Raw genomic sequence first — 72089 nt, forward strand, 5'->3', positions numbered from 1 at the left:
AATTCATTGTACAGTCTGCTGAATATGGATATCAATATTCATAATGCAGTTTGGATATTTTGGTGTTTTGATATTTTCTCCTCCAGTTTATTCAGCACATTGTCTTTAAATTAAGCCTCGCACAATGTTTCAGGTCATGGGAAGAATGAGGATAAGTCTTTGCCAAAGTGTAACACATGTGGCCTCTACTTCATTTTCTTATGTAGTCCTTTTGCCCCCCAAAATCTCCTGAACATAGTCTCTATAGTCTGCCTTTCTAGTCATATGCTGGCCCTTCCAATTTCTTCTCATAAATCAGTTACAAAGAGTCACAGTTCACATTGTCAGACTTAGATATAGCTGCAATCCCACTTCTCTGGTACCATTTTTTGTTTCAGTCAACATTCCTGCAGGATGTTATAAAAAACTGACCCTATAACTTAGAGGAAAAAAGATTTATTTTCTCATGGTTTTAGGTTCAGTGCATGTGAGGTCAGGGACCATGGATCTCAGGGCATTGTGGCAGGAGGCGGAGAGAGAGACAACACATGGGCTGCACTCCTCACATCATGAAGACAGTGAAGACAGGAACAGAGAGAGAGAGAGAGAGAGAGAGAGAGAGAGAGAGAGAGAGAGAGAGAGAGAGAGAAGAAACATATATAACCTCCAAGGCTGCATCCCCAGGGATCCACCTCCTTTAGCCACACCATACTGGTCTATCAAGTGCCACCCAGGTATATTCATTACAATGGATTTATCCACTAGGGGGATTACAGTCCTTATGGCTCTACTAAATGTTAATAAATGAACTCTTTATGGGACATTTTATATCTAACTATAACATCCACCATCTATACAGCACAAAGCAGAGATTGTAACCCCATCAAACTTTTACTATGTCTACAAAAAGCAGGCCTAAGAAAATGGGAGCCTCATTACTTCTAGCTAACATTGCTTTTTTTCACCCCACCCACCAAGGTATCTTCCATATCTAACTCCTTAATCCCACAGAGAAGCTGTGATAAATTCTTACTCAGGGATGACATGTAACAACTTACAGTGTGGTAAATCTACAAGAATCATCCCTTAGCATGAATTTTGACAACTCTTCTTTTCACAAAGCTCAGCAGAGAAATTCTGTGATAAGGGAAAACTCAGATTCCCAGGAAAAATTCACTCTAAACACCAAAAAGCACTGGATGATAACTTTTTCAGTTTGGCTTAGCATTTTGAATCCTGTGACCACCAATTATTTCATGTACTAGCTGTTAGCCCACTTTATTACATGGACAGTCCAGTCAATTCCTCAGAGATTGACAACATTCTGAACTGATGTTAGAGGTTTCTCTGACCTCTCAGTGTTTTATCATGTACAGCTCACAATGGAAAAAACAAATCAGAGAACTGAGCTCAGAGCCTGGGCCAAGTTGAGCCCTTTGGTACATTTAACTTCTGAAACTCTCCCTTCAGTTTCTGTCACTTCTGATAAATTACTTAATTACTATCTAAAGCTTTTAAATTATAATTTTCATGCAAATAAACAGATGCCATAATTTTCTCCTCCAAGAAACCTGATATTCTATGATGATAAAGAAGCTTTCTGTATTCCAGATTAATCATACTACCTTAGATTCCTGTACTGCCTCCAAGTGAAGACAGAAGGTTATAGATAGGCAGTGTTGGTATTGTTCACTTTTACTGTAGCTCATTCTTACCATTTAGCTATGGAATTTCAGAAAATCAAGACTATTTAATTATGTCAAGCACATAGCTGAAAAACTGCAAAGCAGCTGTAAATGACTTGGAAGGGAAAGTCCAGGTATACTACGGGATGATTTTAAGAAGTATCACCATCACTAAATATAATGTACTACAAATACAGGAGAAATAACATTTTTTGGACATTAGCACAAACTTAAAACCATGATTAGCAGTACAAAAAGGGAAGGACATAGATGATTCTGAAACCACTAATAATTTTAGGATGTGTTTACATGTTCTCATTAAAAACCATGCCCTAACATATACACCTTGTCTTGAGTCGTAGAGTAACATTTGTTACTCAAGAAGACTTCCTTTAATTTGAAATATACCACTGACCCAGAAATGGTCCTGACAGAGGTGTGGGGAGACTGAATCAGAACAACTAGAATAGGTCTCATTGTAAATTTTATAAATTTTAATAGACACCCTAGGAGACTCTGATATAGATGGATTGTGGACTATACTTTAAGAAACTCTGGAGTAGATGATTCCAGGATTTTCCAACTGTGTAATGTGTGTGTGTGTGTGTGTGTGTGTGTGTGTGTGTGTGTGTATGTGTGTGTACCAAAACTAGATATCTTGTATATTTTCTATATTCATTGGCTATGTGTATATATGTGGAGAGACTCTATAGACCATCTGTCTCTCTCAACTGTATGTATAGATTCCACATGGGCCTCATTTACTATAGAACAACTGCATCTTATGTTTTCAGCAAAATCAAATAAACACAGTAAATGAATTTGAGGATTTTCATTTCTTACTTGGCCCAGAAAAAGAAGTTGATTTATAATAAAGAAGATGACTAGAATCACAAGAACAACTCCACATCTCTGAGAACTAAACACAGAACTGTCTGTGAGGTTGACTTCAGGAACCATTTCAACAAATTTGGGGAACTTGTCTTTTGTCGTCCTGATGTCTCTTCACTTCTTTCAGCCTTAAACCTGGCATTTCACCTCCAAAGTCTGATACCTCACAGAGGCCTCTAGCACCAGGGAGTTATTAAATTTTTTTCTGCCCTGCCTTGACCAAGCAAAAATGATCCCCCCTCCATTAATCATTCACCACTAGAGATAGAAAATATATTTCAACACAGAAGCATTTGTATGCAGCCAGGTGTGGTGGTATATACTTGTAATCCCACTACTTGGAAGGCTGAGACAGGAGGATCACAGGTTTGAAGCCAGCCTCGACAACTTAGCAAGGGCCTCCTCAACTTAGTGAGATCCTGTTTCCAAATAAAAAATAAAAACAGGCTGTGGGTCGGGAGTCTAGCTCAGAGGTAGAATACACATGGGTTCAATCCCCAGTACCCCCCTATCACACACAAACAAAGCATTTTGTAGAGGCTGACAAAAGGAACAGGCAGAGAAGTGTTCTGAGACTACACCTGCACTTCAGTAAAGGGATGTAATCTAGATCCTATAGAGTAGGATAGGTTGCTTTCATATCACCTACTTGTCAGTCCATCCCTAGGCTTTTTCATGCAAAGAACTATTTTTTAAACATAATTTTAAATATCTAGATATGTGAGAGATAAGGGTTGAAAAATCTGTCTCCTAACTCCAAATTTTATGTTCTTATTAATAGCATTATTTACAATAAATCATCCATACTAGTGGGGGAGGGATAGGTGATGGCTGCAAAATTGTCACCCCTTGGCCTCATTCTTCTAGATGACCCATTTGTATTTGTAGAAAAGGCCTTTCCTGCCTCCTCCAGAGAAGTTTTGCTAACAGTAGTGGTTTAGGGTGAAATATGAGAAAAAAGTAACTCCATGCCCGGTCATCAGGAATCTCAAGGGAGGGCATCCCTGCCACCTCAATGTCCTCTCTGAGTGGCACTCTCAGGCTTTTGGTAGCTTACCAGAAATGCCTATATTGGCTAGATTCCTCTACCACCTTACGCAATTTTTAGGTGTATTAAATTTAAGGATAATAAAGCTACCTATGCTCAAGAACACAGATACAAGTAAGTTTCACCCGCTCTCTGCAGTGCGCAGCCCTTTCTCCAGTTGGGAGGAAGCCCATCGAGAACAGATTTCCTGAGGATTCTTACCATGCCTCACATGATCTACTGGATTTATTTTGGTGGGGAAAGGAAGGAATAGAGATTGAGAGATCGAATAAGATGGAAGTAATTAAATACCCAGTGTTTAACTTCTTTGATATTACACAGGCTGATTAATGGTCAGAATCTGGGTAGCTGGAGTAGAATGAAAGATAGCAAGTTAGATTTGGGGGAAGCTGAGTGAAGCAATGAGATCCTGGGGAGTAATACTGTTCTCACAGCACATTTCTGTTACATTGTTTCATTTTAAAGAAGAATTAATAAAAAGATGATGCTTGAGGTCTTAAAAATACAAACACTCTGCTCACATTTATTAACTTTTATCTTATAAATATTTAAACATGACCACCCCAATGATGTCATTTGAGATGGATCTAATGAACTTGCATTTTTAACTAAATGAGTTGTCAGCCATTAAAAATAAAATATTGATAGGAACTGTTATACTAATTGATTGGGGGAAGAGTTTTATTGTGAAAGCAATGGGGGAATTTAGAAAAATGAATCAAAATCACATGACCTAATTATTGCCAGCCCTGGACATTCAGGAAGATACTGTCCAATATATATCTTTTCCTTTATGAACAATTGCTTTTTAAAATGTCCAAAGAAAATTATGACTAAATCAACTATCAGGTAGGAAACATGAGCCCAAAAGCAGTATGACCAACAGCTGTACTTGACTGCTTGGTTTCTGTTGAAAAAAAGCGACATAGAGAATCAAGATAATTTTATCTTTAATTCAGGTCCCTAACCTATTTTTTCTGAATGTCCCATTAAATACAGAAATTCAAACTTAAGATAAATCTCCTCTGAATTTTAAGATACCTGTGCTTTGATTAAGATGTGAATAAATATAGCTGAAAAGTCACTTTAAAGACCATTAAAGACCCTTTGAAGTCTTTTTTTTAAGTGGAAGAATTAGGGTTTAAAGCAAACCCTGGCATTCCTTTTCTAAGTATGATTTTCTGTGTTTGGCTATCTTAAAGGGAAGCATGTTGTTCTTGATGTTAAATTTTAGCTTAAGTAATTAAAAATTGTTGCAGTTCCCAAAGTTTTCTTTATTATGATAAATCTGTAAATGAAGACCAGATTCACTCCCACCATATGTGTGTGTGTGTGTGTGTGTGTGTGTGTGTGTGTGTATATATATATATATATATATATATATATATATTTTTTTTTTTTTTTTTTGCATTTTGAACTTTTTTTATTATGGTACTGGGGATGGAACCCATAGTCCTTCTACATCTGGGCTACACTCCCAGACCTAGTTTATATTTTGCTTTGGAAACAGGGTCTCACTAAGTTGCTGAGAGCCTCACTAAGTAGCTGAGGCTAGCTTCGAACCTGTGTGATCCTCCTGTCTCAGCCTCCCAAGTACTGGATTTACAAGTGTGCACCACCACACCTGGCTTGAAGTTTGAACTTTTATTCAGGTCAGAGTGAATTGATAAACAGAAAAGGCAAAAAGAGCTATATCCCATTCAAAGGATGATTGAGTTCACATTTCTTGCTAAATACCTCTTGCCTAGCAGTTTGATGAACAAAGCATATAACTGATTCAACAAAACAGGAGGCTCATCCTAAGTAGTACCAATATAAATAGTACTGGGAGCTCAGGAGACAAGAAAAGAAGAGAGAAGGTGAACTGCTGTCATTTTTTAGACAGGAACAGAGAGATCACTTGTGGGATTAAGGCTACTAAAAAGAAAATGGTTAAAGCAATACACTAGGGAGGGGAAGAAAGAACAACTTGGGTAAGAGACAGGTACAGGGGAAGGAAAAATACTAGACAAAGTGAGGAATAAAGAGCAAGAATTTGACAACTAATGCCACTCAGTGCCATGCTCCTCAAACTTTACTAGCACACCGAGAACCCAGGGCTTTTATGAAAATGCAGATACTGATTCGGTAGGTCCGGGTAGAATCTATAAATTCTGCATTTTTATGGAGCTCCCAGAGGCTGCCAGTACTACGGCTGTTCCAGACATTGTGTTGAATAGCAAGACTAGAAGATCCTGATTTCATGGGTTGGAATGTGAATATGCCCATATCAACGAATGGATTATTTACTGTAAGTTGTGTACATAGCAATCTGCTGAGTACTTTGAAAAGTTCAAAAAAAAGACAAGAACCCCCTCATCCAGGAACTTAGTTGTTTAGATGAGATAAGACATGCAAACACAAAACCACTAGAGTAAAACAGGAGATTATGCATTACAGAGCCTACGTGTGGCTGAAAGGCCTCGGGAACAGAGAAGGATCTGTCTGAACATATTAGAGCTTGGCCAGAAAGAAGAGGAGTGGCCTTAAACTGATAGTGAACAGAGAGAGAGAACAGGTGAAAGAGGCAAGTGCCAAAAAACTTCAGAGACCCCTATGCAGCCTTAATACCCCACCACGACCCCACAGTGACATCTCCAGGGTTGAAAAGGCTACTGTTGTGGTTGAGTCTAAGTTCAGCCGAAAAGACAGGTGTGTTTTCTTTTCTTTTTTTTATGTGGTACTGGGGATGGAACCCAGGGGCTTTCTACCTCTGGGCTATACTCCTAGACCTATTTTATATTTTATTTGGAAACAGGGTCTCACTAAGTTGCTGAGAGCCTCACTGAGTAGCTGATGCTGGCTTCAAACCTATGCGATCCCCCTGTCTCAGCCTCCCAAGTACTGGAATTACAAGTGTGCACCACCACACCTGGCCTGATAGGTGTGTTTTCTATAGTCTCCATAGCACTTAGCACATTACCAGACTGTCAAGGCCATCCAATGAACCACAGAGCAGCAGCCTTGCATTAACTAATAGTCTCCAACACAGGCATCTGCATGCCAAAGGAAAAAAAAAATACAGATTCCCCTTTAAAAGTGAGAGAAAATATAAATAATGATTATGGCATGAAAATCTGCTTAAGATGCTCATTTCTTATTTGTTGCTAAATGGAACAAAAATAAATAAAAATAAATTTTCTTCTCAATTCCATCTAAAATTCAATCATGCATTTGTGCTAAAGTTCAGATTGTCTAGGTTTGGGGGGCCTTGCAAAAGCAATCCTAGCCTAACTTTGGGAAGACTTTACCCACTACAGATATTTGTAGAATTTGCCAGAAGAGGAGGACTTCCTGTGTCCACACATTCTGAAGCTAAATCATGTCGGTCATGTTATGAAATGGCTTGATAAACATGGAAGCTTTGGTGGCTTAGTCTTATAAGCAGCACGAAACATATACAATATAACAGAATACCACCAATTGAGTAATTCATATATGAACAGGCATTTATGTTACTTATGGTTTTGAAGGTTGTGAAGTCCAAGATTGAGGGGCTACATCTGGCAAGGGCCTTCTTGATGACTCATCTCATGGCCAAAGGTAACACATGAACAAGACAAAGAGCAAGAGATAGGACCAAAGCTGGGATTTGATCAAATCCCAAACTCTTTACCTAGACTCAATTTTGTACCACCCTTTATTTGAGTTCTGGAAGCTCCAATATGAGTCTGAAACACAGGTAACAGAGGCGGCAGCCAGGGTGCTGGTAACAGTCTTTGGCTCCTCTAGCCCGGAGCCAAAAGGGCAGTGAGAAGGCTCAGCTCACGGCCGGGCCAGGCAGCCCGACTCCCCGAGGGGCAAGGGGCTGGAGTGTGCTGTCCTTCGCAGCTGCACCCAAAGAAGGGTGCGCCTCAGGTCACTCCTCACCCTTCTCAGGGGCACTCGGCTCCCCAAGTGGCCCCAGGGCTTTAGCCTCAGGACCCAGTCGAGGCTCCCCCAGGGGCCCCTCGCCCTCCAGCTCCAGCTCCTCGAAGGAGGAGCCGCTGGTAGCTGTGCTTGCTGTGGCCGTCGCCATCGCCCCAGCCTCGGCTGCTGGCCCCAGGGGACAGTGTGGTGGCTGACGCCTCCCGGCTTCCAGGGCTGACCTCCAGGCTCACAGAACTCCCGTTGCTCACTGAGTCGCCTCCTGTGCCGTCCACCTGGGCAGCGCTGGCCTCCGCCAGCCCCCGGTATTTTCGCTCTGTCTCCTTCACCTCGAGCACATAGAAGTCTCCTTGCCATGCCAGCGGGCACATGAAGTAGATCTGGTCTTGTTGGTAGATCTCCAGCCGAGGGTGGGCACACAGCTTCCGCTCCTTGATGTAGGTATCCAGAGCAGGATGGACTCTGCGAGTGTCCAGCCAGATAGACAGTGGGGTGGCGTAAGGAAAGGCGGCTGTCACTGCATGGCTGGGCGCCGGGAAGGAGAATACTTTGAAGCCAAATTTCTGGTAGAGACAGATGAGCTCCGGGGAGGGTGAGTCCTCGCCTTCACTCAGGATGCTGCCCACAGAGCAGCGGCACTTCTCAGAGGCCACCGCATGGGGGTTGTCGTAGTAGACAGCGATTGAGCGCAGCCTGGGGCAGATGCTGCAGCTCTCGGTGAAAAGCCGGCCAATGTCACCGTGGGGCCCCGGTGTAGGCCACGGTGATGTTGCAGATGGGGAGCCAGCGGGCACTCACGGTCTTGGGGTAACAAGCACCATTTAGAAGAAAGTGTCAAAGTCAAAATTGTTTCATAGTACCTTTACAATGTTACCTCATAATCTTCATGTTGCTGGATCATGGTATTGGACTGAAAAGACCTTTAGAGTCAATTAGTTCACTCTGCCTGTGGACACTGGTGTGCAGTGAGGCTCCAACTCACACAGAGGCACACAGTTCATCTAGGAATAGCTGCTCCTTTTGTGTTTCAATAGAGCAGGACAAAGAACAGGGGCTCTGATAAATACAGCTTAGGATTTTTTCCACATCCATCCATCTTCTCATCATTCTAGCAAAGAGTCATTCTCTCTGCTTCCTTTACAAATCCACATTTGACAATGGCATTGAGAGTAAGTACCACAGAGGCCTGGGCTCAGTCAGGCCTTCATGAAATCCATTGACAGTTCAGGGAAAATATCTAGAGTCTGATGTTTACAGGAGGAAGTTTTGGCATGTACTACTTCAGGAAAGATTAGAACATTTAAGTTCTTAAGTTAAGAAAATTAAGATGAACATGCTATTCTTTTAAAGATAGTGATATGAAGACATAAAATAGGCTTGAAAATTTTAAGACTAAAGTGGTATCCAGAGTCTTAAAATTATCCACACTCTCTAATTTAGTAACTCACTTCTGAGAATGTACTTTAGGGAAATAATCTGAAATTCACAGAAATATAGCCTGTGAGTGTTCATCTTCAGCATTATTTATAACAATTTTTAAAAAGAATGAAACTAGAAATAATCATCAACTTTAAGGAAATACAAAAATATTAAGCCATTAAAATATTATTTATAAATGACTTCCATGAAATGAGGAAATGTTTAGTATATAACTTTAAGTAAAAGCAAAGGGTAAAATAATCTAAACAGCATGATATGAATAACATGAAAAACTGCATATAAATTGGGGGATAAGCCAAAATACTCACAAAATTTCTCTGTGGGAAGGGTAGAATTATAGGATTAATGATTTTATCCTCTTCTCTAAATTTACCTTAGTTTTCCAAAATTTATACAATATAATGACTTCCTTTTATAATTAAAAAAGAAAAACTTTTTTTGGTATATCATGTAACATCTATTTTATTTCCATTGGAGTGTCATCTTACATGGGCATATCACTATATATTATGTCTTTGAATGGACAGAATTTGTTCAACAATATCAGGAACTGGCCAGAGTTGTGGCTCAGAAACCTGGTGCTGTGGTTTGAATATATTCCCCCAAAGTTCATATGTTGGAAACTGAATCCACATATTCATATGCCATGATGTTAACATATGGAGGAGCCTTTGGCAGTTAATTACGATTAGGTGAGATCATGAGAGCAGCGTCCCATGATGGCATTAATGGCTTTATAAAAGAAGAGACCTGGAATAGCATGCTTGTTTTGTCTTACCCTGTCCTCTCCCACGCTATGATGCATCAAGAAGGCCCTCACTGGATGTCAGGGGTCTGGTCAGGTGTCTGGTCAATGTCTAAATCTATGGGGCTAAAGAGGTAGTAGTAAAATGATAGGGCTGGAGAAAGGAACTTACTAAAGGCAAGTTGTCTAGATTGAAGCTATTCTCCCTCCATTTCCACCATCCAAATTTAAAGCCTCCAAAAACTATAGTTTTTTTTTTTCTGAGAGAACTTTTAGAGATGAACTACCCCCTTCCTATTTTTATAGTGAGAAAACTAAGTCAAAGAAGGTCGAGTGTCTTAAGATCACACAGTGAGTGGCCAAGACTCCCAGTTTCTGGTCCAGTTTGGTTTTCATTGTCCAATGCTGCCATCTTCACCTTGAAATAAATATCTGGCTGCTCTTAATACTCATCTGCAGTTTAGTATTGTAGTGGAAATTGTAAGTTACTATTGTTATTACTGGTAGCCTAAAAATATACTTCAAAACCTTTTGGGAGGCATATGATAAACAGGAAAGGAAAGACTCTGATCCATATGCATCCATCCATCCATCCATCCATCCATTCATTCATTCATTTGTTTATTTAGTATACTTTTTTAGGTTATGTGTTTAAGACACTATGCTCAGTGATAGAGTATGAAAACATAAAAAATTCTTGCCTTCAAGGGACTCAAATTTTAATGAAGATGAATGACACAAACAAATCATTATAAAATTGTGTAATAAGAAAAGAAAATGTAATGCCAATGTTTGCCTTGAAAGTCTGCTATAGCTTGAATCTGTAGTGTTCCCCAAAGGTTCAAGTGAAGATTTGACCTCCAGCCCATGGTGCTATTGGGAGGGAGTAAAATATCTTGGAGATGAGACTAGTGGAAGGAATTCATTGGTGTGTGCACTAACTGGAAGGGTGTGTTGAGACCCACACACTTTTCTGTTTCTCTCTTTGCTTCCCAATGTCCACAAGTGAACAAGCCTCCTCCACTATGAACTTCCACCATGATATCTTGTGCCACCAGAGGCCCAAAGCAACAGGGCCAAGTGACCATGGACTAAAACCTCTGAAACTATGATCCCAAGTAAACCTTTCTTCCTTTTAAGTTTACTCTGTCAGGTGTTTTGTCACCGTGATGAAAAGCTGACTAACATAGAGTATAAGAAGTCTACACTGAATAAAAAAGAAAAGGTGTTACGTTTAGAAGGATAAGTGATTGTACAGAGACACTTGACTCATTACCACTTTTTCCAAGGGTATGGGAAGCTTGGCAAGATGATTTTTTTGCTCGTTTGTTTGTTTGTTTATTTTTATCTCCATATTTTATATCTCAGTTTAGTCACCTGATGCATTGCTAAACAAATAAACAAATGAATGAATAAATGGCTGGAAAGTGTCCATTGCCATGCTACAGCTACAGAATTTTTGGCAGGGAGAATAAACTCAAAACAGGCATTTTCTTATGGAGGAATTCACTTCCAAAATAACCACAAAGCAACCCATATCCACAAGGACCACAATTCAGAAAAAGGAGTGTGATTTGATCAAAGTCTCTAAGAACACTCCGTTCTCCATGTATCCAAGACAGTGAGGGGTTTTTGTATCCTGATCCCCCTGCCAGTTAGTGAGTGTGTGTTTAAGCAGGAGGCTGTGCCTTACATTAGCTCCATTTTTTAAGCTGTCACCCTCAGGCAGAATCCTTCTGCCCTCTCTTTCTGGGCCCCAGAGATCAATATCTTAGTGGCACTGTTTGTTGAAGATGTCTTACACAAAGATGAAGGAGAAAAGAATAAAAATTTAAGAAAAAATTCTAAAGCCTTCCTAAGTGAAAGAATATGATGATTCTCTTCCTTTAAACCTGTCCCTGGGCTGAGAGCCTGAGGCCCTCCAAGCTCTCCAGCCTCTTTCCTGCCAGGATCTTGTGCCAAGCCACAAGCAGAGCCCAGATTTGATTAGTTGACTGAAGGCCCAGAAAAGCACGGAGTCATTTGATGCCTCCCACTCACCCCTCACATGGACAGAGTGACTGGATCTGTCAGACATAGATCCTTGGAGAGTTCCCCTGTCTCCAACTCTGTGGATCACCCCACACAGTAGAAGGCAGTTAGTCCCAGCTAACCTTAGTTCATTCAGCCATCAACTGGAAAAGAGCCAAATTTTACTCTTCTCTAATTCCTATCCAAGCAAGAAAACAAACTCAACTGCAGCAAAATAGGAAAAAAGAGAAAGAGCTTGTTCCTTGGGGGAAAAGGACTGCAGGTTGCTCTTCCCTGAGGACCCGTCTCTCAGCTATGCTCATCTTGATCAGCTCTGATCCTTGCCCCTGCTAATGCCCAGGAACAGGACATCAGTGAGAATGTGCATTCACAGGAAGAGCAGATTAGGTGGGTAATGTTATTTTTCAAGTCATAAGAATATTCAGGAGTCTGACCCAACTGTAAAATGTGAATTTCAGAAACCAGTAAATCTGACTTTTCTTATTCTCATATTCCTTCCCAGAGAAAGAAAAGATTCCAGAAAAATCTAGAGGGCCCTGTTCTCAAGGGATTCAGAATGCAACAACAGGGCATAAAATTTGACAATACAATGCTCCTTCTGAAGGACAAAAAATGAAAAAGAAGGGGACAGTCCTGAAGAAACAAATTTACTTGGACTCTCTCCTCCTTCAGTAAATCCCAGGTTGGGGCTGTGAGAGGATGTAAAGTGATACAAATTCATTGCTCTTGAACTTTATTTTGCATCTTTGTCATAATGACTCCAGGAGGAAGGAAGACTCAGAGATAAACACTCTGGGATTTCCATACTGGTAGACTGAGGAAGGATTTTCATAATAGTGGTCATCTCCAAATTTCATGTTTTTCTTTGTAGTGTTCCTTTTCTTTTTTGTATTTTTCTTAATTGGTTCAAATTTTTGTTTATAATAAAAACTATGTCATAATTGGAATAGAATTATAACACCCATATGACTTAGGTTTACTTGTCTTTCCAGAGATTTCAATAAAATAAAAGCGTGCGATGAATCTCTAACACTCAAGGTAATGGGAGGAGATGGAGACGAGTGATCCCGACACATTTTCAAATGAGGTAAAGAGAATAGAAGCCAGTCAATGGGTAATTAAATGTGGAAGTCTTATTCCAGAATAGTGGCAGTAGAGGTACAGGAGGTGGTTGCAGGAAATATTTCAAGTTGTCTGAGGAAGAACTGGCCAATTGGTGAGGGCTCATATCCTTCTCAGCCACCCCTGAATATGGAATCTTGGCTGTTGAACCCCAGGCAAATATCAGAGCTCCACTTTCTATGACATTGCTTTCTGAGAATTAAGAATTTTAGACTTCTGTGTAAACTGCTTCCCTTGACATTTGAGAGCTTCTGCCAAAGTGAAGCTTGCCTGTCAACTGGCCCTACTCAGTGTGAGTATTGGGAAATGGAAAGAGTATGATGGAGAGAATCCACTTTACCCAAAGACACAAGGGAAGCTTCACCATCCCCATTATGTAATCATAGCTCAGTGCCTGCCTCCCTCCTTATGGAAACAATTTCTTGATACATTTTATTATTTTTCTTTTTAATTTACATGTGATAATTGTGTACATATACAGGGTTCTGTGTGATAATCAGCATTCTCATCTCCTTATTGCTTTATATTTAGAGCTTTCTAGCATCTCTCTTCTAGTTCTTCATAAAACATAAAATAGGTTGGGGTGGATTATAGTCACTCTACTAGGCTATAGAACACTAGAACTCATTTCTCCTCTCTGACTGTGTTGTGGAATCTGTTATTCCTCCCTCCTCCATCTTTCTTATCCTCCCTAGCTTCTTAAAGTATAAAACACTTGGCAAATTTTGGGTCATCTTTGCACAGGGACCATGCTAATTCTCTCTGTATTGTTTCAATCTTAGTACTGCTGAAGTGAGCATTGATTAATATATTAATATTTTCAGGAATATCAGCCTAAAAGAATGCAAAACAACTATATATAGTTACAAGATAAAATGTAATCTGGCCAACCCTGATGGTATAAAAGCAAACTACAGCTATCAGAAAATTAGAAGGGCATGGGGGAAAAGGTAGGCACTCATGTCTTCATATAACATATTTGGGAACCATAAATACTTTCCAAAATTTATTGAATATAAAAAGGAATTAACAGTAGGGTAATAATGTCAGAAACTGGGAAAAGGAGACAAGAGGGGGATAAAGTGAATTAAATTCACATCTTTCTGTGTGTGAGTGCCTTGACAACATCTTTAATTACTAAGTCCAGAGATAATGTATAAATCTGGTAGAGTCCAGGTGGAAAGCACTAGAATTAAAAGCAGAAAGCATTTGCCTCAGGAAAGTACTAAACCTGGGGAATTATGGGGTGGCTAACTATAGCTTTGTATTATAATTCCTCCCATTGATTTATCATTTTTCTTTTCTTTCCCCCACCATTGTTTTTTGTTGTTGTTGTTGGTTTGTTGTTGTTGTTGTTGTTTTTGTGGTACTGGGGTGCCTGGAAGCCCTTCTACTTCTGGTCTACACTCTCAGACCTATTTTATACTTTTTTATTTATGGAAACAGGGTATCTTAAGCCAGCACCTCTGGCTTCGAACCTGCGCGATCCTCCTGTCTCTGCCTCCCAAGCGCGGGGATTACAAGCTTGCGCCACCACACCCGGCCCCACCATTGTTTTTGATAAACAGGCGCGAGGAAATGAGAGGGGAAAGAAAAGAAAGAGAAGGAGGGAGGGAAGAAGGAAAGAAATGCCATCAGGAGGTTACTTCTTTCTGGATCAGAACCATGGTTGTTTGTCAATAACCCTCCGTACAAAATGTCAGATGGTAAAAAGTTGTCCAAATTGTTGGCTGGTTTTTCTGTCTCCTGATTCCCTGGCAGTCATTGCTTTAAGTGGGAATAAGTGCCCCAGCAGCCCCTAAGTCCATTCAAGTCGTATACCCTGGACAGGATTAGTGCATCTCTTGGTCACTGAACATCAGCTACTGGATGACCCTGCTTCTTACAGATTTGCCCACTTTGCACCTGGACTTGCAACTTTTGGGTATTGTTCACCTCCATACTAGGCTCTCCATCTGGCTTTGTTTCTCTATATTCTGGCCTTCCCATTCTAAAATGAAAGTTATCTTCAACCAAAGTTAATTTATGCCTCCAGGCCTTGGGAACATAAAATAGGGCATTCACAGTCAGCATGGATAGTGGATACAAAATGTAACCCAAGAAAACTCACTGGTAAGAAGACCCTGCACTGGAACCAAGAATCATGCAGCATATCATGGATCTAATATGGGCTTTAGGCCAAACAAAACTGCTTAGATCCTGAACTGGCTGCCAATTTGTCACATTGAACAAAATATTTAACGTTTCTGTGCTTCTTTTTCTAATGTGTAAAGTCAGGGTAATACTATCTATGGAGGAGTAAATAAGACCTTGAGCATTAAAAGGCCTAGCATTCTCTGACTTGTGGTTTATTTTCTCTCTATATATATAGAATATATTCTATATTTTTTATATTCCTTCTCTTTTTTCATCTTATATAAAGGTTGGCACAATGAAATGCTTTGTAGATGATCACATCTAAAGTAATTCACATTAGAGAAGAAATGAACAATACTGTTACTTTGATGTGAGTATTATAGCTTGGGCTACAGAGTTACATCATTGGGAAAACATCCCTCTTTCCAGCTCCTTGCCTCTAGAATAGAAAAAGAATCCAGGTCATAAAGACCCATTAGGATTTAAGGTCATAAAGGTTTTCTTTTAAAAAAAAAATTTTTTTTGCAGTACTGGGGATGGACCCAAGGACATTCTACCTCTGAACTATTTTTTCTTCTTTATTTTGAAACTGGATTTCACTGAGTTGCAAAGGACCTCACTAAATAGCTGAGCTGACAGAAAACCATGATCCTCCTGTCTCAGGCTCCCAAATGCTGAGATCACAAGCATACACTACCACTCTCAGCCTCATACAGTTTTGAAATATTACAATTGTCAGGACCTTAGATGTTTGCCAATGATCAGCCATCATTTACAGAGGAGACTGAGAGCTTGAAAGCCAGAGAAGTTGTTACCTAGTTCAATGTCACACACCAAATCTACTGGGTTCGCATTCAGTGCTATTCTAAAATGAAAGCTATCCCAAGAGGGTTGAATTTCTAGGTCAAAATAATAAATATTATGTAATACAACATGGTCCTAACTATGACCAGTATAAAAAACAGATGCACAATGAAAAATATTAAACTGTAAAGAGAACATGTGTTTATTTTTAAAAATGTGAACACATTAAGTGATGTTGTAGTTAAAATATACTATACACTAACAAAAAAATTGTCTAAGCAGCAAACCACTGAAAATGGGTGTCTACTGAATGCAACAGACATGATATACCCTGCCAACAAAAATCATAGGAGGAATTTAAGATAAAAAGAGAGACTTTACTTAAAAAGAGAGAGAAAACAGTTTGCATACCAGAAAGATGCAGAAGAGTGAGATCTGAAGGAACAATGGGAGGGGCTGGCTTATGTAGAGAAAGTTCCCAACCAGTTTCTCCATCTGGTCCAATCTGCAAATGAGGGAAAAAGGCATGCTTAATCCTGATTGGTAAGTTTTCTGTAAATGTGGGATGTGATCATGCCTGTTTATAATTTGTTGACATTTATATAAAATTCTTGGTTGTGGTTTATTGATCAGATCGAGACAGAGAAACGAGACTTTCTAGTGGCTGTGTAACTTGACAGTTGAAACAGGAACATACCCGGGAAAGGGCCACAATAGTTTATGATTCTTACAGGAATAGAGAGTATACTGTAACCCCAATCAGCAAATAATATCAGGATTTATTCTCAATTTTAGCCACTTCTTAGAGATTCAGGGTTTTTTTTTTAAGTTCACAGTCCCAAACAGAAACAACAAGAAACCCTGTTTATACTGAGCATATATATTCTTATAGCTAAGACTCTACAGCACAAGTTATGTACAAAAAGTAAATAATTTTGATCACTTATTGTTGTTTTAGCTCATAAGTTAGTATACTTAATAGTGAAATTAATGAGGATTCATGGACTAGAAGATCATTTGGATATACCTAATATATCCATTATGATGACTATATATATATATATATATATATATATATATATATGAAAATGACTTATTGGGGATGCCAGGAGAGTCCTGATAGTTTGAGCATAGATTTAGTAATGATAGACAGCATCATTGGAGATTGTGATATGAAATCTGATTAGTATTAATGTCAGACTTATTATAAAATTAATTAAGGTAATATTTGTAAGGACATAGAACTTAAATCTATTACATTATTCACCAGCAAATGCTTATTGCTAAAAGGTTATACAGAAAATATTAGGATATAGTAATTAACACAGAGACTTGGATATGTTTCTGTGCCTTGAAATACTATTAGTACCATCAATCGCATAGTCCTCTTAAATCACAAAACCATCTTGTATTGCATTTTATGGACTTTGGATAGATCAAATGAGGAAGGATAGCATTGGAAAAAATTTTCACTCTTAGAATAAATTAACCTGTTTATATTATCTAAGGAAAAATATTTTTATAATAACTTGACAATCTGAAATAAATCTTAAGAATATTTCCTTTGGAAGGAATCCATGGGATATATAACTATACATTGTAGTTAAGAAATTTAATACTCAAGTAACTCATTTCTAAAGAAATTTCCCCAAAGAAACTCAATTTATGCACAATAATCTGATCCATTTTACTATACAAGAATGAGAGCAATAACTTAAATTTTATTCTTAAAATTGTTTATTAGAAGACTAGATTCCAATATGTGTGTTTCAAATATAATGGAAATGAAATAGCACTGTTGGGGGCACTTTTCTCAATCTTGATAGGATGAAAGAATCACTATAAATGGTATTATTGAACAGTTGGACACACTAATACTGAAACACCAGAATGCTAAAGGGGCAGTGCTTCTGTCCCCGTTAAGAACACAAAATAAAAGTAGGAATGGGGTCAGTTTTTCAGATTTTGATTAAATAAAAATGAATTATAAAGGTTTTTTTTTCTTTTTTTGCAGCACTGGTCATAAAATCCAGGATCTCAGGCATGCTAAGAAAATATTCTACTACTGAGCTACACCCCAAGCCCCAAACATTTTATTATTAAGTATTCCTTGCTTACTACCTGTAGTTTTAAAAATATCAAATACAATCAATATTTACATATAACTTTCTTACACTGAAGTTCAATTTAAAAAAACAAAGGGCCTCTGTGCTGACATTTTATAAATGGACTCCACTTCACTCATTTCTGATATCTGCTTACTGGATAGGCTTATGAATTTCAATCCTGCCCTCAGAGTCTCTGAGCTAAAGAGACTTGTTTCTACATATCATGTGGCCAAGGCTGGGGGCTGCACAGCTGAGCTCAGGAGCAGAACAGTATTTCGCCTGGGCAGAAAGCCAGGACATTTCCATGAGTGGGCAGGTGTCCATGGACTGAATCATATGAAGCTTCATCTCTGGTACTGTGCAGCCCAGACATGCAGAGACTGCTTAACTGCTAGGATTTTTTATTTCCAACAGGAGTGATTAGCACCTTGGGACTGAGCTTGCCTTGAGATATAGGAATATTTTTAAAATAAGAAATGGAGGCCCTTAAGAGAGAGATACTTAGCTTCCTGCCAATGGAACAAGTAAAGACCTAAATGACTGAATTAAACAATAAAATATAGGTTAATTTATATTTTTGTTTTTAATAGACCTTAGGTGCTAAAGAATCGGATTACTCATACCTCTTGATTTGTGACACACCCTCATCATGACCTTCTTTCAGTGTGTGAGTAGATGCATTTATTTGATTAATTGGGGATATAAATGCATTTATAGTCCAAGTTTCATACTGAGCAATACTGAGCATTACACTGAACCTTACTCATCTGAGCTCAAAAGAAGGGGAGTACAGAGCACACAATCGGCACTGAATGCTTACTCCTTGCCAGGTGCTATGTTGAGCTCTTGCAAACATTATCTATTTAATTCTACCAATGTTGTCCCAGGGTAAGCAAAGGCAAGCTGAATTGCTTCTTATCCTCCCTGCTCCTTCTTCAACTACCATAAACTAGCTAGTCAGAAAAAAAAAATGCTGTGAGTGACAAGAACATTTCAGTGTAATATTCTTAGGTGGTTGGGTGGTTTGGTGTTGGGTGACTTTCAATTTTCACAGCTGAACTTTAGAATCTCATTAAAACAGTTTTTTGTTGCTCTTTGCTGGGTTTAAATCAGCAATGATTCAGCAAATGAGCAGACACAGCAGGTTGCCTCTCTTGGCAGGGATAAGGGACCTACAAAGAATATGATTTAGAAAGAAAAATGTGATTTCAGAGCTCAGACATTGTGAGTCCCTTTGTAAGAAGGGTCTTCTATAAATATGAACTGATCTTATATGTGAATAACCTTGAAAGTAAAAGAAGTCTCTTTCTTTTCTCTTTTTTTTTGTTTGCATTGGCAGAAGTGTTGGATGGGTGGATTGCTAAGAAGTTTGGAAATCTCTCTTAGTGTCTGATGCAACCTGGTATCCTGAATAACATGAATTTTTTAAAAAATTCTGAGCATAAAAAGAATATCTTTCAGATAGAGTAGTTGTGAATTCCCCAGATAGCTTTTACCTAGCATTTTAAAAGTTTGTCTTAGCATCTGCCTGAAAGAACCATGAAGGACTACTGAAGTGTCTCCATATTGATTACATATCAACTAAGGGGCAGAGGACAGTGCTCAGTGCTGCAGTGAATCAGACAGAGTCCCTCATTCAAGTTGCTCAGGGCCTGAGGAGCCCCCCGTTCACTCTTTCCTCCTAGAAATAGGACAGATCTCCAAAATTCGAATGTCAAGGAAGGAAGAAATAAGGGGCATAGAAAGGGCAAATCCTGCAAAAGGAGCTAAAATCAATGTGCTCTTTCAATTAAGATTTGCCATTGTGATCCAAGATCTGCAAAAGGAGAGAGGAGGAAGCCACTGCAGTGGGAATGCATGAAGGAGTCCTGATATTTGAGCCACTGCAGAATGAGTAAAGAATCACAAGGTTAAGGAAGACTTTCTAGCTGTCAGTGCATTCAGGAATGTGTCCTCTCCTCCTCACCACCAAGTCTTTTCCTTTGCATCAATTGCTGGGTTCTGTTATCTCAAGCTACCATGGGGCCAGCAGGACCCCCACCACTTTTGGAACCTATTCTTGCCTATCTTCTTCTTTTCCTCTCTCCTTTGTTCATCCCAAAGGGCCAGGTTCCTGCCTAATAGTACTAAATTATTTAAATTATTAAAATGTCTCTGAGAGGGTAGTCCATGGCAGAGTGGGCCAGTAAGAAGAGACCTGAAGAGACTGGAATTCTTGGAAGAGCCTTTAAAGCACCAGCGTCTATCTTTCTTTCTTTCTTTCTTTCTTTCTTTCTTTCTTTCTTTCTTTCTTTCTATTTCTTTATTTCTTTATTTCTTTATTTTTTTTCTTTCTTTCTTTGTCTTTCTTTTTCTCTCTTTTTTTCAGTACTGGGGATGGAACCCAGGGGCATTCTACCTTCGAGCTGCACCCCAGCCCTATTTTTTATTCTTTATTTTGAAAAAATGTCTCATTGAGTTGCAAAGGGCCTAAGTAGCTGAGGCTCTCTGCAAACCCAGATCCTCCTGTCTCAGCCTCCCAAATGCTGCCCAGCAGCATCTGCTTTTCATATCGAAGCTTCCTAGATCCTCCCTGGGTCTCTAGAGCCTGCTGACAGGCTCAGGTGGTAGGTAACTAGGTAGGTGACTCAGAGCCCTATCTTGTACACATATTATTTCAAGTCTCTGCTCAGTAGCATTCAAGGAGATTAGGCAGAAGCGGGTCTGCATTAAGGGTACAATGTCTCTCTTCAGCCCTGGAGCAGCTAGGGGTTCTGCAGTGTCAGGGAGGCCTTGTCTGGGTGCGGCAAGGAGAACAAGCCACTACTCAAGCCTGGCTGGCTGCTTAGGTCAGAGACAGAGTGCCCCACACTGCTGACTGCCCGGGGCTGTGGAGAGGAAGCTGCTGACAGGCTGGGCAGAGGATAATGCAAGCATTCACTCAAGCACAGAGAAAATGGAGGAGAGTGCAGATAGCTGAAGGGGTTTGGTGCACTGTCTTCCTCCCTGGCCACCCTGTAGTGAGGGCCACTTCTGGAGAGAGGAGATGTTGCTGCTGCAGAGCAACTTGAACTTTTGTCATCTGGCTGGCCTAAATCTATAATAAGTCTAGTTAAACATTTCTAGCATTTCCAAAAGCTCTCAATATCATTTCCCCCCAGTTAGCAGGCTGCTAAGAATAGGTGGATGGGCCCAAAACCCTCAAATCAGTTTGGGCGTAGTTCAACCTTTCCTTCCCTGATACGGAAGAGCTGGGTCAGATACTCCTTCCCTCTGTTGTCTCCTGATAAGAGCCCCAGTGGGGAATTAGGAGTCCCCAAGCCTATTTCCAGCCTCGCCACCATGAATGGGACCTCAGAGCAGTTATGTAACTGTTCTGGCCTTCTGTTCCTCACCTTGCAAATGGACTTAATAACCTCCCTCCTCCCTCCTCCCTCCTCCCTCCCAGGGTAACTAAGGAGGAAATGAGAAAGAGCCATCGGGCATGTCATATTAGGAGGTCAATACGTCCTCAAGACAAGGGTTGCAAGATTTTATGCAAAGGGCCAGTATTGTTACCATTATTGTAGGATTCATGCAGCACATCAAGTCTGTTGTATACTTTTTTTTCTGTCTTTTTGTACAACCCTCAAAAACTGAGAGTCACTGTCAAGCTTGTAGACAACATACATCCACAGGCTGGATTTGACACTCAGGTTGCAAGTCTGCTAAAGATGAACCACAGGAGAAAGCCAGCAGGAAGTTCAGGGACTGTGGAAAATCTCAAAATACATAGATTGGAGTAAATAAGTAACCTGTGAAGTATGTATAAATGTAAACAAATACACATATTCATGGCATGTTCTGACTTGTGGCCCCTACTAATGAAATTATTTGAATTCCACCCCATGGATGATTTTGTTCAAGTGATCCTAGTCTAACTTGCCATTTGCTTTAGTCTAGACTAATTTAGACTATTCTAAATTACTTAGGAGTCGTTTTTAGCTGGAAGCTAGCCTTCAGCCTCATCTTGGTTATTTGTCACCCAAAAACGTTCATTGAGCCCTGTGTAGAAACCCTGAGCAGGCTAGCTTGCCTCATGCATTATTTCTGAAGAAAAGGGGAACAGCATAACATAATATCCCAGAATGTTCCCTAAAATTTAGCCAACTTAAGGGAATAATGAGAGCAAGCCTGGGCCAGAAAGTTCAGAAACATATGATTGTGAAGGACTCTGGGTTGCTCTCATGCACACTGGGAATTATGGCAAGTTAGTGTTACCCATAACAAGCCACTTTCTTGCATGTATGTCAGGACAATTGCTCCTTGGCATGCTGGTTATATAAGTGAACTACGGAGCCAATGCTGATGATGTCACAGTTTCTGAAGCCTAACATATAACACTCCTTTCTGACTAGGGATGGGCATGGAGCTGAAGGCATGGGGGGAAGGATATGAATCCTTCAGCCAGCTGCCACCACTAGAAAAAACTCCATGAGAGAGAGGTGCTTTGCTTGGCAGAGCACTGTGAGGGATAAAGGTGTTACCCTCTTGTCACCACTGAACTTTCTTGGAGCAGTCATTGCTCTTGTAAGTCTTTCCCAAGAACCTCTATGTCTCACATGCTGTCTCTTTGGTTTGTTCACAGCCTACCAATATTCTGGAACAACTGTTAAGGAGGCAGGGCACCTCTCCAGCAAGAGCTGCCTGGGCAATGCTTTTACATGCCTTCTCAGGAGTATGGGGCAAAAGCCTTCATTGAGGAGCAGAACTGCCAATATAAGAAGCAATTAATGTTTTGTTTGTTTTTGTGGTATTTTTTCAAAATTTCTGTATTTTTATTTTTACTTAGTTTTAAAAATTTTTTATTGGTGCATTGTAGTCATACATCTTAATGGGATACAAGATGGTGGAGACGCACATGCACAAATTACCCAATTAGCCCTTATCCAATTCCTGCCCCATTCTCTTCCCCTCTCTCATTCTCATGCTTGGCTTAGTGATTGACTTTCATATTTGTTAAATTATATCATGTGCATTATATCCCCCCAGGTCACTTTATTTGCTCATCTATCGAATCTCCTTCTTCATCTAGAGTTCCTCCTATGGCCCATTTCTCCCTAGCTTTCACATATCAGGGAAAGCATCTGATTTCTTATATTTTTTGTGACTGACTAATCTCACTTAGCATAATGTCCTCCAGTTCCATCCATTTCCCTGTAAATGATGTAGTTGTATTTTTCTTTATGGCTGACTATAATCCCATTGTGTACATATCCCACAGTTTTGTCCATCTGTTGATGGACATCTTGGTTGATTCCATAGTTTGGCAATGGTAAATTGTGTAGCTATGAACAGAGAATTGGAAGTTTGGCTGCCTCCTCCTCCTCCTCCTCCTCCTCCTCCTCCTCCTCCTCCTCCTCTTCCTCCTCCTCCTCCTCCTCCTCCTCTTCCTCCTCTTCCTCCTCCTCTTCCTCCTCCTCCTCCTCCTCCTCTTCTTCTTCCTCTTCTTTTTTGTGGTACTGGGGATGGAACTCAGTGGTATTCTACCTCCAAGCTACACCCCCAGCCCTAGGTTTTAGTCTTTTTATTTTTGAAACAGGGTCTCACTGAGATGTGAAGGGCCTCGTTAAATAGCTGAAGCTGTCTGCAAACTGAGATCCTCTAGTGTCAGCCTCCTGAATGGTGGGACCCAGAAGTGGTATTGCTGGATCATATATAGTAGGTTCATTAACTGTGATAATTATCACACAAATAGTATCTTGTTGACCATGTGTTTTTAAATTATGTTATCATTTTTCTAATAAAGTAAGTTGGCAGCATCATTTCAAAAAGGAGAATTAAGGCAAAGAATATTTATACATGGAACATGAGACACTGAAGCAACTTTCATGATTAGACAGGGCAATGGTACCTATTTCTTGCAGTCTCCAATGAGATGTGAGGCCTTTTCTTCCTTTTGAACATCTTATTCTCCTTTTTTAGCCTCCTCCTTATTTGAAGGTAGTAGAAAAGCCACAGAATGAGGCCCTGCATGGACACAGAAGATAGCAAAAAATGTTTATTTTATTAACTTCCCTCCAAAATATTTCCAAAAAATTGCAGATTAATAACTCTTATTAGATTACAATACAACATGTCCTGTGTGGATGATTATTTCATCTTGTTAGGACATCGGTCAAAAGCTCAAAGCTACTATTTGAGCACTATACTAATGAACACTCTATTCTTCAGAGGAAAGCTCTAATCTTCCAACACAGAACATGTCTCAAACACAGACTAAGAATCTTAATGCTTGCACCTGGTCTCAAGAAGAAAAGTGTAGAGGGCTCAGGGTATCTAGCATCCCTCCTGGGCAGAACAACCCAAAGTACCCATTGTAAAGATGAGAACCATCTGCATGGATTTTTACTTTTGAAGGGAAATCCTTTAGAAATAAAAACATAGCCCAGGGCAGTGTTTGGTAACCATCAGACACAGGAGAGATGGATTCACTGAATGAAAACCCTATGAGGAATATGGAGGTAAGGCTTCTTTGGAGAGAAATTAGTCATGCTAATGAACCTAAAAGATGAATGGCTTATTTGGGAACACTATATAAACATCAATATTTTAATAACAGTATAATAAAGAAAAGATAGATGACTGGGTCTCCTACCCTGAAACTACAGAGATACAGAAATAAAAAATTCTTACCCTCTGATTTGTTTTATTAAACTACATGCATCTACCATTGTGTAATGTTTTAAAACATTGTTCTTTTACTAAAGCATAGGTCAACTGATTCCTGAATAAGCACAAGAGGTACCTTTTCATCTGGTGACCTCAGAGAACCTTTCCAGTGACCACTCATCCCTGTGGCAGGTGTGAGGATTTTCCAGCCTTACACTGAATATTCCTGCTTTGTCCTTAGACTTTGGGGAGGAGCATGTCCTGTTGTCCTGTGACAGGCAGTAGCCATTGGTGAGGAGAGGACATCAGCCTTGTAGGAGCCCTGAGGAGGGAGAGATATCAGAGAAGAGGGCACACCAAAATGCAAGCTCTGATTAACTGCTGGTTTTGTACTTTTAATTCATATTCTGCTATCCTTACACAGAAGATAGGTAAAAGCCCACTTAGGAGAGAGTGTGATTTGACAAAACATCCCATGACTCCCACTAGCTTCAGAATAAAATTGAAACTCAACAGTTGGCAGATAAGGTCCTCCATGATCTGACCTGAGCCTTTCTTTCTAATTCTAATCTCTATCACTCTCTCACATACCCCACTAGCCACTGTGAATGGCTTGTCCCTTCCCAGGTGTACCAATTTCCTCGGATTAACCTTTTGCTTTTCCTGTGCAAAAAGGCCCTGCCTCTTTTTTATGACTTGGTGAGTTACTACTCATCCTTCAAGTCTGCTGTGAATCCTTTCTTCACTCTCACAAGCAAAAATATTTCTTTTCTCTTTTCTCATTTAAGGCCTTGTACAAACTTCTTTAATGATATACATGACTCTCCAGGAGTTCTTTTACCTTCTTATTTATCTTTTCCATCAGTCTGGGAGCTCCTGACCAATAGAGGCTGTGGCTACTTACTGTTGTCTCTAAGCCTAATCCAGTGCTTGGCCATAGTAGTCTTTAAGAAGTATTGAGTGAATGGAGGAATAACCTGGAACAAGATATGGGAAGGCTTTTACAGCCCAGAAAATGTAATGCTATCCCCAGCAATATCCATGGTAGAATATTTGAAATGATCCACTGGAGACAGTAATAAAATATTAGAACTCCCACGTAGAGTTGCTTGTTGAAGCCTGGCATGATGGTACATATCTATAATCCCAGTCCTTGGGAGGCTGAGAAAGGAGGATCACAAGTTTGAGACCAATGTATGGTAAACTAGAGAGACCTTGTTTCAAAAATAAAAAATAAACATGGCTATTGGTGTAGTTCAGAAGTAGAATGCTTCTGGATTCAATCCCTAGTACCACCATCACAACAAAAAATCAGTATATTTTCTTGTTGAAAATTAACAATGAAAGTATGCTTTTCTAATATTTCATATGAACTGATAATATCATACATATTTAAGTCATAAGTATTTGTTAAGAATACACATAAAAATTGCAGGCCACTATTATAAAGAATTAAAGCCATTGAAAGATTCTGAGCAATGGAAAAATATGAAAAAAATGTATAGGAGAATCAGTTTTACAGAGAGGAGAAAGGGAAGGCCATTGATCAATTTGAAGAGCACTATAGCCGACAGGAGAAGAGATCAGACAAGTTCTTGGGCAAAAGGAATGAGGGGGAAAAGGAAGACCTAGAATCACTCTCATTATCTTTATGATTACCATTACATCCACAGGACTCCAACAGTAAGGAAGAGGAGCCCCATGGGGACACAAAAACACAGTATGATACAGGACAGTTTGTTGAATTCAGATGGGAAGGTAGAATACTTTGCCTTAGGCTTAGATTCTTTAAGTGAGGTTCTTTAACTGTTTTTCTCCACTTATTTAAAAAGGCAACAAATCACAGTCCTCCATCAAACCTGTCCAATCCCAGCCTGGACCTTCTTAGAAAGACTATTTATAGCAGGGTGTGGTGGTACATACTTGCAATCCCAGTGCTTGGGGTGACTGAGGCGGGAGGATCATATGTTTGAGAACAGCCTCAGCAAGTAATGAGATTCCTATCAACCTACTGAGACTGTTTCAAAATAAAAATGAAATAGGGTTGAGGATGTAGCTCAGGGTTAGAATGCCCCTGGGTTCAATCCCTAGTATGAAAAGAAAGAAAGAGTCAAAAGAAAAAGAAAAAAAGAAAGAGAGAGGGGGGTGCGGGGGGAAGGAGAGGGAGAGGGAGAGGGAGAGGGAGAGGGAGAGGGAGAGGGAGAGGGAGAGGGAGAGGGAGAGGGAGAAAGGCAGGCTATATTTAACCTCAGTTTATTGCCGTAACATTGCACAATTGCTGTGCCTGCCCTGCCGGGTGGCTGAACAGCTGGCTAGAGCCTTTGCTGGGTGAGCGACCTGGGTGACTGACTCCTGGCTGCCTCCAGTTGGCTTAGGAAACAACAAAAGAAGGCGGATTTGTTTGTCAGTTGAGCAACCTGCTCCTGTCCTGCCTCGGTCTAGATTTTCTTCCTTTAAATATTAACCCTCTCTTAAAATGTTTGTGCTTTGTGCCCAAGGCCAGAGATGGAGGAGGAAAAAATGGAAGGAAGAGGAAGGGTCCCTACATCAACAATCCAGTTGTGAAGTATCCGCACTGATCCAGGCACTATCCAAGCCCAGGGCTTTCAGAGTGGTAGAACCTCATTCCCATCCTTAGAGATGTACTGCCTAAAGGAGACAGACCTGTGAACAGAGAACAAAGGTGACAGGGTGTGGGCAGGACTGTCTCTGTGCCTTTTACTTGGTCTCTCTGTTTTCCAGAGGTTTAGTGGGTGGGGGTGGGGGGTCAGAGAAATGAGAAACTTGGAAGATTTTTGTCACCAAGGCAGTGGGCCTCACCTTGAAAGACATTTAAAGCACCGCCTCCTGCCCAGTAAGTCTGTTCTGGTGACTTTTGGATGGATCCCAGGCTTCAGCATTGACAGGCTTTCTGCAGGCTTCCAGCATAAGTGGCTCCTGAGCACAAGGGGATGCTGCTCTTCCAAAGCCTGGCCGAGACTCACTAGGCATCGGCCAGGCACAGGGCTAGTCCACCAGAGGCTAATGGAAAGAGGAGAAAGAAACAAAGAAGGAGCAAGAGAAAGGATTCGGGGAAGAACATGGAAAAAGAGAAGATCCAGAGCATGCAAAAGAGAAAAAGAATGTCTCTTTGAAAAGGTGACCACAGTTTACTAGACATTCTGGAGCCACTCAGCTGGTTGGAGTCCAGGGATAAGACAATATCCTGTCTTTATCATAAAGACTTGATGCCTTACAATAAGCAAGCACAGCACTATCAGAAAGCAAATTTCTCTAGAGTTTGGGGCTCTAGTAAACATCCCCTGTGGAACACAGCCTTTTCTTGGTCATGCCTTCTGTCTTTCTTAGGAAATCCCTGGTTGCAGCTTATTGTTTACCTTCAAGTGGCAGGATAAATAAAGCTCCTGGCCAGGGAAAGGGAGACTTTTAGAGAAGATGCACTAATGCAACTCCTTCCATGCCTCTCCTGGTTCTTGGCAGCTGTCTAGCTGCATGCCTACCCCTTTCCAGGCTAGTCCTCTCCAGAGCAGTGCTCAGCTGGCCATATCAGGGTGGTGGTGGACCAGCCCACTGAAGGTGGAGCTCTGGTGGCCAACTGCAGTTTCCTCCTATGCTCTGCAGATTCCACTCCATCCCAACTGCACCAAGAGAGTTTCTCTCCTAAACTAGATTCAGGCCACATCAGCAGCCCCAGCATATGTTTAGTCTAACCCTCGCACTCTTTGGTTCTTCTCCAGCATTTGATAGGAGGGTCCTGCTCTTCCAAGCACTGGTTTTCTAAAGTGTACTCTCTCCCTTCCACTGAAAAACACATCCTTTCCCTCACTTTTAAGCACTTGCTCAGGTGTTCCCTGTGAATTCATATTTTTCCTTTTCCCATTTGGAGTCCTCATATTATGGTGCTGAAGCTCACTGTTAAGATGGGCTCCACTGATTTGACTGCAATGTTCAGGGATGTGGGCTCAAGGAGTCACCAGAACATAATAGTTAAGAACTCTGGGCATCCTAAGTCAGAGTCTCAGCACTGCCACCTAGCAGCTGTGCCCCCCGGGGCAAGGTACCTCATGCCCTAAGTCTCAATTTAATTTTCTACAAACTGGGCAAACAACCATACTTACTATCAAATGAGCTAAGCTTTGGCCTAGATCCTGAAACTCTGTGGCCTTCAAAGAATGTTTGCTCTTCTTATCATACATATTTATATCCTCGCTTTTACTCGAATCCCTGTGGATTTAGTAGAGTAGATGTTAATACTACTTATTGAATACTGCTTATTGAATTAGTAGTTAAGATATATAATCATATCACTACATCAATACATTAGTACATTTTAAGAAGCAATGTACAACTCAATATATCCGTTCATACATTAATATTTTATGGTGTTTCCTGTCTGCAGAATTGTCTGAATATGCTCTGTCAATCTCTTCCTAGTCACTTCCTCCTGTGCCCATTGTCTCAGGCTGATTTTCTCATGTCTGATCCATCCTTGCATTTTCTTTCCTATTTTGGATGGAAGAAGCTAGAAAATGATAGCTATTTAAAAGGAACGTAACCTAAATCTGAGTTTCCTAGAGGAAAACAGCTGGGGAATTCAGACAAGTCTGTTATAAATGTTTGAATTCGGCTTCTCCTCCTGTCAGTCTTCACCTGGTGAAATGAGAAAAAACTAAACAAACTCTGGAATCTCTTTTAATTGCTATGGTCTATAATCTCCTTTGTGCATGCCTAGACTTTTAAGCTTAAAAAGTGTAAAGCAACTTTTGCGAACACAATTTAATGACTTCAGATGACCCCTGACTTTAATGATTTGACCTATGTTTTCTCTATTTTTCAGTAGGGCAAAAACAAAACTCATTTATGAGAAACCTGACTTTGAGTTTTGGATGTTAAAATTTTTCTACACTTGTAATAATGCTTGTGATAATGCTTGTGATACTCTCTCTTGATGCTGTACATAGGCTGCAAGTGTAGCTCCCATCAGCAATTCCATCACAAGAAGAAACAACTCACACTCTCCAGCACACTGTTGCTAAGCTGGGATATTCTAAAAGTTAGGTGTGTGGTGGGAGGGACTGGGGATTGAACTTTGGTTCTGCCTCTAAACTATACCCCCAATCCTGTTGTATTTTTTTTATTTTGAAACAGGGAGTCAAAAGGAGGCTGAGGGCTTTGATAGGTTGCTGAGGCTGCCTCAAACCTGACTCAGCCTCCCAAGAATTAGGATCAAGGTATTCACCACCACATCTGACTATACCTTTTCTTTTCATAAGTTGATTCATAAGTAGTGATCTAATCATAAGATAGCTCAGCAAGAAATTGAAAAACAATGCCTATTTCAGTCTTCTAATATAGAACAACCTGTTTGGCCAACATCCTTGAGGTATTCAAGATATTATGGGTTAAACTTGAGAAAGGCTGAGTTGAGGAAACATCCCCAAAGCAAGCAATGGGTATACTCGACCTTAGCAAGCTGCAGTAGAGATATAATCATCCCAAATATTCAGCTTACTGAAACCAACTGGCACAAACCCTCCATTTACCAAGGTTTTTTGCCACACTGATGGAATGCAGTCAACTCCCTACAATTCTATTACAGCACGATGAGTGATAATATTAATTAGGATTTCTGGGGAAAGTGCTTTGTTACACACAAGTAGATTGATAATATTGCATGTCTGTGTGTATGTGACAGGGTCAAGCCAGGAAAGGAACCTACTCAGATACCCTCCTTGGAGAAGAGCTTCATTTTTAACTTAACTTTCAGGCAGAAACATATAGAATTGAGAAGGGAGGGGCACTGCAAATCAGATCAGCCAAATCAAATCTGGTGACCAATATTACTGTTGTTCTGCAGAATAATTACCCTAAAGCATGGGAACAAAGCATATTCTGTAGATCTGTAGCTTTTTGGTAAGTTTGTTGGCAAAATATTGGGTTAATTGAACTGGTTTCTCTAACAGCGGGATTTCAGAGGACCTTTATTATACTAATTATCACTATGAATTCAAAGAAAGTATTTGTATAGGTATTTATTGAATTGATTTTACTACCAAATCTCCTCATATTTTTGGCCAACACTTCCTGGAGATCTTCCAAGACTCTCCAGAAATATTAGAGTCCTCTTTCTGTTTTATTATTCAAGATGTAAATGCCAGCTGCCAGAAGAAGTTGAACGAAACCTGTAAGGCAGGAACTAGATAAAGAAACTGTACTCAGAGCTCCCACCATGAAAAGCCTTCAGCTCTCCTCCTCTGTGGGGCCAGACCTCTCCCTGAAGGCTTCCATGTAGGGCCTCAGTTCCTAGCTAAGACTTGCCTTACTTACCATCAGACTCACCCATGTGACCATTAACTCCTGACTCCTCCCTTTGCTTGATATTTTAACCCAGGCCTGGAGCTTATAACAAGAAGGGTCCAAAGTTACATCATCAATATTTTCACATTACTATAACATTGGATTATAAAGTATTCCCTTATTTCATCACATTTTAAGTCATTATTTGTTGTTTTTTGGGGGGAGGAGGAATCTTTTTACAACCCCTTTTGTTCTATGAACTACCTGAGTTAGTAATTATTCTATTAGCTTCTTGTGCTCACTAAAGTTTAATCTGTTTTTTAGTCTTTATGCATCATCTTACTTGTTTTCATCTCTGACATTTGAAGGCAAGGTTTTCTTCATTTGAAGGCAAGGAGAAATCTTAATTTGTTTTTGCTTTCATGTTTATTATTAATACTGTGGTTTTTTTTTTTTACTATGTTTTTAAAGTTATCTGCACAAAATGTTCATGTCTCCCTATGTCTCATGTGTTGGAAATTTAGTCCCCAGTATGGTCTACCACATAAGAGGTGGCGAAGCCCTTGAAAGGTGAGGCCTGGAGTTAGGACATTGCTGTGTGACTTCAGAAAGGATTAAGAGAGTTCTCCTGGGATTTTGGTTAGTTCTCCTGAGAATAAGTCATTATAAAAGAGAAAGCCTGGCCTCTCCCAATCTAGAGCTGCCTGTCTTGCCCTGTGATCTTTCTTCCTCACATATGCTCCAACCATGATCCCCTCTATCATGATACTATATGGTCCCAGGGTTCCTGGATATATGATGTTACCGTGCCGTGTGGACTTGAGCCTCCAATCCTATGAGGCAAATAAATTGCAGCCTCAGGTATTTGATGATAGCAATGGAAAGCATATAATACAGATAGTTCTGAAATAGAAGTGGCATAGAATAGGAGGACTTCTCCCTTTTTATTTCAAAGATCTATACTTCATTTGTCCCTTTGGGGGTTTGGTCCTCAAGCCTTTGAAACTCTAAAGATACTAAGTTTTCTTTGTAAAGAAAAATAAAAGCGGATTTCTGAAACTATAGGATAAATTTTAAATTAAATCTAAAACCTTCCATCTGAATGAAACACTGCCCTTTAGTTCCAATATTTATCTCAATTAGCATTACTTATATTCAAGTTTAAAAAATGTCCTTCTGGATTTTTCTCTCTCCACTTAGCTACTTGACTAGCCTATTTTACTCACAATAATGCAATTTCTTCCGTTCTTTTAACCATTCCCCTAGCTCCTAAGACCTGGATGCTCTGGGCCTATACTTACAGCTACTTTTGGGGAATAAAAGAAGCCTTTCTGGAGGCCCTAGGACCTCCTCCCTCCTGTCCCTTCTTTCATTGTTTTTAGCTTATTACATATGGCAGCCTTTACATAGTTGAACAAGTTCAGATCCTCGTGGTATTTTTTTCCTCATTCCATTAGTCTAATGTGATCTCTTTTAAATCCTATACATTTTGTAACAACAATTCCTCTTGCATATATCTATTTTATTCTATCCCCAGCTCTTACTCCCCTCTTTTCCGGACTGTTCAGTGACTTCTTTGTTGGTTTTCCTGTGGTCTTCCCTTTATCTACTCTAAATCCTCATCTACTCATCAGCCAAAAAATTTCATTTTTCATCATCAATGAGTTCTCCCCACTCCAACCACAACTCACTGTCAGTCTCTGTCATCTAATCCTCACAAATGGCGCAAGGTGCAGCTACCTCTAACTCATTGCTTCAAGAGAAGGACTATATGCCATTGTGTACCAGAACCAAGTAACTAGCCTCTCTCTTATCCTCTGCTATGGTTTGGATGTGGAATGGCTCCCAAAGCCTCATGTGTTAATTCCCAGTGCCCCAGTGTTCAGAGGTGGGGGCCTATGGAAAGTGATTAGATCATAAAGACTCTGAACTCATTAGTGGATTCATAATTTGAATAGACTACCTGGAGGTGGTAGGAACTGCAGGAGGTGGGATCTGGGTGAAGGCAGTGGATCTTTGAGAAAAATACTCTTGGAGATTTTATTGTTTCAGGACTCTCTCTTCTCCCCTCCCCTCCCCTCCCCTCCCCTCCCCTCCCCTCCCCTCCTCTTCTCCTCTCTCTCTCTCTCTCTCTCTCTCTCTCTCTCTCTCTCTCCTTCCCCACGAACATGAAGTGAGCAACTCTGCTCTACCACACCCTCCCTGCTATGATGTTTTGTTTCACCATAGGCCCAGAATCTACAGAGCCATGTGACTATGGACTGAAACCTCTGAAACTGTGAGCCAAAATGAATCTTTCCTTCTTTAAATGGATTTACTCAGATATTCTTTTATTTTATTTTTATTTGGTGGTACTGGGGTTCCTGGAAGTCCTTCTACCTCCAGGCTAAACTCCCAGACCCATTTTATACTTTTTATTTGGAAACAGGGTCTTGTAAGCCAGCGAGGCTGGCTTCAAACCCACGCGATCCTCCTGTCTCTGCCTCCCAAGCGTGGGGATTACAAGCATGTGCCACCATGCCTGGTGATTTACTCGGATATTCTGTCATAGCAACAAAGGCTGACTAACACACCCTCTCACCCCAAACTATAGAGACTTTCTATAAATGACCAAGGACCATCTTCCCAAGGCTCCAGGAATTCTTCCTGGATCCCAGGCTGGTCTGGTTTTCTCAGTTTAGATCCCATAATTCATACCAAGAGCCTCCTACTATGCCTAATCTCCAAAAAGAACAGCACAATTGGATTATCTGATGAATTTAGGAGTTGATTTTTGGCCACAGAAAGCCCCATACAACTTAGGGGACCAAGACACTGCACACTGGCCAAGGTGTTGCACTGGTAGCCTTCTACTAATTGAGCAGGGTGCTCAGAAGGACTCCCAGTGCCAATGCTAAAGAGATGTGAGAGATGAAATTTACTGCAACCTTTTAGAGACCATAATAAATACTTTATTTATTCATTGGGTCATCCTACAAATATTTATAGAGAGACTATCATCTTCCAGATACATTTTTTGGTGTTAGGGACACAACAGAAAATATGTCAGACAAGGTTCTTCTCATAGAATCTGTATTCTAGTGTTTAAAGAAAAAATACAATATATATGTTAATTCATACATAGAAGTAAGTACCATTAATGGTTTTTTAATTATTTATTTGTTTGTTTGTTTATTTATCTATCTATTTATTTATTTGTGGGTCTGGGGATGGAACTCAGAGGCATTTGACCTCCGAGCTACACCCCTGCCCAAATTTTTTTAATTCGATATTTTGAAACAGGGTCTCACTGAGTTGTGGAGGGCCTCACTAAGTAGCTGAGGCTGTCTGCAAACTGTGATCCTCCGGTATCAGCTTCCCAAAGGCTGGGATTACAAGCATGCGCCACCATGCCCGGTTCCATTAATGTTTTAAGACAGAAGAAAATTAAATAGGTGAATGACTGAGAAGAAAGATCTGTGTTTAGATGAAATGTTAAATAAATTAACCTCAGATATATGACATTTAATCAAAGGTCTGAATGATAAGAAGATAGCATGCCATTTTTGGTACAAGAGTACTAGGGACAGAAATCAGCAAAAGTGCAAAACCTAATGAACTTGGATGAATCTGAAGAACAGAAAAGAGGACAATAGCTGGGCTTGATGAGCAAAGAGGTGAGTGAGAGGAAATAAGGTCAAACAGGAAGACACAGCCAGATCACACAAGTTTTGGTAAATTTGTATAAGACATTTGCATTTGGAAGTAGGAAGCCAAGCTCTGCAAACCCAGAAAAAGCAACACCGGAGACCAGGGTGACTGAAGACTTACCTAAGTTTCTGCTGGTCACACAGGGTGTATACATGGACACAAGGAGTGAGTTACTACCAAGGTTCTCAGATGTCCCCACCCTGGAGCTTATATCTTCATAAGAGGCCTGGTCCTTGGGCTAGTAAAACATTCAAACAAGGAGATTCAGCAGATCTAGAGAAAGACCGCAAAGACTTTATGGTATTTAAGTAGGTACTGCTAAGGGTGAGGGGTTGGGAAGATAGGTAGAGTGCCCAGGATTAAGGGAGGCTGGAAGATTTCAGCTCCTCGAAGACAGTGTGATTGCAGCCTCAAGACAAAAGCAACATTGGATTTTTGTCAAAGAAGCAAAAATCATCAATGCAATAGGCTACTTGTGTCTCTAAAATTCAGATGTTAATGCAATAGACTGAGTGTTCATGTCTGCTAAAATTAAGATGTTGAAACCTAAACTCAGTATGATAATATTAGGAAGCAATTAGGTTATGAGGGCAGAGCCCTCTTGAAAAGATTTAGTGGCCTTATAAAAGGGACCCAGAGAGTAATATTGTCCTCTTTCTACCACATTAGAATACAAAGTGAGGTCTGCAGTCTGCAACCTGGAAGAAGGTGCCCACCAGAATCTGACCACACAGATATCCTGACCTTGGGCTTTAAGTCTCCAGAACTGCAAGAGATAAACTTTTGTTGTTTATAAGTCACCCAGTCCCTTGCACTTGTGATAGCCACCCAAATGGACTAAGACATCCACATTAATCATTAATAGCCCTTAGATATGCCGTCCCTTCTTAGTTATGATTTCTTATATTGTGCGTGTCCTGAAACAAAATGTACAAGCCTATAAAAATAAATGTAAAAGTGACACCCTGATATTTATGCAGGGTAGACCCCAGACATATCCAATATGCTAATAGTATAAACCCATCCCTAGGCAAAATGGCCTCCTCCACCTTTTTAATGGCCTAATATGCAGCTCCCCTTAAGAAGGGCTTTCTTCTTTCATAATTATTCTTTTTTTCCTTGCATGGTAGTTTTACATTTGCTAATATTCAATGGTTAAAAAAAAGAAACCCTACTAAATAGAAGGTACTTTGAAAGTGCTAAGACTGTTTAGTTCTCTGATGAGCCCTATGCCTTGGCCCACAGTGAGACTCTGGAATAAAATTAGGCCTGTATAAAGGATGAATGGGTCCAGTCTGTCTCTGCAGAGCTCAGCAGTATGGACTGGGCCAGAGTCATCACTTGCTTCATACGCCTAAATAGAGAGCCTTTCATTCAAAAATCCCAAGACACTTCACAGCTGCTAAAGTGATCCTAAGAAAATATTTGCAGCCACACAGTACAGGTGGGAAGATGGAGGCCCCAAGAAGAAAAAGACTTGGCCTGAGCCCCAAGAGTTAGCTGTAGAGGAGGACCAGAATCCAGGATCTGAACCAGCTCAGAGCTTTGTGTGTAGTACTAGGCCTGGGAAGGGCCTGGTGGCATTTTGTGACTGAGAAGTTTGAGTCATGATTAAACTAAGTTGAAGGTCTACAATAAGAGCCAGGTTCTTGACTACTGCTGCTTAATCTAGTGCCCCCCGGGCACCAGCATGTGGTGCTTTGGTGACACACAGTTCTAAGTGGTTAAAGAGTTTTAATCGTTAAAGCCCTCTAATAAGATGGACAGTGTCTGTCAGAGAAAGCATGTGCAGAAGAATGTTTCCCATGCTCCTGACAAATTTGGTTTTTTGTGTGGTCCTGGGGATGGAACCCTTCTCTGGGCTACACTCCCAGACCTATTTTTTTTTATATTTTTATTTGAAAACAGGGTCTCTTAAGCCAGCGAGACTGGCTTTGAACCTGTGCAATCCTCCTGTCTCTGCCTCCCAAGCACGGGGATTACAAGTGTGCACCACCATGCCCGGCATGACAAATTCTTTTTTTTTTTAATTTATAGCCATTTTATTATTTTTTTCTTTTAACAAATTTTTTATTGAACATAAATAGTTTACATTTAAACTATTTTTGGTGCTCTCTCCCCCCTGCCCCCGTTTTCCCTTCCCCCTCCCACCAATGGTTGTCCAGGTTAACTATGTCATATTCATAATTTTATACATATTCAGATGTAGACCCTCATTAATCAAGATAAGCCTTCCTCCTCTCCTATCTTTCCATTCAAACTTTGCTGATATTTCCCCTCCATTATCTGGAGTCCCACTGGTATCCTCTGTTTCCTAGTTTGGGCATATTAGAGGAAACATATGTACCTTCTCCTTCTGTGCTTGGCTGATCTCACTTAACATAATGTTCTCCAGGGCTTTCCATCTTCTTGAAAATGATATAATTTTGTTTTTCTTTACGGCTGAATAGAATTCCATTGTGTTTATTTCGCAAAGTTTTGCTATCCATTCATCTGTTGATGGAGATCTGGGTTGGTTCCATATTTTGGCTATTACAAATTGTGCTGCTATGAACATAGGTATGCATATGTTGCTGTATTTCTCTGAATTCAACCCCTTTGGAAAGATACCCAGGAGTGGTATAGCTGGATCATATGGTGGATCTATTCCCACCTTTCTTAGGAATCTCCACAGAGATCTCCATAGTGGCTGTACTAGTTTGCATTCCCACCAACAGTGTAAAAGAGTTTCTTTTTCCCCACATCCTCGCCAGCATTTGTTGTTGTTTGATTTCTTTATGCTTGCCACTCTGACTGGTGTTAGATGGAATCTCAGTGTAGGTTTGATTTGCATCTCCCTGATGGCCAGTGATGATGAGCATCTTTTCATTTATCTATTGGCCCTTTGTATCTCTTTTCTTGTGAAGTGTCTATTTAGTTCATTTGCCCATTTCTTGTTTGGGTTGTTTGTTTTGCTAGTGTAGAGTCTTTTGAGCTCTTTGTATATTCTGGATATTAGCCCCCTATCAGAATGGTGGTTGGTAAAGATCTTTTCCCATTCTGTAGGCTTCCTCTTTAGGTTATTGATAGTTTCCTTTGATGAGAAGAAACTTTTTAGTTTGATGCTATCCCACTTGTTTATTCTTGCATTAATTTCCTGAGCTTTGGGGGTTTTGTTGAGAAAGTTACTGCCTGTGCCAATATGTTGTAGTGTTGAACCTATGCTCTCCTCTACTAACTTCACAGTCTCAGGTCTAATTTCTAAGTCTTTGATCCATCTTGAGTTGATTCCTGTGTTAGGTGAGATATAGGGGTTTAGATTCATCTTTTTACAAATAGTTAGCCAGTTCTCCCAGCACCATTTGTTGAAAAGGCTGTCTTTTCTCCAGTGAATGTGTTTGGCCCCTTTGTCAAAGATTAATTGACTAAAGATGTGTGGGTTTGTTTCTGTATCTTCTATTCTAATCCACTGGTCAGTATATCTGTTATAGTGCCAGTACCATGCTGTTTTTACTACTATTGCTCTATAGTATAGTTTGAAGTCTGGGATTGTAATGCCTCCTGCATGTTTCTTATTGTTGAGAATTGCTTTGGCTATTCTAGGTCTTTTCTTTCTCCATATAAAGTTCATGAATGATATTTCTAGGCCTCTGAAGTATGTCGCTGGTATTTTAATGGGAATTGCATTGAATCTATAGATCAGTTTTGGCAGAATGGCCATTTTGATGATATTTATTCTGCCTATCCATGAGCACGGGAGATCTTTCCATCTTCCAAGGTCTTCTTCAATTTCTTTCTTTAATGTTTTATAGTTTTTGTTGTAGAGGTCTTTTACATCTTGGGTTAGGTTTATTCCTAAGTATTTTATTGGTTTTGAAGTTATAGTGAATGGAATTGTATTCTTTGTTTCTTTCATTGTGGATTTGTTGTTGGCATAAAGAAAAGCCACTGATTTCTTTAGGTTGATTTTGTAACCTGCGACTTTGCTGAATTTGTCAATCAGCTCCAGAAGTCTTTTGGTTGAGTTCTTTGGGTCTTCCAGATAAAGGATCATGTCATCTGCGAATAAGGATAATTTTAATTCCTCTCTTCCTATGTGAATTCCTTTGATTTCCTTCTCTTGTCTTATTGCTGTAGCAAGAGTCTCAAGGACTATATTGAAAAGGAGTGGTGATAGTGGGCATCCTTGTCTTGTTCCTGACTTTAGCGGAAATTCTTGCAGTTTTTCCCCATTCAATATAATGTTGGCTTTGGGTTTACAGTATACTGCCTTAATGATGTTGAAGTACTTTCCTTCTATCCCAATTTTTTGCAGTGTTTTTAACATAAATGGGTGTTGGATTTTGTCGAATGCTTTTTCAGCATCTATTGCTATGATGATGTGGTTTTTGTTCTTGGTTCTATTTATGTGGTGAATAACATGTATTGATTTGCGTATGTTGAACCAGCCTTGTTTTTCTGGGATGAAACCGACTTGGTCATGATGTATTATTCTCTTGATATAGTTTTGAATGCGTATAGCTAGTATTTTGTTTAGAATTTTTGCATCTATGTTCATTAAAGATATTGGTCTGTAGTTTTCCTTTCTTGAGGTATCTTTATTGGGTTTGGGGATTAATGTGATACTGGCCTCATAGAAGGAATTTGGAAGAGTTCCATCTCTTTCAATTTCCCAGAACATGTTATGAAGTATTGGTATTAGTTGTTCACTGAAGGTTTTGTAGAATTCAGCTGGGAACCCACCTAGGCCTGGGCTTTTCTTTGGTGGAAGAATTTTTATTGCCATTTCTATTTCTTTGGTTGTTATTGGTTGGTTTAGGCTTGCTATGTCCTCTTGGCTGAGTGTAGGAAGGTTAACTGTGCTTAGAAATCTATCAATTTCGCCGGGCGTGGTGGCGCACGCTTGTAATCCCCGTGCTTGGGAGGCGGAGACAGGAGGATCGCGCAGGTTCGAAGCCAGCCGTGCTGGCGTAAGAGACCCTGTTTCAAAAATATAAAATAGGTCTGGGAGTGTAGCCCGGAGGAAGGAGGGATTCCAGGAACCCCAGTACCACCAAAAAAAAAAAAAAAAAAAGAAATCTATCAATTTCTTCCAGGTTTTCAAGTATATTGGAGTATAAATTTTTAAAGTAGTTTCTGATAATATTTTTAATTTCTCTGATAATATTTTAATTAATCTGTGGTGATATCTCCCTTTTCATTTCTAATTTTGATAATTTGAGTCGATTCTCTTTTTCTTTTGGTTAGGTTGGCCAGGGGTTTATCAATTCTATTAATCTTTTCAAAGAACCAACTTTTTGTTTTATTGATTCTTTGAATTGTTTTTTTGTTCTCTATTTCATTTATTTCTGCTCTAATTTTAATGATTTCTTGCCTTCTGCTGGCTTTGGGAATAGACTGTGGCAGAATTTCTAGGTCCTTGAGTTGTGTCAATAGGTTCTTTACTTGGTGGTTCTCTGTCCTTCTTATGTGGGCACTCAATGCAATAAACTTTCCTCTTAATACTGCCTTCATGGTGTCCCATAGATTTTGGTAGGTTGTATCTCTGTTTTCGTTTGTTTCCATAAATTTCTTTATTTCTTCCCTAATTTCTGCTCTTACCCATTCATCATTCAATAGTGTATCATTCATTCTCCATGAATTTGGATACTTTCTTTCGAGTTTCCTGTTGTTGATTTCCACTTTTATTCCGTTTTGGTCTGAAAAGATGCAAGGAATTATATTACATTTTTTGAATTTGCTGGTATTTTCTTTGTGTCCCAGGATGTGGTCTATTTTGGAGAAGGTTCCATAGGCTGTTGAGAAGAATGTGTATTCTGTAGTTCCTGGTTGAAATAATCTGAAAATGTCTATTAGGTCCATTTGGTTTATGGTTTCCTTTAGTTCTAAAGCGTCTTTACTCATCTTTTGCCTTGAAGATTGATCCAGTGGTGTGAGAGGCATATTAAAGTCTCCCAGAATTATTGTATTTGGGTCTACTTGGGATCTTATGTCCAGAAGGGTTTGTTTTACAAATGTGGTTGTACCCACATTTGGGGCATAAATATTTACTATCATTATATCTTCTTGGTGTATTGTTCCTTTTAATAAAAGGAAGTGCCCTGATTTGTCTCTTTTGATGTGATTTAGTTTAAAGTCTGTTTTGTTGGATATTAGGGTTGCTACCCCTGCTCTTTTTAGGTCACCGTTGCCATGGTATATCTTTTTCCATCCTTTCACTTTCAGCCTGTGAATGTCTTTGGCTGTGAGGTGAGTTTCTTGCAGACAGCATATATTTGGATTATGTTTCCTAATCCACATTGCCAGTCTATGTCTTTTGATTGGTGAGTTAAGTCCTTTGACATTAAGAGATATTATTGAAATATGATTTTTGTTTTCTGCCATTTTGTGTTCTGTCTACTCTTGGGTGGTGTGATCTTTCTTCTTTACTTAAATGGCCCACTTATTAACTTCCTCTCTTCTCTGATTCTGAAGTCTGCTTCTTTTTTCTTCCTTATGGTTTATTTCTTTAAGAATTTTCTCTAGTGTTGGCTTTGAATTCATGAATTTTTTCAGATTCTGTTTATCCTGAAAGACTTTGGTTTCACCATTGATCTTGAATAGTAGTTTTGCTGGATAGAGTAGTTTTGGTTGGAAGTTATTTTCTTCTAGGGTCTGAATCATGTCATACCAGTGTCTCCTAGCATTCATGACCTGGGTTGTATAGTATGGGGTGATTCTTATTGTTTTGCCTCTATATGTCACTCGTCCTTTTGTTCTCACTGCTTTTAAGATTCCTTCCTTAGCCTCTATATTGGTCATTTTGGTTATTATGTGGCGTGGAGTGGTCTTTCTTTGGTCCTGTCTCAGTGGAGTTCTGTATGCCTCCTGGACATCAAGGTCCAAGTCTCTTTCCATATTTGGATAATTCTCTGAGATTATATCCTTGAAGATATTACAGATGCCCTTGGTCTATACTTCCATCCCTTCTTCAATGCCTATTATCCGTAAATTAGAATGCTTCATATTATCCCATATTTGCTGGATGTTTAGGTTTTGTTGCTGTAAAGATTTCTATATATTTCTGTGTTTTCGGTTTGGGATGTACTGTGTTCTAATATTGATATTGTTTTCCATTTCATCTAATCTTCCAGAATTTCTCTCTATTGCTGTCTTCATTTCACGTATTGCCTCTTTCATTTCATTCCAGACCTCTTTCTGATTCTTTTTTAGTGTTTCTAACTCACCTTTCACCTCCTCTATACTTGTTTTAAATCCTTTCATCATTTTGTACATCAAGATTCTGAACTCCCCTTCTTGCATTTCTAGTGGGTCAGTATTCATGATTTCTGTTGTCTCTTCATAATTCCTGGTTCTCATATTTATAGCATTCTCTGTCCTGTTTTTCTGATTTCTACCCATCGTTTGTGAGTATTATGCTTATTCCAATCTTAATATTAGGAGTTTAGGGGTATTGGCAAGTCAGCAGAGCTTTTCCTGTGTTGAGGGTGGGTGATGTGGGAGGAGCTGGGGTGATGGGTAAAGGAATCAGATTAGATAGAAGATATGTTTAGGTTGAGAAAGACTTTAAGTATGATAAGGTAATATCTTGCTGTGAATGAGAGTTAACTAGTAGGACTCTTGTCCTTAGTAGAGTAAGTAAGGAGATATGAAATACTTTGAGTATTAAATAAGGAGGTATATTATGGGGAAAAGTTTTGGGGAAGAAAAGTGTATAGGTTAGTGTGGGGAAGTTTGTAAGAGGGGTAATGGAAGGAGCAGACAAACATAAAAGAAAAATCCACACAAGATACCAAGACTATTACGTAATCCAAGAAAAAGAAAGAAAAAACAATCAAAGGAGGAGAACGAAAAAAGGAAGGATAGAGGAAGAAAGAGGAAAAAAGGACAAGATTAAAATAAAAGGAACTAGCAACTGTGTGAAATCAGAAAACAAGGCAAACTATCAAATATATATATATAAAAAAAAGTTAAAGTAAAAGAAGAATGGGGAAAAAATAAAACAGCAATAACCATAACAAAACAAAAACACTGTAAAAGCAAAACAAAACAAAACATCCAAAGTAACAGTAAAAAAAAAAAAAAAAAAAAAAAAAAAACAGTCCTACTTATTTACGAATATGGTGTCAGATCCATTTAATATTTGCGTATCTGATTGCTTTGGTAGTTTTCAGAATATAATCCAATGTCTCTTAGTTTTCTTTGTACTCTATTTTTATCTTCTTAGGTCACTCTGAGTGTTTGGACACCTTTCTTTCTTTTAACTGCTTTGAGTTTATGTGTCAGGTTGTCTGGTGTCAGGGTTATTAGATTCTGTAGGATTCCCAGGTTCTGCGTAATTCCAACCTGAAGTCAGCACCTTTGCTCTCACCACCCTAGACTCCGGCCTGTGCTTCCCTACAGCAGGAGTGGAGGGTGTCCAAAGTAGACTTGGAACCTCCCCCTGTGGTCCTGTGCAGATATTGTGTCTCGTTGGATTTTCCTGTGTCTCTGGAAATTCTAACTGGGCTAGCCAGTGTAGTCCCAAGATGTGCCCTGGGCAAAGGTTTACTGGTTCCTGGATGCCCGCACTTACTGCCAGAGCTCTGCCAGTTCCAAGAGTGCAGGCTGGGTGCGCTGCTATTACTGGACCCAGGTGTGGGTGGGTGCAGCTGCCTAGTGCTTGCTGCTATGCTCCTCCATGGTGCATTGGGCTGTGTTTTAGACTAGAACTGAGTATCAGGCTGCCAGGTGGGCGGGAACTTCCAGCGGTGGGCCAGGGGCGTGGGATAGGTGCACAGGTGTCCGGGGGGCACAGGTGCTGCGAGGTGTCCAGCAATGATATCTGCCTCCCGTGGGCCATAGAAGCTGGGTGCCCGAAGAGATCTCACGGGCGCACAGAGCTTTCGCCGCCTGGAAAGCAGACCTCCGGCAAGGTGGGTGTCTGGGCTCCAGTGGGGGGCGGGAGCTAGACACACAAGGAAGGCTCCAATTTAGGGGTGGCGGTGGCACAGGCACTGACTACTAGCGGGGGTCTGGGGTGCAGACAGGGTGCGCGAGGACAGTGCTGGCTTCTGAGGCGTGGGGCAGATGCCCCAGGCCAGTGCTGGGCCTGGGGCGCACGCTAGTCCCTCACTTACCCTGGACGCACTCAGGTACCTGGCTTCCTTGGTCAAGGCGTCCATGGGAGTCTCTGTGCCATTGTGATCCAGTCGCTGGTGAGCACACAGAATTCTGACGTGGGTGCTGCTTGCTGCTTAAGATGAGGCCCTATGTCCATTTTCAGTCTCGGATTATCTTGCCATGGTGATTTCATTCAGAGCTCGGGAGTGCAGTTTGGGCAGGCCGGCAGCCCGCTGGCGCAGGTCCCAATTGTATCTGCAGTAGGTCTGGTGCCCAATCTTTGTTCTTCTTCCAATTTATAGCCATTTTAAAAGAAACTAGTTAATGATTTGGTACTCTTGGAAATTCAAGCTTCCACTTGACAACATGATTCTCTTCATCTTGAATTCCTCTGAACACTCTGGTTTTAGGTCCCCTCAAGTGCTTCAATGGTTTCAGAGGCTTTCATTCATGGTCGGGTGGTTCCTGGGCAGCGAGACAGAACCTCATGGCGGAAGCAAGTGCTGGAGCAAAGCTGCTCACCTTCCAGAGGCTAGGAAGCAAAGGAAGAAAGCGACAAATTCATTTTATACCTTCAATTAAACCTATGTGCTGGGGCCAAAATAGGGAACATACAAAAGACCACATTGCTAAGAGAGGAGGGGACACAATCTAGTCTACCTGTCATGGGCTGTGTGATGGAGTCCAAGTCAGGCGGTCAAAGTCAAGATCGAAGAATATGCTTCCATGGATCCTTCAGGAAGGAATGAGGATGTTCTTTTCTTGTCACTGCTGACCTTAAACAAAACTCCAACATAGCAGAGTCCTAATGAGGGTACCCAATTGGCCACCCTGGAGTCAGATGACATAAAGCAGGAAAGATTTTAGAGGACAAACGAAAATAAGAAAGGCTCTAAGACACTTAGTCATAGTACTTCTCACCCCTTTTGATCTTGAGAGGCTGTTCTGTTCAGAGGCTTCTCCCAAGATTCAGATCTAAGCAGAGGCCTCAGGTGCAAGGAATACAGCAGAGCTTCGGGGCTAATAGATAATTTCAGTGTAGCCTTAGGAAGCTCAGGGGCCATTTCAGCAATACAAAATGGTTGTAATAAATTCAAATTCCAGGTCCTCCATTTACTAGCTGTGGGATAATCTTTGAGTACCTCCTTTTTCTGGGTACCAATATTATATATATGTTATATACCAATATATACATAAGGTTGTGAAATAAGACGATGGGCTGAAGTACTTAGTAGGTTAATCTGGCAGTAATCATTATTACCATTATGTCGAAAATCCAGATTGTCTTAGAACTTATTAGATTTCTGGTGCTTCTTCAACACAGGTCCAATTCACTCTTGGACGAAATTTAACTTTGGAGTTAAATGTAAAACTTAATTTCCTAATTAAAGGCCTATCTCTATAGACTCCAAGCATCAGGAGGCTTCAGATGTGTGGTGAAAGGAAGCCAAGGGCTCCAGAAGACTCAGCACTGTGCTGTGTGTTGGCAGGAATGTTTCTATGAGACTAGCAACCCCAAAGAAAATCTCCCACAGGCCAGAGAATGCAGAGGTGATATAGGCATAGGGAAGTGTTTACCCAACTCTACTGGTGGCTTGTCCTGTGTCCCCTTGCAGGGGCTGCTTGCAACTCCCTTGCTAGAGGTTCTGAGAAACTCTGCTTATGAAATTCCCTGCACCTTGGCAGGAAGCCAGGCCTTTGTTAAACATGAGGGCAGGAGTTTGTGGAGATACCGTCCATTACTATTCCGCAGGCAATCAACTGGTGTCCCTCTATTCCCTAGCACAAACAGAGGTATGCCTGGAACCATTCCTTCTTGTATCCTTTGTACTAACACCACCACCTCATGGACAGACCTACTCACTACAGGTAAGTGATCCCCCACCCACCACAGTCAGCATTTTAACCTTCTGAGCCTGTGGAAATGCAAAGGCAAGCACAGCTCAAGAAAAATATCCATAGGGAGAGTGAGCAGACTTTTGACCATCATCCCAGACAGGTGTATACAGATGCGTATACAGGTTATTTATATAGTATATGTGTGCCATCTGTATATGAAATATGAGACATGTATAAAGAAGATATGTGTGCTTGTGTGTATACGTTCCAGCTAGCCTACATTCAATCTACTTTTATTCATCTAGATACATATAAATAGGCCAGAAGTAGAGGCATGAATCCCAATACTTGGGAGGCTCAAACAGGAGGATCACAGGTTTGCAGCCAGTTGTTCATGGTAACATATTGAGACATAGTAAAATAATGCTGAGGGTATAACTTAGAGGTAAAATACTCCTCAGTTCAAACCCCAGAACCACACATAAATAAATACATACATACATACATACATATGTACATGCATACATATAAATATGTTTTTTTAAATTTTATTTTATTGGTGCACTGTATTCATACATCATAGTGGGATACAAACTTTTGTAGACATACATGCACACATCGCCCAGTCAGCCCCCACCCGATCCCCACCCCATTCTCTCCCCATCCCTCCCTCCCATGCTTGGCTTAGTGGTTGACATCTAGTATTATAGCAATTTATCCAAAATTAAAAATGATAATCTCACATAACAGTTTCATTTGTCTGATACCAAGCTTTTGATGACTTAAAGATAACATTTCAATATTTCTTTTTGCTTTCTTTCTTACCAGAGAATATTTTTTTTAGGTGAAACTATCATATATTTATTTTTCAGAAAAAAATCTATCCTGATATGGAATATGGACTCTAGATACCCAAAACAATCTCGAACCAAAAACAAAGCTAGAAGATGTATATTTTCTGATTTCAAACCATATAAAGCTACAATAATTGAAACAGTGTAGTACTGTTCTAAAGGCAGATATATAGACCATTGGAGTTAAATAAAAGCCTAGAGCTAACTTCTTCCCTATATTGCCAAGTTATTTTTGACAAGGTTTCCACGAAGATTTGGTGGTGGAAATAATAATCTTTTAACTAAATATTGTTGAAAAATAATAATTACATGGAAAAGAATAAAATTGGACCCTTACCTAATCCCACATACAAGTATTAACTCAAACTAGATAAAAGACCTAAATATAAATCTTAAGACTATAAACTTTTAGGAGAAAATCTGGGTCATAAAACCTCACAACATTGAAATTGGCAGTGATTTCTTGGATATGATTTCAATGGCACAGGCAACAGAAGAATATACAAACTCCCTAAAAAATAAAAGAAAATATTGTATATCCAAAGACAATGTAAACAGAGTTAAAAGTTACTAATAGAATTGGATAAAATATTTCCAAATGCTATATCTGAAGGTATATTAATATTCCAACTAGAAATCCTAAAAATTAACAACAATAAAGGCAAACAATACAATTTAGAGATAGGTAAAAGACTAACATAAATAATGAATCTCCACAGATAACCAATCTTAGTTGTCTGTTGGATGGAAACTCTTGTTTCTCTGGTTCTGGTGAGTGTTACCTATTTCTTCTTTGTAGTTAATCTCTTTGAGTATTTTCTCTAGCGCTGGTTTTGAAGACATAAATTCCTTCAGTTTCTGTTTGTCGTGGAAGCTTCTTATTTCTCCATCTAATTTGATAGAAAGTTTTGCTGGGTAGGAAATTTTTGGCTGGAAGTTGTTTTCTTTCAGAGTTTGGAATATGTTACTCCAAGCCCTTCTGGCTCTCATGACTTGGTTTGGGAAGTCTGGAGTGATTCTAATTGGTTTGCCTCTGAATGTCACTTGGCCCTTTGTTTTTGTTGCCTTTAAGATTCTCTGCTTGGCTTCCACATTGGTCATTTTGACAATTATATGGCGTGGGGATCCTCTTCTCGGATCCTGTCTAAAGGGAGTTCTATAAGTTTCCTGGATCTGTGTATCAACCTCTTGCTCTATATTTGGAAAATTTTCTGCTATTACTTCCTTGAAGAGATTGTTGATCCCTTTGGTATCACTTTCTTTTCCCTCTATTCCAATTATTCTTAGGTTAGCTCTCTTAAGATGGGCCCATATTTCTTCAATATCAGATTCCTGCTGTTGGATATCTTTTTCTAGATTAGAAACTATGCATTCATTTTTGGATTGCTCATCTTCTAAGAGCAAGATTCTGTTCTCCATGTGGTCTAATCAGTTGTTTGTGCTTTGAATTGAGGCCTTTACTTCATTAATTGCATCCTTTATCTCTTTTTGGCTCTCTCTGAGTTCTTTTCGAAGCACCTCTATTATTTCTACAGTTATTTTCCTGATTTGATCTTCTAGAAATCTCTGATTTTCTGTTTTATCAGGTTCTGATGTTGTGGGGTTGTGCACATTCATTACTTTAGTGTTATTCCTCTTTCCCATGATTTCGGAGGTTTGTGCCTTCTCTGGATTCTTCCCTTGGGTCACTATGACTTCACTTAAGGTGCTCTGGATCTCGAGTCTGTATTATCTCAGACCCTACTACTCCTTTACTGGGTTGTATCACAGAGTCTCCGACCCAGGGAGTCGATAGAGGCTGCTTTAAACTATGGGGGGTGCCAGGTTGCACGCTCTCCTATGGTGTGATATCTCTGCCACCACCACTCCCTCACTGGGTCAAGTCCCAGGAGGCACAATACTGGGATTTCTCCTCTGTGGCCCGCAATTTGACTCACTGTTCTTGAGTACGTAGATGTAGCTGTACTGGACTCGGTGAATTCACTGCTGCTGCCACCGCCGGTGGCAATATGGCGCCTCTGCCACGCCCTCGGCCATGAGGCTGGCGTATTTTTTCTTCTCTGGTTTTGATTTCCACTCTGAATCCCTGCAGCGTGTGCTGAGCTCAGCCACTGGGAGCTTTAAATGCTGTCTGCGCCGAAAGATCCCGCCTGGCTGTTCCGCATTGGCTCACCTCGGCTTGCTGTAGCAGTCCGCTGAGTTCGCCGCTGCCGCCGGCAGTATGGCGCTGCTGCCGCGTCCTCGGGCGTGTGTGTCTCCTCTGTGGCCCTGAGCTCTGTTCTCAGTCCGCGTTCTCTCTGGAGCCTGGTGGTTTTTTTGTTTTTCTGGTGATGGTGTTTTCTGGCTATGAAAGGCGCTCTTTTTGTGGTAATGGAGATTGGTTGTTAGCGGGACTCTTAAGCCCCGCTTTTCTCGGTCGCCATCTTCCCGGAAGAATATATAAATATGTTATTTAGTATAAACATAGGATATCTGTTTTACTTATTTGAAATATGTTAAACATATAGTGTGTACTAATAATGCACATACACATCTATTTAAATATATAATTATTTTATACTTGTTCTCTGGGTCAGCCTTGAAATGCTCCTCTCTACCTGTCATACTTCTCAGGCCATTGATTTCATGGTTGTTTCTTCCCCTGGATGTATATATACGCTTGATTTTATTGAGACAAAAACAATTTAACCTGCAGGATTCAAGAAAAAGAACTAGCAGAGGGCATTAGTGAGAGACGTAGGCCACCTGGTCCACACTGGGCATGTGCAGGTGGTGAGGATGGCAGCAGTGAGACTAGGATCGCCACTGTAGAGCTGTGGTTCAGTGCAGCCATGCTCAAGAAGGCCCCAAAGTCTTTTCCTTCCAGGATCCATCCAGCTCATATCCCCAACCCCAACTAGCTGAATGGATAACCAAAGCCTGAAACTTGATTTTACTGCTGGTGATTCTTTGGCATTGTAAAATCAGATACACAAAGTCTCATTTGAAGCCTGGTTATTTTGCAAGCAGTAGAGAGGAATTGAAGGTGGCAGGGTCTCTCAGATTTTTATGTAAGCAGATATCTTGTAGCTGGAATAGTTTGAAGACACGTTGAGTAATGACTTTATTATAATAAAAACAATAATGAGGGCCACCATGCATACACTCTTTTGCCCAGTCTGCACCAGTGGGAAGAATCTGGAGGGTAGAATATCACAGAATCTATTCCACCTTCACAAGAACCTTTGTTAAATTTCCAGTCCTCTCAGTTTGATTAGAAGTTGAGAAATTACCAGCCCAAATACCTTGTGCAATCTACTAATCAGCCAAGCATAACACAAACTAGGACAATGTGGTACAGAAAAAAGCACACATACCAATTCAATGTGCATGTTCCTGTCCTGTCCTGACACTCCTGGGACTCATGAACTTATGCATATCTGTGACTTGACCATGGTTCATTTTCCTCACCTATCAAGTAAGCAGGTCAATCTCAAGGCACCTTAAGTTCACTTCTAGGGTTAATATTCTCTAATCCTCAATTTAAAACTATAAAATTTTGAGTTGACTGATGATACTCAAAATTGCACTAGAGTTGTTAAAATAATGACACAGAGAATTGCAAGTAGAAGAAAATAAAGAAGCATATATGCTTGATTCAGAAACTCAGTGTTATATCTAAACCCAGTGTCATATCTAAATATTGATTATTTTGTAGAGCACTGAGTGGGTTAAAGGTATTAATAATTAATGTTAATAGTAGTTTGCAATCTATGACTGCTAGTGGTAATTAGCCAATGGAAAGGCAGAATAAGTGCCGGAGAGATAAGTAGTCAGTTACGGGTTTGACAATTAGCTCTCATGGGCTGAGCTCAGCCCTAACTTTGAGGGGGTTATTGTAGAGCAGGTTTTTAAAATGTAGTGTGCACTCCACTCTGAGGGCATCTGGTTAGGATGCAGATTCTTTTTTTTTTTTTTTTTTTTTTTTTGCAGGCCTGAAGATGAAACCCAGGGGCATTCAACCTCCAAGATACATACCCTTCCCTATTTTTTATTCTTTATTTTGAAACAGGGTTTCACTAAGTTGTGGAGGGTCTCACTAAGTAGCTGAGGCTGTCCGTGAACCGCGATCCTCTGGTCTCAGACTCCTAAATGCTGGGCTTACAAGCGAGTGCCACCATGGCCAGCCAGGGTGCAGATTCTGATTCAGTGGTCTGGCATTGAGCTCAAGATTCTGTTATCTCTACATGCTTCCAAGAGAAATCAGATAGAAACCATATATATCGGCCAGGATGTAGCTCAGTGGCAAAGTGCCTGCTTTGCAGGTGTGGCGCTCTGGGTTCAATCCCCAGTTCCAAAAAGACAATAAAAAAGAACCCTTTTAAAAAATAAGTTAAGAACAAACAAACAATAACAACAAAAAACCTTATGAGGCCAGGTGTGGTGGCGCATGCTTGTATTCCCAGCACTTGTGAGGCTGAGACAGGAGGATCACACAAGTTCAAAGCCAGCCTCAGCTACTGAGTGAGGCTCTCAGCAACTTAGTGAGACCCTGTTTCCAAATAAAGTATAAAAATAGGTCTGGGAGTATAGCCCAGAGGTAGAAAAGCCCCTGGGTTCCATTCCACTCCCAGTACCACAGAGAGAAAGAAAGAAAGAAAGAAAGAAAGAAAGAAAGAAAGAAAGAAAGAAAGAAAGAAAGAAAGGAAGGAAGGATATATGTGTGCAGAAAAATAAGACTCCTACAGGTATCCTGCTGGATGTTGACTTGAAAGGTCCAGATTTTCAATACAATTGCAGTTTAGGGGAAAGGGGACAGCCGTAAATGCTGGAGGGAAAAGCATAGTTTTTGCAGAAAGGATGGTTAAACTATTCTGGGAGTTGGATGTTGGTGTGGCTAAAATGCTTGTGGATTATTGAGAATTAGTTCTGGGAAAGGGAGGGAGAAAAAAAAGAAGGAGCTTTTTAGGTGGCAGGAACTGAGTGTGATGACAATTGCAGTGCTATTAACATGCAGTGATGGTTCTGTAACAGAGACTCACATCTCAAAGCTCTGGCCTTTCTGTCCTCCAAATTGAGGTTTGCCTTTGAGTTAATGGAGCAATTTTCTCCTGATGCCACAGCAGCCATTTCATTCCAAGATGGATTGCAATGTGAACCGATCTTTTTCCATTTCATGTCCCAAACCTCAGCACAATTAGTTTCTAAATAAATGTCAATGGCTTCTGTGGAAGGCTCTAAATATGAGGCTGGAAAATTAGTGGCCAGCCGCAGAGAAAGTCTGTTCTGGCTGTTCCCCTAAAAGGGCTCAGCAGTTCCTGCTTAGACACCCTGTGTTTCCTGAGCAGTGTTAATGTTGGTGAGGGATCATTGACCATTTCTGATGCAAAGTGGTTGAAAAGACAGAAACAAGGTAGAATATGTTTTATTTATTTTTAGGATTATGCCTATAAACTATGAATTTATTTGTAATATATGGCTTATAAATTTAAAGTTTACAAATTCATTGTTTGGTTCTTTAAAATGCCTTATTGGCACATTATATTTATATATAATGGTGATATTAATGTACCAGTATTGGGAAAGATTTCTAATTTTAAAAATATATCTTTGGTAGTAAAGAAAGCCAGGAGCTTCAGGGAAAAGGGCCTTTTTACATTTCTAAAGAGAGGCAAGGTTCCTCAAGAATGTGAGGAAATCCCAGATCCCTGAGAAGCAACTTAACACATCTTGGGAGTGTAACAAAAGGTGTGGGGTCTGTGCCAGAGACAGAGCCCCACCCCCACCCCACCTCAGAGGGGGTGGATCTGGCTGGGTTGGAGACAGAGCCGGATACCTGGGTTTCCCCAAACCATTGTTTAAGCCATCTCATACATAACAATAGCCCCATCAAATGAAGACAACAGACTGATAATAAAATTAAGTACCAATAAAATATGATTGGTGTCTATGTAAAAAGGGGAAACTTGAACATATTCTCAAACCATAACAATTCATAGTGATACATTTGTATAAACACATAACCAACAATTGTACATGCTTCATTCAACTCAGGCTCTACCTGTTTTGACAAACAAACACTAATTAGATATAGAGATGATATTCCATCTCACCTTCCCTTAAATTTAAGTGAGGACAGATGCTACATGCTGGAATGTTTCCCACGAAACTCATAGGTTGTATCTGTCAGCATTCTATAGCCATAATCTAAAATATTATGGCCATGTAATTTAGAGGAAGAATTTATTTTCTTATGGTTTCAGATTCAGTCTGTGTGAGGCTGGATACCATGGATCTCAGAGCATGGTGGTAGAAAATAAAGAAAGGGAAAGAACACGGGCTGTGCTCTGCACATCATGGAAGATGGAAGCCAATGAGCATGGGAGAAAGACCCATATAAAATCCCCAAGGCTGTAGCCGCAGGGATCCACCTTTTCTAGCAACACCCTACCAACCCAGCCCACAGCTCAGATAAGCCCATCACAATGGATTTATTCACTGCTGGAATTACAACCCTTATGACACAATTGCATCAACTCCAAACACCAATAGACGAGCTTTTCAAGGAGCTATTATATATCTAACTATAGCATGGGTTAAACTCCTAACCCTCAGGACATCGGGTTGTGACCTTGTTTGGAAATGGGTTATTGTAGACATCCTTGTTTAAGATGAAGTCTTAACTTACCGGGTGCTGGGGCAGTTTGTCACCCCTTGTCTAATATGATTGGTGTCTATGTAAAAAGGGGAAACTTGAACATGTGAAGACCTAGGAAGATCACCACATGAAGATAAAGGCTGAGGCCTCCTGGACAAGCTAAGTAATGCCAGGAGCCTGGGGAGAAGTCAGAGTCCTTCCTCAAAGCCCCGAGAAGCAGGCAAACCTATCTACCCTTCATACCAGCCTCCAGGACTGTGGGACAATAAAGTTCCATTGTTTAAGCCATCCCATACATAACAATAGGCCCATCAAATGAAGACAACAGACTGATAATAAAATTAAGTACCAATAAAATTAAATGATAATGTGATGGCTCTGAGGAGGTCTTTGAACTCCTATAGGATGCAGAAGTTGGAGTGAGCAGTTACTGAAATCCTGTGTAGGTAAGGTATTGTGTGATTGTATGATATTCTGATCTATTGATCCACCTAATGTCATTTTGTGGATAACAGCTGGGAAGTAGAGAATTGGCAGCTGCACCCAAAAGGAGGGGGCACACCTGGAGAGAGCTCAGCTTGAGCAGCCACAAAATAAAACCACCAAGTAATCAGGCAGAACCTTGAACCAATGGGGACTTCAATACCAAACAGAGACTAGACCCTACCTGGTTATGTAGGGTGACCTGGGCAAGGCTGCAGGGACCTGGAGCCTGCCTCCTGCATGAGGGCAGGCACCAAAAGGCCAGTACACAGCAAGCAGGGCTAATTGAGACATTGGCCCAACTCTCACAATAAGTAAAGGGTTGCCTCAGGGCAGGTGACCTTGAGGGTGCAGGGACATTTGTTTCTGGAAACCTTTGCTGAGCTGGCAGGTGAGAAGCCAGAATAGCTGCAATGTGGATATGAAGGGAATCTGACCTCCTGTGTAGTCACTGGCAGGTGTCAGGTGGGCACCAGGGTCACAAGTTTGTCTCTGAACTTCTCAGAGCAGGGGCTGTGCCCTTCTGTCCTTTTCTGTTTTCCTGAATCAGTGCCTGGCACACTGGAAAGGTTCAACTTATTGTGTGAAAGCAAGAAAATAAGATAGAAATTTGTTCCAGGAATAGGGAAAACAATTAGCCAATTTAGTAATTAGGGCCAAGTTACCCTTCTGGACTCCACTTTAATTAGCTATTCATTTGAATTAATTTCTTGTCACTGTTACATTTTGATTGTATTATTTAGCACCTCTTGGTGAAGGATAATATGTGTGAACAGAAGAGTTAGCTTAGCCATTCAAGAATTTGAATTGGAGTGACAAAGTTGAGGTTTCCTATGTTACCAATTAATATTTTGTTGATTGATTGATTGATTGATTGACTACAGTACTGAAAAGTGAACCTTGTGGCACTCTGCCACTATATCCTTGAACTTGTTTTTTAATTTTTTATATTTTTATTTCCTTTTTTAGTTTTGAGACAGGGTCTAATTTGCTCAGGCTGGCCTCAACTTGTGACCCTCCTATATCAGTCACCCCAGTCACTGGAATTACAGGTGTCAATCAACAAATATTAACTGACTCCCTGATATGTGCAAAGCATTAGCTAAATACTTGAAATTAAGATGCTTTGTCACATACAAAGTGGCTATAATTACCTTGCAAAATAATTTAGAGTATAAAATTCTATCTTCCCTGAATAGCCTCTGCTTTTCTTTTCTTATATTCTTCCTTTTTCCTTTTCCAGGAATATCTTCTTTACAAAATGTCTCTTGTCCTTCAATACCTGTCTCCAAAATTACTTTTTCTACCCATTTTCCCTAGATTTGATGGATGGTAACATCCCCTTCCTTTGTATACCCATAACAATTGGAAATATCTCATATGACTTACATTTTGTTTAGTATTTTACTGAATAGCTGTTGTCCTATCCTCAGAAAATTATATGTTTATTGATATAGTAGGTTGAATAGTATTGCCCTAAATTCATATCAACCAAGAACCTCAAAATGTGACCTTATTTCGAAATAGGTCTTTGCAGACATAATTAGTTTCTAAAGATCTGGAGATGAGATCATCCTGGACTTAGAATGAGCCCTAAATCCTTTGACCAATGTCTTTATAAAGAAAAGGAGAGAGAGATTTGAACACAGAAACACAAAAGAAGGCCATGTGTTAGCAGAGGCAAAAATATAGAGCTGTGACTAAAGGCCAAGGAACACCCAGAGCCACCAGAAGCTGAGTGACAGAGGCAAGAAAGGCAGCCACCCCCACCCCACTAGCCTTCAGAGGAGCCTTGATTTTAGACTTCTGGCCTCCAGACTGAGGGAAAAAGTATTTGATGTTTTAGTCCACCAGTTGTGATAATTGCATGTGGCAGTTCTAGGGAACTAATACAACTTAACATATCTCTGATTTATCTTTGTTTCCCATTAAACTTGCTCATAAGCATTTGTGAAAATGTGATGTTTGCTACAAGTCTTGCTTGTAATCTCAGCTCTTCCTCAGCATTGCTGCTCAAGAAGCCTTGTTCGAGCAAAGTCAAAATTTTTACAGCAACTCAACAGAGTAAATATTTATATCCCCATTTGAGAAAACTTGAGCCTAAAGAGTTGAAATATGTTCACGGTCATAGGAATACTCAATAATACTTGGCTGAAACCTGTTCCTTCTGCCTCCAGAGCCCAGGCCAGTAGCCCAAGCTGCGCCTGTATTTGAGGGGATCTTTCTCAAATGAGGTATGAGTGACTCTGTGTCTCAGTCACAGAAGGACCCTGGAAGCTGAAGGAGAGGAATGATACTGAAGAACAGGTTTATGGTATTTTCCACAGTTGCTCCCCACTGAGACGCACAGGGTCTGTTCAAAGGAGACTTGTTTAGTAATACAGTGGTATATGAATGAATAAGCTAAGCAAGCCACCAGGCCCCAGTTGGAACCAATTCCTGCCTGGGCATTACACATCCTCTGGGATTTTTTTTTTCATTGGCACCCCATGTGATTCTCATGGCTCTCATTCTGTATGACTTTGCTTTTTGAACCTTTCTCTTGTGCCCTGGCCAACCAAGAATATGAGGTTTTGTATCCAGGAGTTAAATCCTCACTGGAGAATAGAAAGGCCAGGTGTATCCTTCCAGAACCCCCTGCCTCTATCATTCTGCTCATTCTTGTGTAAATGCCTGTCTCTTGTCATCAGTTTTTTTCCACTCATAATTATTTGTGTGATGAATTACTATTCTATTATTACTCCCAAATCAGAAGTAAGTCACTCTTTCCATTGATATTGTATGTACATTATTATATCAACGGTTCTATAATTCCACAGCCATGCCTTTCCCCATCCCTCAAAAATAGTACTCATTTTCACCCAGAACTTGCAGCACAGGGCTATTCCTTTGACCTCTTGCCTCAATCGCATTTCTTGGAGCTGCAAGTTATTTAATACTTACCTGATGATAGTTGGTTTTTATTTTTATCGTCCCCTGTGGCTACCACAGCTCTCTCATTCAAGCATGAGCTTGTGTAAAATCAAAGAGAAGAGATTTACCCTGCAGGGCGCCATACAGCTGTGTTTTTTAGTATTTGCCCAAACAGCTTCCTAGAGTGGCAGCTCTATTTTGAGTTAGCAAATTTTATTTTACTGCATGTGACTCTGAGTGTGGGCCCCACATGCTGTCCCTGAATGTATTGAGGTGCCACTTTCTCAGTCAAGGCATCCCCAGTGGTCTGGGCAAGACAGTGGTGACTGCTTCCAGGTAAAATGAAGGTGAAGCCTACTGTGCCATTTAGAAAGCAGCCCTCATCTCTCCAGCCAAGCAGGAATGTATGTTGTTTCTGTTACCAATGTCTAGGCCAGAGGCCAGTCCTTGGTGGTCACAACTAACTAGGTCTAGCCACTCTCCCTAAACACTAACAGAAAAGGTTGTAGTGAAAATCAGGAAAAGAACTCTAACCAACATGGCCATATTAGAAAAGCAAAGTGAGGTCCAGCAGTTCAGCCCTAGGACCTTCCAGAATTCTAACTGGAGCTTTAAGCTTAAGTGGAGAGAGAATTGGGGCAGAGCTAAGAAATGTGCATTGGTCAGCTGTCTTGGCCCAGCTGTGGTCTAGTTGATCTGTCTCTCAAGTCTGGTTCTACAAGATGTCTCCAGAGAAGTCCTTGTCACTTGAAGGATGATTTCCACCTGCTCCTTAGAATGGTTGACTATCATACCTCTGAGCCCGGAAGAAGATAATGATTGGAGATTTCTAGGCACTGCTCACTCCAGGGGTCTTAAACAAGGGGCTACAAATCTTGCCTCAGTCTCTAGGTGGGGATCAGATAGGTCAGGTAATTTAGGGCCAAAAAAAAAAACTTATGCCGGGCATGGTGGCGCATGCTTGTAATCCCTGCGCTTGGGAGGCGGAGAGAGGATCACACAGGTTTGAAGCCAGCCTTGCTGGCTTAAGAGAACCTGTTTCCAAATTTAAAAAAATATAAAATAGGTTTGGGAGTGTAGCCCGGAGGTAGACCATTTCCATCCCCAGTACTACCACCAAAAAAAAAAAAAAAAAAAAAAAGACAACCTTCATATTACTTGGTTTTAGATGACCACTCATTAGGTGATTAACACACCTACTTGCAGGGCTGGACAAAAACCTTACTCAAAGTTTAAGGTAATAAAAGACAGATACAAAATGAAGGGTAAGGTGCCAACTGCTTTCAGTTACCCACAGAGCATCTGTAGGCCTAGGTAAGGAGTCACTACTTTTAGAAGAGGCAACCCTCCAAGCTCTTTTCCTACTTCTTTAGGTAATGTAGCCTCTTTTCTACTTCCCCTTTCCCTGTCTGGAGTACAGTAGTTTCTCTATCAGGAGTATGGTGGGGTCTCTGGTGACACTTGTTAAAAAGTCCTATGCTTTGAGGCTTAAAGAGAGAGCAAAAATAGTTTAGCTAGGATAGATAAACTTTTGCAGATGCCTGGTTCTGTAGCAACATGTTCACATCAACATGGAGAATGTGCCTGGCTACAGCTCTCCTCCACTTCTTACAGTATCAAAAATCGGGGGCAGGCTAGGCCCCCGACTTTCTGATGAAGAAATTAGATTATCTATGTGTGCTCCAATACCTTTTGTGTGTCTACTTCCCAAATAAAAACCAAACCAGGGGTAAAAGTAAAAGAAACCCCACCCAGCAGAGAAGGTGATGATGATAAAGTCCAGCCGGTCCATGTCACCATGGGTAGGCTGTGGAGCAGATTGAAGTGCAGGTCCAACTGGACTATTCTTTATCTGCTCTTACTGCAGCAAGCATCAGGCTTGGTGAATCACCCAGCACCTCCCACACCTCCAGGGTCAATATCATGAGTAGCATGTCTCTGGGTGGTAAAGTTTATGCCAACTGATGGTATCAGAACCCAGGAGTTGTTAAAAGCCCATGATGTCAAGATATTAATGTCCAAATTTGCTTTGTCCAATCTATGGTTCTCAGACTTGGAAACTCAGATGTGCCCACAGGAGCAGTTCTCACAGTCTGACTCACAGAGAAGGATTCTGAAGTAGCCACAGACTGATTTCTCATAGAAGGAACTCTTCATTATTCCAGACCAGCAAAATCTTTCTTACTCCTCTATCATCCTCACTAAAAGAAATATCCAACCTGAAATAGCTCATCTTAAAAAATTAAAACTTTCCCTTGATCTTATTTATATTCCCATGTAACCATGGTCTATCTCTCTGCTTTGCTTGATACCCAAATTCCAGAAGCATTGTGGACTGTCACTGTCTGTATTTCTCACTTGCTTTTCTCTGCCAACCACTCTCATCTCTATGATCCCCACTTGCTTAATCAGATATCCATTATCTGCTTCATGCTAAGAAACTCCCCAAAAGCCATCTTCACCATAGACCTCTACCACATTTTTGAAACATTTTCTACCCCAGGGTTCCATGATGCTATGTTTTCTTGGATTTTTTTTTCCTATCCACATTGTTATCTTTTCCTTAATCTCTTCTCTCTAAGGTTTTAATATTGAATTGTCTTAGATTCTTTCTTCCAATCTCTTGACTTCTCTTCCTTCTCTTCCCTCCCCTTTCTTAGCTTTCTTTTCCTCTTCCTCTCTCTTCTTTTTCCTTTTCTTCCCTTTGTTCCTCTCCTCTCTCTTTCCCCCTTCCCTTCTCTCAAAGTAATGTTTTATTCTTATATAATCTATATATTCATGATATTTCTAATCCTTATCTCTCTCCCAATACAAACTCATGTATCCAACTGCCTGTATGACATCTCTGCATAGAGGTTTAATAAACATCTCAAACTTAAATGTCAAAATTAATGTCTCAGTATTATTTCAAAGGCTATTTCTTTTCCAGTACTCCTTTATGGGGAAAATGGCTCTATAGACTACCAAATTGCTAAAATTCATAATAAAAGAATAATTACCTTTGACTCCTCTTTTTCTGTCACATCCTACATTCAATTAATCAGTCCTATTGTCTCTAATGCAAACTATATCCAAAAACTCTTCACTACTAATAATCTGTACTATATATTCTTCTTACTAAACTCAAACTATCATTCTACTCCATCCTATCTGCTACTTTATCCTATTCTTATATTTACTACTTTATTACCTTTTTCCTCAATCAGTCTTCATCATTGACTTCAACAAAACGTGCCTTTGAGATGGCTCCAGACCACCAGGCTCCAGAGAAGAGCGGCAGACACCGAGCCGAGGTGAGCAGCTGAGGAACAGCCAGGTGTCAGTCAGCAGTTTTTTGGCACAGGGAGCATCTAAAGCTCCTAGTGGCTGGGCTCAGCACACCCTTCAGGAACTCAGAGCAGCTCAAAACCAGAGAAGAAATATGACAGCCTCACGGCCAAGGGTGTGGCAGCGGTGCCATATTGCCATCTGTGGCAGCAGCAGCAGCGAATTCACCGAGTCCACTACAGCTTCATCAATGCACTCAACAACAGTGAGTCAAATTGAGGCCCCTAGAGGAGAAATCCCAGTACTGCACTCCCAGGGACTTGACCCAGTGGGGGAGTGGTGATGGCAGAGATATCACACCATAGGAGAACGCCCAACCTGGCACACCCCCATGGTCAAAAGCAGCCTCAATTGACTCCCAGAATCTGTGACTCTGCAATACAACCCAGTAAAGGAGTAGTGGTGATTGAGATACCACAGACTTGAGATCCAGAGCACCTTAAGTGAATTTGTAGTGACCCAAGGGAAGAACCCAGAAAAAGCACAAACTTCCGAAATCATGGGAAAGAGGAATAATAATGGAGCAATGAATGCCCACAACCTCACAACATCAGAACCCAATGAAACAGAAATTCAGAGATTTCTAGAAGATAAAATCAGGAAAATAACTGTAGAAATAATAGAGGTGTTTCGAAAAGAATTCAGAGAGAGCCAAAGAGAGATAAAGGATGCAATTAATGAAGTAAAGGCCTCAAGTCAAAGTACAAACAACCAATTAGACCACATGGAGAATAGAATCTCGCTCCTAGAAGATAATCACTCCAAAAATGAACGCAGTTTCTAATTTAGAAAAAAAATCCGACAGCAGGAATCTGACATTGAAGAAATATGGGCCCATTTTAAGAGAGCTAACCTAAGAATAATTGGAATAGAGGAGGGAAAAGAAGGTGAAACCAAAGGGATCAACAATCTTTTCAAGGAGGTAGTAGCAGAAAATTTTCCAAATGTAGACCAAGAGGTCGATACACAGGTCCAGGAAACTTATAGAACTCCCTTTAGACAGGATCAAAGAAGAGGATCCCCACGCCACATAATTGTCAAAATGACCAATGTGGAAGCCAAGCAGAGAATTTTAAAGGCAACAAAAACAAAGGGCCAAGTGACATTCAGAGGCAAACCAATTAGAATCACTCCAGACTTCCCAAACCAAGTCATGAGAGCCAGAAGGGCTTGGAGTAACATATTCCAAACTCTGAAAGAAAACAACTTCCAGCCAAAAATTTCCTACCCAGCAAAACTTTCTATCAAATTAGATGGGGGAAATAAGAAGCTTCCATGACAAACAGAAACTGAAGGAATTTATGTCTTCAAAACCAGCGATAGAGAAAATACTTAAAGAGATTAACTACAAAGAAGAAATAGGTAACACACTCCAGAACTAGAGAAACAAGACTTTCCATTCAACAGACAACTAAGATTGGTTATCTGTGGAGATTCATTATTTGTGTTAGTCTTTTATCTATCTCTAAATTGTATTGTTTGCTTTTACTGTTGCTAATTTTTAGGATTTCTAGTTGGAATATTAATATACCTTCAGATATAGCATTTGGAAATATATTATCCCATTCTATCAGTAACTTTTAACTCTGTTTACATTGTCTTTGGATATACAATATTTTTTTTTTATTTTTAGGGAGTTTATTTACCCTTTTGTTGCCTGTGCCATTGAAATCATATCCAAGAAATCACTGCCAATTTCTAATGTTGTGAGGTTTTATGACCCAGACTTTCTTCTAAAAGTTTATAGTATTAAGATTTATATTTAGGTTTTTATCTATTTTGAGTTAATATTTGTATATATGTTAGGTAAGGGTCCAATTTTATTCTTTTTCATGTAATTATTATTTTTCAACAATATTTAGTTAAAAGATTATTATTTCCTCCATCAAATGTTCATGGAAACCTTGTCAAAAATAACTTGACAATATAGGGAAGAATTTAGTTCTAGGCTTTTATTTAACCCCAATGGTTTATACATCTGCCTTTATAACAGTACTACACTGTTTCAATTATTGTAGCTTTATATGGTTTGAAATCAGAAAATATACATCTTCTATCTTTGTTCTTCTTCGAGATTGTTTTGGGTATCTGGAGTCCATATTCCATATCAGGATAGATTTTTTCTGAAAAATAAATAAATAAATAAATGTATGATAGTTTCACCTAAAAAAAAGAAAAAGAAAAAAATATTCTTTGTTAAGAAAGAAAGCAAAAAGAAATATTGAAATGTTATCTTTAAGTCATCAAAAGCTTGGCATGTGAGATTATCATCGTTAATATTGGATAAATTGCTATAAAACTAGATGTCAACCACTAAGCCAAGCATGGGAAGGAGGGATGGGGAGGAAACACGGTGGATATTGGGTAGGGACTAACTGGACAATGTGTGCATGTATGTCTACAAAAGTATTTTCTTTATACCATTATGATGTATGAATACATTGCACCAATAAAAAATAAAAAATAAATAAAACAGCACACACCAAAAAAAAAAATCAGAAGCTTTTCTGTACACTAACCATAAATCCACTGAAAAAGAAATTCAGAAAACACTTCCACTCAGGATCTCCCACAAAAAAATAAAATACTTAGGAATAAATTTGACCAAGGAGGTAAAAGATCTCTACAAAAAAAAAATTATAAAACACTGAAAAAAGAAATCGAAGAAGATCTCAGAAGATGGAAGGATCTTCCATGTTCATGGATTGGCAGAAAAAATATTATTAAAATGGCCATCCTTTCAAAAGTGATCTACAGATTTAACGCAATGCCCATTAAACTACCAAGATCACTCCTCATAGACATATGAAAATCAGTCCTTAAATTTATCTGGAATAACAAAAAGCCCAGAATAGCCAAGGTAGTTCTCAGCTACAAAAACCATGCAGGAAGAATCACAACACCTGACTTTAAACTATACTACAAAGCCATTGTAATAAAAACAGCATGGTACTGGCAAAAGAACAGATATATGGACCAATGGAGTAGAATAGAAGACCCAGAAACAAGTCCACAAGCTTTCAGCCAATTGATTTTTGACAAAGGGGCCAAAAACATACACTGGAAAAAAGACAGTCTCTTCAACAAATGGTTTTGGCAAAACTGGTTAACCATATGCAGAAAATTGGAAATTAATTCCACTTTCTCACCCTGTACAAAAGTCAACTCAAGATGGATCAAAGACTTGGAAATCAAACCAGAGACCTTGAAGCTCCTTGAAGAGGGCATAGGTCCAACACTGCAACATATAGGCACAGATAAACACTTTCTCAACAAGACACCAAAGGCACAAGAAGCTAAAAAGTGAATCAATACATGGAATTGCATGAAACTGAAGAGCTTCTGTTTGGCAAAGGAAACTGTCAAAAACCTCAATCGAGAGCCAACAGAATGGGAGAAGATTTTTGCCACCTACACCTCCGATAGAGGACTAATATCTAGAATGTACAGAGAACTGAAGAAACTCAACACTAAGAAAACAAAGCATCCAATAACAAAATGGGCAAGTGAACTAAATAGACATTTCACAAAAGAAGAAATTCAAATGGCCAATAAATGCATGAAAAAATGCTCAACATTATTGGCAATCAGAGAGTTGCAAATCAAAACTACCCTGAGATTTCACGTAACCCCAACTAGAATGGCAATCTTTCAAAATACAAACAACAATAGATGCTGGCGAGGATGTGGAGAAGTGGGAACTCTAAGACATTGTTGGTGGAATTGCAAATTAGTGCAACCACTTTGGAAAACAGTATGGAGGATCCTCAGAAGAATGGGACTGGAGGACATTATGCTAAGTGAGATTAGTCAGTCACAAAAATAATAAATCAGATGCTTTCCCTAATATGTGAGAGTTAGGGAGAATTGGGTCATAGGAGGAACTCTAGATGAAAAAGAAAATCTTATGGAGGAGCAAACAAGACAACCTAAAGGAGAAGAAAGGAGGGGGAAAGAAGAAAGTCTCTAAAACACACAATGTACTTAAACATATTGAAGTCAACCACTAAGCCGAGCAAGGGAGGGAGGGAAGGGGAGGGAATTGGGTAGGGGTTAAATCAGTGATGTGTGCATGTCTCTACACACAAGTTTTTTACCCCAATATAATGTATGAATATAATGCACCAATAAAAGTAAAAAATAAAAAAGAAAGAAAGAAAATTGTACAGCAATTTTTAAAATTTTTACAATTGTTAACAATTACAAAATTTTTATATAATAAAAGCAATACAAAAACAATGAAAACTAACAAAACCAAAAGTTGGTTTCTCAAAAGTATAAACACAATAGATAAACCACTAGCCAACCTAATCAAAGGAGAAACTTAATCCAAATTATGAAAATAAGAGATGAAAAAGGAGATTTTAACACTGAAAGCATGGAAATCTAGAGGATTATCTCAAACTACTTTGAAAAACTCTGACAAAATGGAAATCTGGAAAAAATTAACAAATTTCTACATAAATATAACCTTCCTAAACAAAGTGAAGAAGATATAGAAAATTTAAACCAGGCAATAGCAATCAAAGAGATTGAAGCAGCAATAATGAACTTACCATCAAACTAAAAGCCCAAGATGAGATGGTTTTCCAAGTGAATTTTATAAAATCTTTATAGAAGAGCTAATCCCTTACCCCATGAATCCCAGAGATATATTCCATGAAGCCAACATCACATTAATACTAAAACCAAATAAGACAGCTCAAGAAAATAAAAACCATACTCATATCATTATTAAACTTAGATGTAAAACTGCTAAACAAAATACTAACAATGTTCATTCAAAACCATAACAAGAAAATCATATACCAGCCGGGCATGGTGGCACACGCTTGTAATCCCAGCATTCGGGAGGCTAAGACTGGAGGATAGCGGTTCGCGGACAGCCTCAGCTACTTAGTGAGGCCTCTGCAACTCAGTGAGACCCGGTTTCAAAATAAAGAATAAAAAATAGGGCAGGGGATGTAGCTCGGAGGTCAAATGCCCCTGGTTTCCACCCCAGACTCCCCCCCCCAAAAAAAATCATACACCATAACTAAGTAGAACTCATTTCAGGGATGCAATTCTGGTTCAACATAAAAAAAAAATCTATGTAATTCATCACATAAACAGAACCAAAGACAAAATTAAATGACCATTTCAATAGATGCTGAAAAAAAGCATTAGATAAAATCCAACATTCATTTATGCTAAAATTACTGCAATGAATTGGAATAGAAGGAACATGCCTCAACATCATAAAGGCAATATACATTAGGCCCACAGCCACCATCATACTGAACTGGAAAAAAAACCTGCAAGAATTGTCCTCACTTCTTTTCAATATAGTACTTGAGCCTAGCCAGAGAAATAAGGCAAGAGAAGAAAATCAAATAGTACATATTGAAAATGAAGAACTAACACCATTTCTATTTGCAGATGACATGATTCTATACTTAGGAGACCCAAACTCAACCAAAAAGCTTATAGAATTGATCAAAAACTTCAGCAAAGTGTCTGGATACAAAATCAGTCTTTAAAAAATCAGAAACTTTTAGGTATGCTAACCATAAATCCACTTGAATAAAAATTTAGAAAACACTTCCACTCAGAATACACCCACACAAAAAAAAAATTACTTAGGAATAAATCTAACTAAGGAGGTAAAAGACCTTTACAAAGAAAATTATAAAACATCAAAAAAGAAATCAAAGAAAACCTTAGATGGAAAGATCTTTTATATTATTGGACAGGCAGAATAAATATCATTTAAATGGCCATTCTTCTAAAAGTGATCTACAGATTCAATGCAATACCCTTAAATTACCAAAGTCATTTCTCACAGACATAAAAGAAAAAAAACAAGACCTTAATCCAGCCAGGCACGGTGAAGCAGAATAGAGGTCTCAAAAAAAAAAAAAAAAAAATCCACACACATAGCCAATTAATTTTTAACAAAGGGACCAAAAACATACACTTAAAAAAAGATAGCCCCTTCAATAAATTATGTTTTCAAATCTGATTAACCATATGCAAAAAATGGACATAAAACCTACTTTCTTGCCCTGCACAAGAGTCAATTCAAGATTATTCAAAGACTTGGAAATCAGACAAGAGACCTTATAGCTCCTTCAAGAGGGCATAGGTTCAACACTTCAACACAGGCACAGGTAAAAACTTTCTCAATAAAACCCCAAAGTCACAAGAAACTAAAAGGTGAATCAATACATGAGACTGCATGAAACTGAAGAGCATCTTTGCCGCAAAGGAAACTATCAAGAACTGCCGCCTCTACTTTCTTTTCCTCGGCATCTGCGTGAAGATATTCCCACGCAAGAAATTGGCTAGCTTAAAGAAAGCAGAGCCCCAAGGGAAAGTGTTGTCTCTGGCCAAAGTACTCCCCCACTCTTAGATATTCTATCATAACTATTATTCTTTTGGTAATGATTCTTTAACTTTCCACACGAATTGCTCCGGTGATATAAGATCAGGACTGTGAGAGAAACTGAGTCTGTGGAAAGCAAATTTTCTAGTAATTTGTCTAAGCCTCTAAATGCCCTCGGCTTTGCTCAAATGGTAATAAAATCTAGTCAGAATTCAGATACTGTGGAAGTATTCCAGCTACCGCAATTACAAATGCAGAATTCCTCCCTATCTTTGACCTTCATTCTAATCATTACAATAGAGCCAAAGACTAGGAGGAATCTTGACCTTTGCACCTAGTGACAGCAATGTGTTGAAGTGTTAAAATAGTTATGACAGAACAAAAGACAGATATAATAAAAACTTCATGTTGTTTTTTGGGCCCTGTCTACTAAAATATATTTTAAGTGTTTAATAGGGTGAAGCATTCATACAGCAGATGGTATTGCAGACAAAATCCAGCAGACATTCATCGAAATCCTCTAAATCATCATAAATGTGCATGGATTTCCCTATGCCAACTACATGTATGAAGGATAGAATCTCCGACTTTGTCCCCATTCAGCTCAAAGGAGGTTGCTAGATAGAGAAGGACATTGGACTAAGCCCTAGGAATGAAAAGTTCCGAAAGTGTTAAAGAAAACTCTTAAAAACTGAATTCTTCAAGTGATTTTGGGTGTGACTTTTGTTCCTCTGGAATTTGCCTACTAAAAGCCTCTGCAATTGCAAGGCCAAGGCAAGGCCAAATGGGCTGACTTAAAGCACAAGACCCACCTGCAGGGTCATGGAACTGATTTCAATCACAAAGACTTGTGATGTCACAGGAACTTAAAGGAGTTTATTTCATAAAAAGGGAATAAATCGCTGCAGATAAGTGGCTGCAGAACTGCAACCAAAACCTTTGCCCACCTTTCCAAAAAGCCAGTCCCAAAGGATCCCGACACCCTGGCAGAGTCCCTAGTGCCAAGCTGAGCTGGTCGGTAGCAAAGAACCTCAACACAGAGCTGACAGAATGGGAGAAGCCTTTTGCCAACCAATCTGATAGAGGACTAATATTACGAATATACATAGAACTCAAGAAACTTAGCACTAAGAAAACAAATAACCCAACCAAAAATGGGCAAGTGAACTAAATAGACACTTCACAAAAGAAGAAATTCAAATAGACAATAAATGTATGAAAAAATGTTCAACATCATTAGCAATCAGAGAGATGCAAATTAAAACTATCTTGAGATTTAATCTTACTCCAATTATAATGGTAATCATTCAAAACACAAAAAACAACAAATGCTGGTGAGGACATGGAGAAGTGGGAACTCTAATACATTGTTGGTGGGATTGCAAGTTAGTATGAAGGATCATCAAAAGAATGAGAATGAACTTACCATATGATCTAGCAATACCATTTCTGGATATCTACCCAAAAGAATGGAAACCAAACTACCAAACTAATGCATACATATCTACATTCATAGATGCACAGTTCACAATTGCCAAACTATGGCACTAGCCAAGATGTCCATCAAGAGATGAATAGATTACAAAACTATGGGATATGTATACAATAGAATTTTATTCAGTCATAAAAAGGAATAAAATTACATCATTTACAGGGAAATGGATGGAACTGGAAAACATTATGCTAAGTGAGATTAGTCAGTCACAAAAAGTAAAAAAAAAAAAAGGATGTGCTCCCTAAAATGGGGAATCTAGGAAGAAAATAGGTCATAAGAGAAACTAGATGAAAAAGGCAAAACTAGATGAGCAAATAAGGTGACCTAACTGAGGGTGATGGCAGGGAGAAAGAGAAAAATTCCCTAATGTACATGATGTACATTCACAAACATCTCAAAGTCAATCACTAAGCCAAACATAAAAAGGAAGAAGGTGGGAGGGGATAGAATGGGAATTGGGAAATGGCTGAGTGATGTGTGCATGTATGCCTCTACCATCTTGTACCCCATTAAGATGTATGACTACAATGTACAAATAAAAGTAATATTAAATTACAAAACATATATAAAATAGTCTTTGAAATAAAAGAAGAAAAATAATCTCTTCAAAGTATAAATCTGCCATGTCACTCCCTTGCAAAAATCCTGCTAATGGCTTGTAATCTTATTATAGAATAAAATTCAGAAATTCCCATGTCTATAAGACCCTTCATGCCCTGACTCCAGCTTTCCTTGTATATTTTCTGCTTGTTTTCTGTGTTTGGAGACAGTGGCCTTCTTCCTTCAGCCCTGAGCCAGCCGTGGCTTATTCTAGTTTCGTGTTCTCTGCATTTGCTTTCTGCCTGGAATGCTTTCCCCTTACACTTCAGCATAATTCCTCTGCACCACCCAAGTCTCAGATTCACCGTTACCTCCTAGTAAATTTGTTTCTGACCAGCCATATAGCTCAGCAGCTCCCAAGCCCAGCCATTTTCCATCTCCATACAACTGTTTATTTTCCTACCTCAATGAATGCTCTCTAGCTGAACTCATCTTTTTACTCACTTACAGCTTACTTTTTATCTCCATGCACTAGACCATAACAAGACAATAATCCTACTTGTCTTGTTCATTGCTATTTTCTTAGCTTATATTAGTGCCTACTTCAGATTATATTTTCAGTAAACATTTATTGTATAAATTCTGTCTTGTGTTGTTTTTTGAATTTCTTCTCTCTCTCTCTCTCTCTCTCTCTCTCTCTCTCTCTCTCTCTCTCTCTCCCTCTCTCTCTCTCCCTCTCTCTCTCTCCCTCTCTCTCTCTCTCTCCCCCTCTCTCTCGGTGATACAAGGAATTGAACCCAGGGGCATTCTACCTCTGATCCACACCTCCAGCTCTATTTTTATTTATTTATTTGTTTATTTGTTTATTAATTTATTTTAATTTTAAAACAGTGTCTCATTAAGATGCTGAGGGTCTGGCTAAATTGCTGAGGCTGGCCATGAACCTGCAGTCCTCCTTTCTCATTCTTCCAAATACTTGGATTACAGGCATGCACCATCACAACCAGCTTGTTATGGTAAATTCTATACTGTATTTCTGTTTCTGGTATGAAGCAATGTGGTTCCCATATTTGGAAGCTCAAAATTACCTAGACATAGTATTAATAATTCAGATTTTTGAGCCCCATCCAGGCTTTACTAGTATGTCACTGGTAGTGTGCTAACCTTCCATTCACTCTGATAAAATGTTTTGAAGTGCCCAAGAGAGGGAACAGAAAATTTGATTTCAAGCTAGTGGAATTTGGGTCAAGTGGTTTTGTGAGTCTTTTGTTCTACCAGAGTAAAAAAAAAAAAAAAAAAAAAATGAAAATCACTAGATTGACTTAGGAGGTGAGGGTAGAGATAAGATGAGAAGATGAACTTTCACATAGGCTTATCTGGCATTGAATTCCAGAGTCTGGTTTTACCCACTTTGGTAGCTAAGTGATTCTGTGAATGAGCAGGGCACCTTTTAGTTCAAGAAAAGCTATACCTTTCTATGTCCTTCAACTTCGGGGTTTAGAGCTCTGTTGTCTAATATGAGAGACATAATTTAAATTCAAATTAATTAAAAGTAAAGTATTTTTATCAAATTTTAAAATGAACTAAAATTAAGAATTCCACTATTCAGTCTCACCAAAGATTCACATCTCAAGTACTCATTAATCTTATTGGCCAATCCCTTGAGCATTGGACAGAGCATTTCCACTATTGCAGAAAGTCCAATTGGACAGAGCTGGTCTAGAAAATGGGCTCCTGGGATAATGATGTAATCTACTTCTCTGTTCTTATTGCTTTAAATGCCAGCCTTGTTGGTTGTACATGGAAATATGGTCCTAGTCTGGTTAGGCAATGGGTCTCTTGAGGCCTAGGGATTTCAGTTGAGCAGGTGAGGAGCTGATGATCACAGCTTGTAAAAACCCCCACCAGCATCCCTGCTCAAACACAGAGGAGATAAATGTCCTCAGAGATAAATCATTTTTGCCTCAGAGGAACTGAGGAAAAGCACATCTCTGGGCCAGAAAAAGCACTTTTCTAAATTTTCTCTCCTTGAACTTTGAATTCAAGGTCATTCACGGGAATATCACTGAAATTCATTATGTAACCACTTACTGGGTCTTTATTCTATACCTCCAGTGAGATTGTCAGTCGTGTGTGTGTGTGTGTGTGTGTGTGTGTGTGTGTGTGGTGCTGGGGTTGGAACCTAGAGGCTTTCTACCTTTGGGCTATATTCCCAGACCTGTTTATAAAACAGGGTCTCACTAAGTTGCTGAGCGCCTCACTAAGTAGCTGAGGCTGGCTTCAAAACTTCACAATCCTCCTGTCTCAGCCTCCCAAGTACTGGGATTACAAGGATGCATGACCACGCCTGGCTGTCATTCACTTTAAATCAGAAGAAATGACTTATATTCTTATGTTATCTCCTCACTGGCATTTCATACACAGATAATAAACAAATACCAGCAATTAATCTAACTTATAATTAGCTCTTTACATACCTTTGCTTGTTTTCTCATTAAGTCCACAAGGGTAAGGACTATCCTTTACTTCCCTCCCTGTAGCAGTTTTTACTATATAAGATGCATAATGGTTTCTATATAAAAATTTGTTTGATTGGATGAAGGGATGGATGGATAGATGGATGGATGGCCTCAGATCTTTACTGATTAAAGATCTCATTCTTCACTGATATCACCATTTCTAGTGATATATTATTTTTCATCTTAGGACTTAAGAGGAATTTAGAATTCTTCTCTCTTTTGAAAGTGAGGAAACATATGTCCCAAATCAACATTGAGTGGATGGATGAATGAGTCTTTTCAATGTCATCAGAGAGTTCTCAGAGGGCTTTATCAGAAAAGCCATTCCCTTAGCCTTCTTTCTAGTTGAAAGAAAAATAAGAGAAAGAACAAGTCTAGCTCAAAAGAAAAATATGGCAAGCACTCAGTGCTATGAATTTTCCTCTTAATACTGCCTTCAAAGTGTCACAGAGTTTTGATATGTTGTATCTCTATCAAAAAATGGGCAAGTGAATTAAATAGACACTTCACAAAGGAAGAAATTCAAATGGACAATAAATGCATGAAAAATTATTAGCAATCAGAGAGGTGCAAATCAAAACTACCCTGAGATTTCACCTAACTCCAACTAGAATAGCAATCATTCAAAACACAAACAACAACAAATGTTGGTGAAGATGTGGAGAAGTGGGAACTCTAAAACATTGTTAGTGGGATTGCAAATCAGTGTAACCACTTTGAAAAACAGTATGGAGGATCCTCAAAAAATGGGAATGAACTTATCTTTTGATACAGCAATATCACTTCTGGGTATCTACCCAAAAGAAAGGAAACCAAACTACCAAACTAATTAATGTGTATCTATGTTCACAACTGCACAATTCACCACTGCCAAACTATGGAACCAGCCAAAATGTCCATCAACAGATGAATGGATTACAAAACTATGAAATATATACAAAGTGGAATTTTAATCAGCCATAAAGAAAAACACGATTACATCATTTCCTTTAGGGAAATAGATGGACATATGCTAAGTGAGATTAGTCAGTCACAACAAATAAGAAATCAGATTCTTTCCTAATATGTGAAAGTTAGGGAGAAATGAGTAACAGGACAAACTATAAATAAAGAAGGAGATTCTATAGAGGAGCAAATAAGGCGACATAACAGAGGGGATGGGAGAGGGAAGAGAAAAACTCTCTAAAGCACATGATGTACTTAAACATATCAAAGTCAATCACTAAGCCAAGCATGGGAAGAAGGGAGGTAAAGGGAGTGGGATGGGAATTGGGTAAGGAAGGGCTAATTGGGTGATGTGTGCATGTATGTTTCCACCATCTTTCATCCCATTAAGATATATGACCACAATACACAAATAAAAATAAAAAATAAAAAATATGGCAATAGGAAAAATTCACGTAAAATCGTCTTGATGTTACTTGAAAGATTCAAGTTCCTGGAACATGTTTGTTGCTCTTTTAAGAATCCAATCTTGAAGCCAGAGGTGGTGGCATGTGTTTGCAATCCCAGCATTTGAGGGGCT

At 39.7% G+C, this 72089-nt stretch overlaps 1 protein-coding gene across 1 annotated transcript; it reads right to left on the reverse strand.

The window, feature by feature from the left end:
- Positions 1 to 7501: 7501 nt before the first annotated feature.
- On the reverse strand, positions 7502 to 43655 carry LOC308273147 (testis-expressed protein 264 homolog; the record flags this gene model as incomplete). The annotated part of the gene is given in 8 exon segments (XM_080710247.1): positions 7502 to 7631; positions 7633 to 8252; positions 8254 to 8310; positions 22507 to 22606; positions 24741 to 24847; positions 33520 to 33749; positions 34633 to 34750; positions 43611 to 43655. Coding segments are annotated over 8 exon segments (1407 nt in total).
- Positions 43656 to 72089: the final 28434 nt, after the last annotated feature.

Source organism: Muscardinus avellanarius (genome assembly GCF_963383645.1).
Source record: "Muscardinus avellanarius genome assembly, chromosome: 14".
NCBI classification, from domain to species: Eukaryota; Metazoa; Chordata; class Mammalia; order Rodentia; family Gliridae; genus Muscardinus; species Muscardinus avellanarius.